The sequence below is a fragment of the Sceloporus occidentalis genome, unplaced genomic scaffold (genome assembly GCF_023333645.1).
Source record: "Sceloporus occidentalis isolate IW3139 unplaced genomic scaffold, rSceOcc1.0.p SCAF_34, whole genome shotgun sequence".
Lineage (NCBI taxonomy): Eukaryota > Metazoa > Chordata > Lepidosauria > Squamata > Phrynosomatidae > Sceloporus > Sceloporus occidentalis.
This window is the reverse complement of record NW_028317014.1, coordinates 9,316,926-9,389,014: the sequence shown is the minus strand read 5'-3', so window position 1 is coordinate 9,389,014 and position 72,089 is coordinate 9,316,926. Positions and strand designations below refer to the sequence as shown.

At 40.4% G+C, this 72,089-nt stretch overlaps 2 protein-coding genes and 1 pseudogene across 2 annotated transcripts; 2 read left to right on the top strand and 1 right to left on the bottom strand.

The window, feature by feature from the left end:
* The first annotated feature begins 20,108 nt into the window (after positions 1-20,108).
* On the top strand, positions 20,109-41,167 carry LOC149298236 (fibronectin type-III domain-containing protein 3A-like). The gene is made up of 25 exons (XM_089487715.1): positions 20,109-20,219; positions 24,862-24,937; positions 25,454-25,530; positions 26,511-26,739; positions 27,596-27,874; positions 29,139-29,197; positions 29,586-29,743; positions 30,021-30,080; positions 30,261-30,399; positions 30,582-30,635; positions 31,227-31,348; positions 31,451-31,625; positions 32,088-32,174; positions 32,871-33,009; positions 33,105-33,173; positions 33,612-33,730; positions 34,694-34,799; positions 35,100-35,275; positions 35,410-35,523; positions 36,454-36,603; positions 36,734-37,017; positions 37,193-37,405; positions 39,464-39,630; positions 40,213-40,334; positions 40,850-41,167. The coding sequence occupies exons 1-25, from the start codon at positions 20,109-20,111 to the stop codon at positions 41,165-41,167; spliced, it is 3,603 nt and encodes a 1,200-aa protein (XP_089343841.1).
* Positions 41,168-44,443: 3,276 nt separating this feature from the next.
* LOC149298235 (growth hormone secretagogue receptor type 1 pseudogene) lies at positions 44,444-46,209 on the bottom strand (annotated as a pseudogene).
* A 6,923-nt stretch (positions 46,210-53,132) lies between these two features.
* Positions 53,133-57,919, top strand: LOC149298234 (transcription initiation factor TFIID subunit 9-like). Its single transcript, XM_089487780.1, has 7 exons — positions 53,133-53,183; positions 53,906-53,987; positions 54,502-54,638; positions 55,720-55,854; positions 56,422-56,503; positions 57,218-57,325; positions 57,753-57,919. Exons 1-7 carry the CDS (start codon positions 53,133-53,135, stop codon positions 57,917-57,919), a joined length of 762 nt encoding a protein of 253 aa, XP_089343906.1.
* Positions 57,920-72,089: the final 14,170 nt, after the last annotated feature.

Here is a 72,089-nt window from a genome sequence, read left to right as displayed (position 1 = left end):
TGTCTATCCTAATACCCTGTACTCTGTGTATAGGAGAGAGAGCTCTAGGGTTGTCTGTCTACCACAAGCAGTATTTTTGTGTCTGTACCAGGCATTGTGTGTCTGTTCAGACAGTCTCTGTGTGCAGTAGGGTTGTGTGTCTATCTCAAGCAGTCTCTGTGTGTGTGTCTGTCCCAGGCATTAAATATGCACTCTGTGGGGGTCTGTGTGCCAGTCCCAGGCAGTCTCTGTGTACATTGAGGAGGGCTGTGTGTCTATCCCAGGCTGTCTCTCTCAGTGTGCCAGTCCCAGGCTGTCTCTGTGTACAGTAAGGCGGGCTGTGAGTATCCCGAGCTGTCTGTCTGTGTGCACAGCGAGGGGGGGGGGGGTTGCTCCTGTCTGGCCGCCTGTGCCCAGCCCACCGCACATGCGCAGTGGCCGCATTCCAGCATGGCGCTGCAGCCCGGCAGTGTAGGAGCTGCGCACTGAGATTGCAGCGGCCCCGGGGACACAAACGAGCAGGAAAGCCTCTCACCGGGCGTCCCGATCCCACCTCAGCATCTCTCGGCAGCACCCAGGTAAGTCGTGATTTCAAACCGCAGCTAGCACCCCGTGCACCCGCTTACCCCCCAACAAGAATATTTTAATTACCCTGACACCACTATCTACATCTTGAAGGCAGCAGACACCGATACTTAGTGCTCTAATCGCCTGCACCCCCCACGCGTTGGCCCCTAATTAAAACTTTGCTAGCTTTATTATCTATGGGCCACACAAAAAAACTCATTTTGGCTTGCGAAAGACTTTTAACTTGCCCCCTAGTGGGGTGAGACGAGTACGCGTTAAGTAATTGCCTAGAACCCTTGGGATGTCACATACATTAAGCATACCCCCTCCCGAAGGGGTCAAGCCCTGGGCTGTGTTGCGCAATGCCTTGGTAAGCATCTGCAGGGAGTCGGGGGCTGAAGGGTTAACAGCTTTCAAGCTCTTGCCCCTTGCCTTTGGGTGCTGTTGGTGGTGCCCCTTACCCCCTCTACGGTGTCTGCAGCCCCCACTGCCCCCCTGTCCTTGCCTCCTGGAAATGCCACGTAGGCTTCAGTCACTGCAGATGGAGAGGATCCTGCGCCCTCCCTGCTCACTTTTCTCTCCTCCTCCTCTTTTTCTCCCTTCTCTCGTTTCTTTTCCTTTTACTTCCCCCTCTTCAAATTCTTTCGCAAAATCGCGTTTCTTTTAATGTTTGCTTTTTTAACCTTTTCCCTTCCGTTTTGCTCATTAACCCCCCCCATCCCCTCCCCAGGCGGTAGTCTTCACCCCCTTCTCCCCTACAAAGTCATAACAAAGGGCTATTGACTTTTCGGGTGACGTCACCCACATGGACAGTTACTTGTTGCAGGCGGGCTCTGATGTCAGTAAGAGGGGGCTGGGGGGTAGCCTAGACTGGTATTATTCCTATTCAGGGTCCCAGGGAGCTTTTGGATTGTGTATAGTTTGTGTCCCCCTCCTCCAACATACCCCAGCCCCATCTCCCTGAGCAATTCCATGGTGTGTTGTGAAACATCCAGACAAACTTGATACAAGTTTGCAAACCAGGGAATTTAGACGTAACATCAGGGGGTTTAACTTCACTGAGAGGGTAGTAGATAAGTGGAGCATTCTCCCAGCAGAAGTGATAAAGGTTAATATCGTGAAGGAATTTAAACATGCATGTGATTATCCTGGTTTGAGTTTCTCATTGTTAAGGAAACACTTTAGCAGTTTTAACCCTCTGGGTACCAGTGGAATGCAGCTGGACAATGAGAGGTTAAATACCTGCTGCAACAGAGTCTGACATATATGCAGTTAATTTTTTTTTGTAATGTCAAGGACATGAATGGGTTAAAGCAATCTATCTAATTAAGGGTATCGTGCAGTCATCTAACCATTAATTATTTTTATTTATTGTTTTAAATAGCGCCATCATACCCCGGGGTGCTGTACAATAAACTTAATGTCCCGTTATCAGTTTAACAAACAGCCCCAATTTTGAATGAATTTTGGAAAATCTCTTTTTAATGGGATAATTGGTTAAATGGCCATACAATAATACCTGAATGGGGCTTTGTTGGCGATTCTTGTAATCTGTCACTTTAACACCTGAATAGACCCGTATGTCTTTAAGGCTGCTGGTCAAGTATAAGAGAACACATTTTAGAAAGATTAAAGGGTTAATACGAAATACTTGGAAGAACATACATCGGATTTATATATTTTAACGCTTTGGAAGGTCTTCCTCAACTTTTGTTTCTTTTGTATGACGCTCCACCTGTAAAGTCATGTTTACCATTGTACAGCGCTACAGAATGTGATGGTGATACATGTAAGCCTGAAAGTACAATGCAAGCATTGTGGTGCAAAATTCCCTTAAATTCCCCACTCCCATTATTTTTTTTGTGTGTGTGTGTGTGGGGGGGGTTAGTTCCTGATCCGTGGATATGTGCCCATGCCAGTTTTTGTGGCATATATGTTGGATCAGAGGTGACTTCATACATGTCTCCTGCGGAATTACTGCTGCAGACTCTGGAGGTCGTTAAAAGGGCACCCTACTAATTGCACTAAGGTTACTTCATTGGCCCCCGGATCACTCATGATCCCCAATACTTTTTCCTATCATCTGTCAACAAATGGTCCAACATATTTATTAAATGATAGATCTACATTTTAATTAATTTCTGAAATTATTTCTTTATCCTATTAAAAAGTGCTTCCAGCATTCAGTAGCACAGCATCACGTCGTCTCTTCGTGAACAATAATAACCAATCACCCACGCAATCTTATTGGTCAAATCCTCCTAATTTATTACATCGGCTTTCTGATCTGACACTAAAATTCCGTATCTAGTAACGTTTTTTACTTGGCATTGTGTGTATATATAATTATATGTTATGGTATTTTCTTGGTATATTCTTATATTCTTTGTAATTAAATTGATCCGGGCTGGCTTTTGTAATGTAGAGTTATTATTCCCCCCCCCCTTTTTTTTTTGCTGTACCCCCATCTCGCCATTCCTCGCGGAGTCGGTAAGAGTCTGGCATCATACGGCAGTATTTCCGCGTACGATATTTGTGTCGTAGCACTTCCAAGATTACCTCTGGCTGGTGCGGACCTTGTTCCAGTTGAACAGCTGTGCCATTGGCTGGTTTTCTCCTCCATATGATTCATTCTCCGGTCGTCCTTCTTTCTCCAGGCCTTTGGAGAGCTTCAGAGTCACATTCCTTTGCAGTGAATCAAAGCCCAACTTGTATAATTTAGGCAGCGGAGGAACACCGTAGGACGTAGCTGTCTTATGATTCTCCTTTATCAGTACTTTTTTTTGCACACTATTCCCCCGGAACAAGCTACCACAAGCTGAACACGTTTGTACATAATATATTGTTGTAACAAGTTTACGGCCCCCTCCCAATACATTTGGCCTAGGTTGTATTCAGGCAATACCTTGGCAATGACATTGAATAATGAATGTCTAGAAGTGTTTTCTGGCAGACCTTCTGCCTGACTATAAATAGCCCTTTCAAAAATGAGTAAGCTAATACTCTGTTGGCCTGCTTTTCTGCTCGCTCCATATAGATGTTCTCTCTTTCCCATAGACAAACAGTGACTTCCTTGTTCCATCTAAGTACCTCTGTGATATCCGATCTCCTTTACCTTTCATTGTGATCTTCAAGGATGAGCTTTGTCTTTTCATAAGACTATTTCAGCCTGGAATGAGCAAAGGGCCGGCTGGCACGGAGATGCTCATGATGTGGAACAGTGAAACATGAGTTTGGAGCCTCTTGCCTCTAAGGTTGTTCACGTTAGGAATGTAATGGCTGATAAAGAAAATAATTACTTTGAATAGTGGTTTGTTTTTTTTGTAATGACCATTGTTTCGTCCACCTTTTTAGATGTTATACGCAGGGCATTACCTGGTCCTTAGTTGGGATTGTTGTTGAGTCCGTTAAAGATCACTTGCCATATTTTAAACATGCCTGCTCACTAATCTAAAATACGTGAAGATTTCCTGATTCCGCTTCTAGATCACCTGTCGTGATGCAATGAAAGAGGCATACATGGGGAAAAAAGTTGTAAATATATGATGTATAGAATAAGGCTTCTTATTGTGTTCCGAAGACAATGATCCATTCTCAAGCTTATTGGTTTATTATTGACCGCTTTCTTCTTCTTCAGTAGTTGCTGGTCCCCATCTTTTTATTTGGTTTTAGCCTGATTTGGGATAATGTTCTGGAAGCGTTGGCTGCGATCTACGTTAGAGGTCCATGCCATCATCAGAACCTTCCATTGTATGGAAGCTGTGAGATTTCATTCAAAATTCACTTTCAAAATATGTTTCATGTGGATAATGTACCGCAGTTTGCTTAAAGGTTAGGATTGTGTCAAAAGAAAGCTTACTGTTTTATTTTACTTAATGCTCGCTGCTTCTCTTTAACGCCTCCAATAAAAGTATGGTGACCTGGGGCCAACATCAACAGCTCAGTTGTCATACAAACAGTTCTGCTTTATTAGAAATATGAAAGCTTGGAATAAAGTATGGTGTCCTTCGGATTGATCTAACAGATAATTGGCAGAAATTCACAAGAATGTTGGCATCTCCAGGTTTAGATACTTGGACTGAGGTAATAAAGATACGGCAGCCGTAATTGGGGGTCAGGGTGGCTAATTAGAGTTACGATGATGTTTCCAACATTTCTGGCTTTGTAGAAGTGTGCTTTATGTTCATTGTTGAAGATATATAAGTAACAAGGTCTTGGGGAGTTTTTAGTTGTGTTGCCCCATTTTATAATGGAATTTTTAGTCAAAGCTGGTACCTTTTTAGAGAAATGCAGAACATCTAAAAGAGAGTCCTCTGAGGTCCCAAAAGTGTATGGGACTGCATCTCTATGTTGACCCAATAACAAGGTGTCTCTTGCAGGAAGGAGTCATTTTTTTCACTTTGGGTGTTCCGGGACATTTACAAGGGAGTTCTGAGATGTTGACACAGCTTGGTTGGCCGAGTATTAGTTTTGTACGCTTGTACACATCGCCTTTCAGACACGTGCAGGCAGCGAAATTTCTAGGAGGGACCCCTTGTGACGGTGGCCCGCTTGAACTCACACAGCTTGGCACTCCCCACTAACGCTCTCAAACACGCTTCGTAAAAACATCTCTTCAGAAGTAGTCTTCTTCCTGAGGGAAAGACATCTGCTCTTGTGACACCAAGATTGTTTCCTGCCTGTTTCTGTGCGGTACTGGGTTGTGAAACACAGTGGCGTATCATGTGCAATGGAAACAACATTTTAAAGAGAAAACCCCACTGTAAAATGTCACAAATAGTACTCACATTTTGCCCCTTTTTAGCACACTTTACACTGCTTGCAAAGATACAGTTCCTGTACAATGGGTATTTTTAGTGTTGACGTGTCTACTTCCAATTTGGGAATGTTGGCAGCTGTGTATTTCCCACCAACACTGCACTACTTACAGATCAGTGTATTCAGGGATAGGCCCTTTTTAAAGGTCGAGCCTCTCATTTTGTAATAGTGCCATGGCTCAAATGGACCTCAACTTATGTAGACTCTGGGAAGGCCTTTATGCCTTATGTTGGACAAGAGATCACCGTCACTCTGTCCGACGCAATAGCCGTGCGTGGGTGCGTCCACTAGTTGTGCTCTCATTTTCTATAGTCTTACCCTGTGCACCCTTTTGCATTCCCCATCGTGTTTCTTGTCTACGACCCTCACCTTTTCTCACAGTTCAGGATGGGTACATCTATTTACTGGTAAGGACCATTTCTGACCCCTTCATTTTCTGGCAAAATATAGTCTGGATTCTCCAGATGGTGATTGACATTCAGCAACATTCCAAAACATTACTGGACTACATCGCTGGGGGTTTCCCAGTGTCCCGGCAGAGGGGGTCCCCCTGAGAATGCATGGGTTAGTGATTAAGTATTCTGGTATTTCAATTTATCTTTGTTTTCTTGCCTTGCCTGTGTGTTGTAGGCGGCAACCGACTGAAAAATCAAAGTTTTTGTCTAAATCAGCCAAGGTCACATCGGTTGTTATATAACTGTTACTTTTGTTAAGAAAAAAAAGTATTACTGTTTTGCATTCCTGATGGGAAGAAAAGGGCACAGTGAACTTTCGAATTCTAGTAAAACCTTTAGGGCAGAGGAGAGACAGTAAGGCATTTCTAGTACGTATAACAGATTGTGTCAAAAATAACTATTTAAAGGGAAAGTCCCATAAGAGAATTTTTTTCCCTTGCTCATGAAAGGCTGGAGGCTGCCGTCGGTTGTGATATTTTCAGTGACTTTCCCCGCTCAAACACCACACTGAGCTAATTCGTTATAGCAATACGAAAGAAGTCTGTTCCACCATAGACTTGCTGTAGCGAGAGGGCCCGGTTTAGAATTAAGACTGAGCTATTCTATTGTTTACCGCAAGGCAGCGTGATGAGGAGTCGGGTGGTTGTTTTAGTAGATTGTGTTAAGATAACAGAGCCAGAATACATGCAAATGGCTGATAGGCAACTGCCTGAAAGCCTATTTCAAATCTAATATTAGATTCTAAAGATTGTTTTATTACTATATGTCTCGCCGCTTAATAAATAAAATGTTTGCCGCTTTTCACACTGCTTTAACCACTTTATTCATGTTAACAACACTACCCAGCAGGCATGTTCCTCAATATTCCTGTTGATGTCCTCACGTTCGTGGAGCGTGAAATTGCATGTGACATCACAGGCTCCTTCGTGTTTGCTGGTACGGCCCTACTGCCAGCAATGAGTTTGGTTTGCATAAGGTTGGAAAAGGCAAATTGCCTTTGGGTAGGAAAAAAAAAAAGATCTCCACTCCTTTTGATGTTGCGTAGGAGCAGGAGCCAGAACTCTGTGAACTTTCAGGATCTAGAAAGGTTATGGATTGAGTTCCTGCTTGGATCACCAGCACTGTAGGATGTCAGCATATCATTCATTGTTCCTTATGTTTTTGTTTATTTAACCTTAATTAGCTTTAGATTGTCAACTTCTTCTTCCACTCGAAATCCTTCTGTGTGGCTAAATGCACCCAACAGGATATATAAACATTTCCACAGAGAATTATCTGATAGTCTGTGGAATCCTGAGCGAAAATTAAATAACTTATAAGGTTTGTGAAGAGATAGAGACACTTCACTTTATTGTTGGTTAAATGTTATGAATACAAAGGACAATGAAGCAATTACTTGCATCTGCTAATTAAAGCCTACTTTCTAACACGCAGAGGAGCTTTTGAACGTTATTTACGTTTGTGTCCTACAGCTCCATGTGTGTTTGTTTATGCAGAGTCTGGGTTGGGGCATCATATTAACAACAGGATGTGACACCCACCGGTTGGACTTCCATAAACCCTTGAAGACCTTATACACACGATGAGTATGGTCTCCTGTAGGGAGGCTTCTGACCGAGGTGGATAGGCCTGTATCTGCTTATACTTGGGGATTTCCATATTGCCTTATAAATCATTAATAATGTGTATTGTTTGTGTAATTTCCTGCATGCAGTGGTGTTGGAGATCTTGGAGAAACGCTTCCGGCTACAGGCAGCTCAAATTGCTCATAACAGCAGCGATCTGTGCTTGTAGCTTAGAACCCTTTTTAGTAACACACTGGCTTTTTACATTCTAACGGTGATGTTTTACGTACTCCGCTGCATTTAAAGGGACACTCCAGCCATCATATGGTTTTCAATGCATACAATAGCTATGTAGTCCCTTTAATTTTTTGTGGTGCCCCTCTTGCAAAGGCATGGGAGGAGATCTACAGAATGCTTACCTCCTGTCAGTACCAGCGCATACCTAATGTGCATTCTCCTATAGCCTTTCCAGAAACAAGTCTTCTTTTTAACTTTTTATTGAAAGCTTTTCCAATGTAAAATAGAGGAGTGATACAAAGGCCAGCATGTTCACCAAAATGAGATACAAAACACAATGTTTCCGATCCTTTTAAGTGTTAACGGTACATGAGTCCCAGCGGCATATGTCTATGGCTCATGTGAATGCCTTTGGAGAGGTGACACTACCAATGGTAGCTGTGTTTGCAATTTTTCCACCAATGAGATTCCTTGGATTTCATTGTTCCGGAGGTAAACCTCACCTCTCCGTGGTTTGGGGAAGTTGTGAGAGTCCACTTTATCAAGGGTTGTCTTAGTGAAGAGTGAACCATACACAGTAAGAACCCTAGGAAAACCCATGGACATAATTCAGAAGCAACATTTTGGCTTATCCGTATGTTTTGTCACTTAAAGGGACACTTCGTATGCACCCTAATGCCTGTGACAGTTGCATAGTCCTTTTACATTGTTGCATTATCAGCAGAATCCCCTCCATATGCATTTGCCCTTTTCCCCACTCCCCATCTAAATGCCATGCAGAAGGTTTGTTGGGCCGAACACATCTCCCTACACATGATATACTTACCTCCAGGAGGCTCTAGTGCTGGCTCGGAAAAAGCTGGGGGAGAGTGTTGGTTCAGACCTCTGTGTGCATGCGCAGAAAGCTCTATCACTGATTTTAGTATGCTTGTTTTCCTGCATCTGCCAGTCAGTGGCAAGAATAGTCGGACTGTGGTGGAAGAGTATCTTCTGTATCAGGTAAGAACATAGTACTTTAATATGCACTATTCTGTAGTATCCCTTTAATTGTGAACTAAAGCTTATTTGCTTATAGTGATGTTGGAAGAAGAGCACCACCATTCTCCTTTTCACGAATGCAGCAGTTGATGTTCTAGATATATGAATCTCATGGTCTGCTTTACTGGTCCAAGAAATGGTGTTCCTATCCCTTTAAGGCTGTGCCTAACCCATAGAGGGCCGAATAATCCGTTTCACATTTAAGCAGTTATATCAGATTTTGGTGATGGATTCCCTATTAATTGCATGGTGTCCAGGTGCAGCTCATTCTGCTCTCAGGCCCCATAAATGTCAGCGTTTCTCCTGGCCGCTTTGTGTATTGTTCATATTCTAATAGTCCAACACAACGAAAGTAGTGATGTAAATGTTACGCACAGCGGTGTGTTTGTACAAGATGTTAAATAGCTCTATCGTCAGCTGCAGAAAGCCAATACCTCCTTGTTCGCAAATGTTTTCTACGCATATCAAACAAACAAATAGAAAAATAGATTTCATCTCCTTGGGTTTCTCATTAGTTTCGGTTATGTCTGGTGGCCCTTTTTACCTCCTGACACGTGCAGAGGAGGAAAAACATTTTTAATTCACTCTGCAGTGTAAATTTACCATATGTATCACAAACCGGGGGGTGGCAAGAGAAGAGCCAGAAGCAGGTGGGGCCACCTTACCTGAAGAGCCACCTTTTGGCGCTCAGCCGCATATCTTCATAAAGGGGGCCACGTGGGAGCTGCCCAACCCCATAGTCCAACCCCCACAAATTAATTGCAGGGAGCCGCTAAGCAAGCTTCCTAATTGTTGATTTTATGCTATTTACTTCAAGGAATTACCGTGGAATGTATTGATTTTGTGCAGTTTAGTTTATGCTGTTTTTTTGCCTGTGGTTGGCACACACTTTGTTTATATGAATGAGTTTACTGTGTGTTGAATCTTATTTCACGTTTCATAGTAGCTTCCCATCCTCATGTAACGTTAAGGCTAATTGTCGTGATACTGCGCAGCTGATTCACATGGCGTTTTCTTGGCAAGGAAATGCAAAGATGTTTGTGGTGGACATGACCCTGAAAGCAATGTTAAGAGTGATGCATGTGATAACCTTTACATTTCTTCTACTTGCTTGCCAGTATCTTTTGAATTTGAATAGTTGTTTCTGCGTACCCGCTTCTCCCAGAGCCCTCTTAATAATGCTGTTTCCCTAACTTCTCCTAAATACATAATTTCCAAACCTATCCCAGAGATACATTTTAACCATGTGACATGTTTTCCTCTTTCTGCTCAGCTCCTCCACTTTACTGTCCAAGAGTCCCCTTATGAGCGGGGCCTGCTCTTGGGTTTCTAGCAGGCCCACGCTGTGCCCCAATGCGGCACAGTGTAAGAATGTAGCCTGGGCCACATTTTTCCCCGGTCTGACTATATTCTGTGCCTGGTCCACATCTTCTGTGATACTTCTCTAGCACCATTCAGCTTTCATTCTGACCCTTCACCCGCCTGTCCCCCAGCACCACCTTCAACCAATGCCTTGTGCTTTCGTTGGGTCTGTTGCTTTTTCAGGCCGGGTAACCCCACATCTACTCCTGCTCCTTACATCAGCCCAGAGCCTACCAGGCAATGTCATCTTAACAGTAAAAGCGCATGTGGGAATAGCGCTGCCACTGACCCCATCTCTTGTTCTTTCCCTTTAACTGTCCCATTACGTACGTCTCCACACTCTATTGTTCTTCTTTGTTGTAATTCCTTATGTTTTAAATGTACAAAATGTTTAGCGCAGCTGTTGTAACACCTGCTAAGAAGACGCTGTGTCCCGGCGAACACAGTGAGAAATGGGCCGCTGCTGGTCACTGAGTTCCTATTGAGCGCAGCACTGGTGTCCATAATATAAATCTGCATTTCTTGTTAGATCCCCGAGGTTAAGATGACTCCTGGTTCTGTTTCTTTGCTTCCTGTCCTCCTGCTCTTCCTCTCTGCCTTCATTACCGCCCACACACAAAGTGGAATGTTTAAAAAAAAAAAAAACCCAGCACATGCTTTGACCGCTTGGGATCAGACCTCTAAAAAGAAGCGCAAACAAAAAGAACAGACTGGGATGTGAAATAGTTTTTAACTCCTTCTGCTTGAGGTCTGTAAGGAGAGCAACCTCTGCTAAAGCGTGGAATGTTTCCGGACACAGGCATGAACCAAGGGTCGTGGGTGGGTTTGCAGAAGCTCTTTGACCTCATCAGAGAAACCGGCCAAGGCCGGCAATACTTCTTCTGCTGAAACCACATTCTGATTTCCCCAGCTTGTGTTTTTTCCCTTTTGTTACTCAACTTTATAATTAGATGAAGCCTCTTAAGTGCTATTGTGGCTTTCAGTGCATCACTCCGGTGCTCAAGAGGTTAAACGACTAAGGTAAATTGAATTAGCTCCATTTTACATTGAAATCAGAATTTAGCTGTTTTCCCCCTCCCTGCTTTGATATCCCTTCCAGTGTCCGCTTCCCTTTAGCCTTCCCCCTCCATCTCTGGTCCTGAAAGTAAATAAGGTTCTCAAGATGTTCCCTGGTAACTTAAATGAACAAAATGCCTTCAATGTAGTAAAAGGGTTAATATAAGAGATAACATTGTTTTTTTTAGGAAGGCTGTTAAATATCTGAGTAATGAAAAATGCCAAGCCCTTTACCGGCTGTGTCATCCGTCATCCGTATACTGGTAGGCAGTTGGCACCCACTGAGCAAATGGATAATTGTATTCAGAATATTTCACTTAATCTCCTGCTCGCTGCTCATTTCCTCTTTCTTTCTGGTTTTGTGCATCACCAGCCTCTATTTCCGTTTAAGTTACTGAGTCATCATAACTTCGGTTATGCCTGTGGGACAGACTATTCCAGAGGATACTGTTCCAAAGGTTACAGAGTGTACTCCCTGCCCGTTTCATATGTATCCGTAAGATGATCGTAAAAATACTGTCCTTGTAGGGATTGGACTGAATGTTCATCAAGACCCAGGACTGTGGGATCCATATTCGAGATGAGGAGTCGTCTGTACTTTAGATCGGAAGGATTGTTTTGTTCCACTGGTGTACTTAATTAGACTGGAGGAAAACATTAGCTTAAACATAAGTACTTATTGAATTATTTAAACTTGTAGTGAGTTTGCCATGTCGGTTCACAGTGCGTGATGTTCAAGCTAAAGGGGACCAAATGGATATTGTATTTTGGCTATTAACTATTCTCCATCAATATCCACCAGACAGTCTTACAAATCTCTTGTATACCTGGGGATATTTATAATAATCATATATCTGAGTTTCCATACCATGTAAAAGTGCAACACCCCAATTGCCAAGTGTCTTATCAAAGGAATTTTGGAAGGAGTAATTCTTCTCACTGAGACCTATTCCATGTAGCACAAAGGGTGGAAAGCAGAAGAATCCACTATTGTAAATACATCTCTTTTTTCATGTCTATTTTATGATCATGAACACAAACAAGGTTGCTAGGCCTTTAGAACCAGCTCAGATAATCTAAGCCTTCCTGGATGCAGACACTGAATCTTTAGGCTTTTTGAATGAAATGTATCGCTTCATAGTTGGTTAATTGCCCCAGAGCCATATATCTGTGATTGTTTAGAGGTCTAAGTATTTTATAGTTATCTTGTAGGCAAAACTTCCAACCACTTTACAATGAAATGATGGAGGCTTTCTAGCAGGTTGTATGCCTTATCAGAGAAGATTAGATAAAGTTCTAAAGAGCCATAAACACTGAATGGCCTCCAGAAAGAGAGAAAAAACCCTCAGGAAACGTTTTGACCCCTTTATAAAACGTGCAAGGAACAATACAAAATGTTTCTACCACCAAATTATTTTTTTAAACATATCTGCTTTATATAACTAACCATTGAAGTCTTGCCTGCATCCCCAGTGGAATGTTTTACCTTCTCCTCGTTTGACCCATTTAAGCCTGTCTAGCAGGTTAGCTTGCCATTGGCGCTGATGGGTTGTGGCAATTTTAGCTGTGCGTATGGAGAACTGATAGGCCCTCCTTGCCAAGATGTGGCTGGTAAAGGAGTTAAATGAGTAGACCATTACACTGGTTTCTGTAGACCACTTCTCAAACCTCAATGCGAGTCACGCCAACTTTCTACATAACTCCTTAGGTTCGTTTGGTCCCAAGAGTTTGTCTCTAATGCAGAATACCTACCGTGCCGTGTGGGTCTTTGACTTCTCGCACATGGTGTGCCCTGGCCCTCGTACCAGGGAATCTTTACTAGGACAAGTTTCTCAAATGTTTACTTTATAACAAAGGGTTTGCATTCTGTCAAGGTTCACATCGGCATCAAAAACAATCAGCCAGTGTAGATTCCCAGGGACACTGGATCTCTCAGACTTAACTAAAAGGGTCAAAGTGACCTTTGCTTTTTCTGTGCAAATACAGGCCCGGAAACTAAGTCCTGGAGCTATTGTAACAGCAGTGTTCTTTGTTAATTCTTTGTTGTAGATTGGGGCGAGCGCTGGCTGGTTTTACCATTGCTTTGTTTTGCATTTCATTTTGCGACTTGTTAATGTTTTTATAACTGTTTCCAGATCCTAGTCTAATTTTGCGGTTTCCTGTATATTGATCACTTTCACTTCTGGCATTCATCCCAATTTCTTTTTTATTTTTTACGTTCTTTCCATATTTTTTTTTTGTTTTGTTGCCTTAAGGCTACATTTTTTTGTACATGGATTTTAGATATTGGATTTTAGGATTGAAGATATTTGAGGAAAACAATTTGATACACATTTTTTCCATGACTCTCTTTAAAATGTAACAAAGAGCTTCCAAAATATTGAAACATCATAGCCCCTTTTGGTTTTCAGATCAGTTGGCACAAAAGAGATAACGAATCCTTTATTTGAAGTGAATGAATTGACGATGTCAACTATGCAACTTGGAATGAATTTGGAAGTAGCCCTCATTGACCTCAATGGGACAAGGGTTTGCTCAGTTGCTACTCAACAGCAAGTCCATAACCACAGTAATACTTTTTAAAGTGAAAGTTTAGTTCCCTACCAATGATAAATGCTTATTAACGTACCTTGTAAGAATTTCTCCATTCTATCTGCATTATTTGACCAAAAAAATACAACTAAAGCTGTGCAGCGTAACTCCATCCTATGTCCACGTTTCTCAGCCGTTTTGGCTGCATGAAGTAGACAGGCGCCAGCAACAAAGCACTCTCGTTTGACATTGATGGGAGTGCTTTGTGTCTATCTGCGTGGGGGGTCTCTTTAGGATCCCTGGAACGCTCATACGAGCTACCGCTGGCTATCTGCACGTTTGCTAAGAAAGACATGCATTTGACTGAATGCATCTCCTGTATGGCAAATAGTTGACAAAAGTAAGCAAATGTTTAAAGGTTCTAATTAAACATAAAATAACATGTAAAGGTGACCCTTGGCTGTCTTAAGCGTTAAAGTGCATATAATGGGCTAGTGGTCCCCCTGATGTATGTTTTATCAATGGTGCAATGGAACAGAGCTGTGTTTGCTAAATGTCTTGCGGCCACTCAAGTTAGAAAAATGCAAGGAATTTGTGAAATTTGCTGCTGTCACCTGAACTAAATTTTTTACCTCTATCTGAAATTCACCATCCTGCTCCGCAGAGGTCACTCGGCTTTGCTAATGACCTGGGTGGGATTATGACCCTTGGGCTGTAGGTCCCAGGTGGGGCAATGCTGTGCAAAATAGTAGTGTTGTAGTATTCTCAGCTTGGATTTCCATTGGTACATTCTCCTTCTCTTAAGGAAAAAGAAAAATTGCTTTGTTTTGTCTCATCTAGCTTTGTGTTTTCTGTAATTAAACATAAGAATCTGTTGTCTGATTGAAAATGCTTGTTTATGTATACTGTGGTTATATATATATATATATTTACTACTAATACATAAAAGGTTAAAATCAACAGCTCGGCGAAACCCATAATGCAGTCACGAATTAGAAAAGGGAAAAATAGAAAACCACTCTTGAATATAAGTGTTTCACAATTCACAGAGTTTCTATCTTCTCTAAAGAATGTAATATCTTCTTCTGCTCATTAGCTGAGTGTGATTGAGATAAACAAATGAACACAAAATTAAAAAGGGACAGTAGAGTTCGGAATAAAAACATCTGGAAGGAAAACTGTTTGTGGTATGGTCCATAATAACACGCCAATATCTTGCCAATTCCCTCTGTCGGTGCTGGCCCAGTGCTCTGTGAATAGAGACTTCCTGGCACCAGTGATACAGAAGGGAAAAAGAAGGCACCTTTTATGAACTATTCTCTGGGAAAATGAAATTGAGTAATAACATGCTGAAATCAGCATAGATATTTAAAGCATTTCGGATAGTTCGGAGTGTTCTGCGTTAAACACAGAGCATAACTAGGAGATCGACAGAAGTTAAGTCAAAAATCTGTTAAAACTATGGGTTATATCCATAGAAAACCATCTTAGATAATCAGAGAGGCTACAGGAACATCTCAGGAGTTTTTTTTTGTTTTGTTTTTTTTTTTACAAATATAGAGCAGTTCCTCATTGTATGTTTTTGAATAGCTAATGAAATATTTGTTGTTTGTGTATACTGGATCTGAGCGCATGGATGATCAGTATAATCATAAGTAAAGTGTCCTGGTGTGTATGGAGTAAGGTTTGAGGGATTAACTTGCGATTTACTTACGTCGCTTCGACATATGAAGGTTTGGAGTGACACAAAAAAATTCACTCGGTCTCTCACGCTCTCTCATACACGCTCACACTCAATGTCTCCCTACCCTCTCTGGCGACTGCTTCCGTGTCCCTGTCTACTTTTCCACAGCTCCACAGCCTCTTCTTGTTCTTCAACACAGTAGGGACACAATATGTATATAGGTTGAACTTGATGGACTTTGGTCTTTTTTCAACCTTATGAACTATGTTACTATGTTCTTCGTCTGCGGACACTCTCCGACCTTTTGCGGAAGCGCTCCGGTGAAGTTTGGACGGAGCAGACATCTGTATCGTGTGCATCTGGCCCGGTATTACCTTGTTAATCCCTTGCTGTATGCGCTACATAGAACTGTGTTCACCACCTCCAACTATATCACTATGTAAAGTATGATTTTGTTTTATTGATTTTTCATCAATTTTCATTCCTGGCACATTTTGGGTATTCATGGGTCAATACGCGCTTCTTCTCTCTATCTTTACTTTTACCTAATTTCTACTCCAACCCCCTTGGAAAAATAAAGAATCCTTCGGATCATGTAACCTTTTGTTACATCTATCCTTGGGGTGTTTGAGTTCAAAACTCCTCTTAAACCTATCCTTATCCTTTTTTTTTTTATACGTAGCCTTTTCTGGACTATTTTTCAGGAGGAAAATGCTGTCTGGTAAAACTGACCAAGATACCGGTTCTACGTTTTTTCCTCCCTGTACACACGCATCAGTCTAGACTTCGCAAGGGGCACAAAGGCAGTATGTGGGCTGCGTGTTATTCCTCCTAACGTGTTACGCAATATCTGAAAGTTCTGGCTGATGATCCACATCAGATGATGTTACTTGTGTGTTTCAGACTCCACTTTGTTGATTAGATTTCCAAACTATGTTTCATATTGAACTCATTAAGTCTGGTAGGCATTTCTTTTGTCTTTGGGAGATGTATCATTAAGCTGTCCACTTAAGAAGATGTTTGGCTTCCAAAAATGTTCTCATGGCTTGTAAAGTATCTTATAAAGCTACCTCTTAGTGTGCTTAATAATCCAGTTGGTTCCTTAAATATTTCTGCCTGGTCCTAAAGCATTGAAAAACTTCTTCACCCCATGTTGCTTATTCAATTGAGGAACTCCTGAATACTAATACTTATTTGAGTCTGTCAGGTCCTGCTCTACTAAATAATTGGCCATACACTACTGTATACTTGTCTTAAATTGAAATTGGGAGGAAGGGATGGTGGCCGCCTTTCTCCTGGAGCACCCATCCTATGCGTGGAAGCTGAACTCCATATGATTCTTAAGCGGCTTGGACACTGCCTTGTTCGTTGTGATGTTGGATATGAGCTGCTTGAGTAACTTGAACTGAATAGGAACTCCTCCCAGCACTTATTGCTAAGGTTGGCATGAGTTCTGCAAATGTATTCCAAGCCATAGCTACCTGAAGAGTTTACGTGTGTAGAATTTTGTAGCCTGATGTATTTTGGGTCCAGGGAAGCGGGACAACCACAAAATTCTGTTTGGAATGATAGCTGCACCAATAGTTACAATGTCACAAGTTACCTACCAGCGAGAGTGATGGACCATGAGCTGTCTAGAAGGAGTTGGCTGGCAAAATGTTACATACAATATAGTCAAATCGGCACTTGGGCACCAATGACTGTACATGTTATGTCTCTATATACTTGGCAATGCAGTTAATGTCTGTGTTCTGTGCTGTGTCACAGTATGGATTTTGTATGATATGCATGTTCTGTTTTGGACTAAACCCACCATCAGCATCACAGCTCTGTTACCGTCTCTGTTAAATCGGCTGTTATATTTAGGGTTTTTGTTTCCTAAAGCTTTTTTAACAATTGAATCTGAACATGATGGTACTGTTCAGTCTGACGAGTATTTTTAGTAAATAGGGTTGGTTATTGGATGCATTCTTGACCTTAAATAGTGTTGTAGGATTTCCTGTATGAGTTCATGTCGTGTATGTGTGTGGGCTGACCATCCCCCACCCAGGAGAAGGCTCATTATCTTCCTCTTAAGGACACTTTCTGTACATCCTTGTCATGTGCTGGCTAATCTCTGTATTTAAAGCCTATCCAGTTCCTTAAATCTTTGAATTCAGAGTTATTCACTAATGACATTGCTACTGGGAGATTCCCAGCCCCAAGCGGTGTGTGTAGAAGAGGCCGTTAGGGAGGGGGCAAAATGCGTATGCAGTTTTTAACAATGGAAACCTATAGGTAGTTTGATATTTATACAGATAGTGGGTTCAGCAAAGAATGCAAGTTACATTGTTGAAATTCATACAACAGGAGACGTTCTTTCGGTTTTTAGATTCTCCCCCCCCAAGGGGACAGTTTGCCGTACTTGAGTTCCAATCTGCAGCTGCCCTCTGGTCTGATGGCTGCTGCCGCTGATTGACTGCTTGAAGCAGCCAATCGGTGGCAGCAAAGCTGTGATGGTTTTCCGTGCCTGCTCACAGGGGGGTCTCGGCAGTGTTGGCGTTAACCGTCAGTAAGCGTATAACTGCGTGGAGATGTGGTTGGCTGTACTTATCTCCTACACCGAAAATAGCTTGGACTGGGGCGAAAGGCCACGCCACAAAAATTTAAAGGGACCACACAGCTATCATACGCTTTAAAGAGCACATAATGGCTGGAGTGTTCTCTTAAGCTTACTAAATCTACACAGCAGCCATCTGCACGTCTGTATAAGACATAAGTGTGTCAGAGACACTTGTGCATTTAAACCTTGCGAGCTGGCCCCATGCTTAGGTGACATGGGCCCTTTAAGACTGTTATTTAAAGACCATCCTTTGCTCAGAACACCTTATGTTCTTCCCTGAAACTCCTCGACCGCAGAATTTATAGACGAGTATTTCATAGAAACTGAGATGAATAAACACAGAGGTATCAGAAGTGCAGCTGCACCGTTTCTCAGTTGCTATTTCAGAATAAACCATTTCCCTGCATTAACTAAGCGGGGGTTTCTTCAGTACTTTTTGTTTTTTCTAACAGATGTGGCGACCACGTCATATTTGTGCTGTCGAGGTAATCTTTAAAAGCTGTCACTTATTTGAAGCAGATCATTGGCTCTCTGATCTTTTGGGTCTGCTTAACCTCCGATACATCTATACAAAGAAACAGGATTTTACATCAGCCCATCTCGTCTGCCCAGTTTTCCTGATGTAAAGTCTCAGACCTTTATCAGCCATTGGCCTTGTCTTTCATTCAGTATAGCTGTATGCCTGTCTCATGCATGCTTACATTCCCTCACTGTATTAGACTCTACCACTTCTGGTAGGAGGCTGTTCCATGTATCTACTTCCCTCTCTGTGTGTCTGTTAGAACAGACGGCGTTGAAATGGCTTGACTGTTCCTTAAAGAAAGGAGATGTAACAAAATCTTGGTCTCGTCCATCCTATGCTGGCAATGAGTTTGAGGCCAGCACCTAGCTTGGTCCAGCTTGGTGGAACATGAGCTTCAGTCTTCCATATTTTAGTCTGAATGCTTAGTCCATACCACCGGCCTTACTGCCAATTTTACTCATCCAGTGTGGATGATATTATTTCTGATATTACTTTATGTTCTGCCTCATTGTGCGTATTTATAGGGGCATGTAGGGTCTAATAGCTTCCGTTGATGGCACGGAATCTTTAATACACGATTCCGTGGCATGCTGCATATTGATTAAATGCTCAAACAAAGCCCTTCTTCCTTGATGGAGCTACACCATCATCTGTGGCGGTGAAATGTGTCATGTTGTAGTAAGCGGACGTGACGTCTCTGCTTTGGCCAGAATTGGCACAGAGGATGTGATGTGGCGTTACACCAGGAAGTTAACTCGGTTCAATCATTCACTGTTCAATCATTAAACTCCACGAACAGTCGCTAGTTCAGTATCTACATAGCCTTTGATTCATTTTTTCCACTTTCCTGCTATTAACCAGCGTAATCCAGAGCAAACATCGCATCCCCTGGAAGTAACACGTTTAAATAGCTGCCACTGGGAACGTGAATTTATGAACCGATTGCCGCGAAGTCTCAAACACAGAACTCTTTTGTTTTATTTCTGCGCGAGAGAAATTGCCAGATAAACATAATATGGTATGACAAATTTCCTGTATCCTGTTCTCTCACTCTTTTTCATAAGAATTTAGAGAAAATTGAAATCCCTCAGACACATTTCATTTTTTTTATTTTAATTTTAATCTCATGGGATGCTGCCATAGACAGGGATTCACCAAATGATTCCTTCTCATCAGATAAGTTGGAAGCTAGATGCAGATCATGGGTGGAGAAGCGTTGCCCGCCCAGAAGGTTTTAATCTAGGGAACCAATCTTTCTTGATCCTCTGCCAAAAGTTTTTCTTTTTTTTTCCTTTTTCTTTTTCTAGATACAGTGTAGTGGTAAATTCTAGCTCCTGGATTTCATTGTTCTAATCCACCGTTGGTCTGGAGGTGTGTGCTTTTTCTGATTAACATTTAATGACCAAGTAGGACAGCCTACAATGCTGGTGGGACCTGATGGATTTGAGAGTTTGCCTATAAACATATACGAGACGGAATAGAACGTTAGGAATCATTCATATTGGCGGAAGGATGGGGTGTTCGTATGTATAATATATATTGAAATGAGTGCAGGGCCAATACATGATTTCTGGAAAATGCACATAAGCGATCATTTTTTGTTATCTGTAACCAACAAAGATTCTTTTAAGAAATAGCTAATTTTGCTTTTTCATGTTGGCAGGTCGTGGACGTGAACATTTGTCGATGAATGATCATTTCAGCTATGATGGCCGACCAGCCTCCTCCTTTGGAAGCCACACCTTTACTAAATGAAGTTTCACTTCTACCTCACATGGTTAATGGGGACAGCACACAACAGGTAAATGGATTTCTGCCTGCAACTCCTGTGTGAAAGTAGCGTACTATGTTTCACATCATGTTTGGGGAAAGTTGGGATGGCCAAAACCAGTAGAAGACACCTTTATTTAATAGAAGCATAGACGTCATTCAGGAACCTACAAATTCAGACGTTGCTATTGGCTGATGAGTGTTGTTCGCCCCGGTGGCATAATGTTACCGCTCTGTAGATTGTGGCCGCATGGAAGGTATTCTATGCTGTAACAGCTGGAATTTAGCTGTAGGGTATTACCGTGGAATGCACTGACTGGGAGAGGTTGATTGTTGGGTGTGACTGTATTGTGTGTTCTATAAAGGGAAGGATAGTGTATCAGCATGGATGTAATTGCAAGGTGAACTAAGTTATATAGTATATATTAGTTAGGAGTAGCTTCCCAGCGAGCTGACAGTAGTAAAGTGTCTAGCACCAAAGATGTGGCTGTTCTTGAAGCCTATAATCACGCCGCGCTGTAACATGAAGAGCATGGGTATATGGCACACCGTAAAGGTATTATTGTAGTTATATATGCTGTAAAGTGGTAAAGTAGTCTAGTGACCCATATAGCCCCACCAAAGAATGTATTCATTAACCTGTAAGGTTAATCAGAGTACTAACTTTTAGAAGAAGCTGCAACTCGCTGCCCCCTCTGTCGTCCCATTTCCTTGCCTCTTTTGCACGTTTGAAGTGACAAAAAAGCAGAAATCGCAGACCCTCTGGAACTCTTGCACGAGGGCATGTCTTGTAAGTCTCAGGGCTAGTGGTGGGGATAGGGGCAAATGCAGTAGAGATGGAGTGGAAAAATGAAATAAAAAAATATTTATTGAGAAACCAGTGATGTCACTGTGACATCATTGGTATCATAAGTTTGAGAGGGAAAAAGGGGGAAAATAATAAAATGAAGTGCACCTTAGCCCTATCACTATAAGTAAAAAAAAAAATGAAAAAAAACACACTACCCCCAAACCCCTTAAGCCAATAGTATTAAAGAATATGTGATATGGGGTAATATGTAAATCATGGATGCGGTCCTCTTGATCATGTTGCTGAACATAAATTGGGTTATTGTTCAGGTGTGGCACGGCATAGAAGAAATTTTAAGCAAAAATGCTATTTTAGTATATGGTTTTATCTGTTATTAATTATTAACATGTTTTATGTATTTCTATGATTTTTAAAAAGGCCCCACTTCTGATGGACAAAATGGTGTATAATTTGTGTGTGTTCATCAAATATGGAAAGGGGGAATCATGGTTTAACAAACACAGTAAAAACTACAAAAAAAAATCTGTTTCTGAGAACTCCTGAGACTGAACGGTTAATACCACGTCACAGGAAAAATATTAGCCATGGAAAGACGTTGTGCAGTCGCTTTGTAGGTTTTGTTCCTGGAGCTGGTACGGCCATTCAGTGGAGTGATGTATTTAGGATTTAGGCTGCATGGGCCTTCTCTGTACATACATGAAACACGTCAAGTCAGGTCAAAACATTGACTATTAGAAGCAACTTGCAGACTTTCCCGCTGCCCATTAGTCATTTTGCTGGAGGTCTGTAGGCTACTAATCGTGTGTTATGAGCCAAGTGAGGGGCACTTGTTATGAGCCAGGTATTTGGGTATATAGAACCACAGACGTCTAGTTATAGTATTAACTAAACAGAAGATGCTGTAGAAATCTGTTGTCTACATAAGATATTTTGTTGGATGACGTCATGCGTACTTTTTCTCACGCCCCATCTAACCTCAAATCTGCAAACGTTACTGTATTGTATCCACTACGGGCAACTTTGTAACCAAGCTCTTAGAAATATGATGTTTCTTTGGAATTGAGGTCAAATGCATAACAAACGAGACATTTTTATAAAACTCCCAGCCACGATGAGCAGTAAACATTTTAGGACTATCAGAGGGGTTTCTTGTCTGAAAACCATGATTTGTGGTTTTCATTTCTTTTTTTTCTGTTTTTCTCATGATTTTTGAAAGTTATAATGGATTGTGACGATACAAAGAACATTTCTGACCTTTAGATTGCGCAAACATTAGTGTCTGTTCCAACTAATACAATGCCACAGTCGTCAGAACCCAACTGAACAGTTTGGGCTACCCCAAACGACAGTATATTCGAAATATGAATAATAGTAGTTTCCACCAGTTTTTATGACGCTGCCGAAGCTTCAATAGGGGAATAGGTCCTCTAAATCCAACAGACGCTGAGCAGCACCTTCTGATTTATTGATGCTACATTTCCTATTGTTCCTAGAGAACTACTGGAAAGGGTTAACTGAAAGTGCCTTTTAAAATGTGAAAATTGTTGAGCAACAAGCACGTTTCCTTGCTCTATTAATCACTGAAGCAATGACGTACCACGCTCGAGAACCCGGTTTATCCTCTCTAATATAATATGAGAAACCACTTCTTATGGTTTTCTTCCCTGGCACTCCAGACATGAAGCTTTTCATTTTGGCCATTGCACAAAGTCTGATCTGGATCAGTTGTTACATTTCATTTGAAGACTTGAAAAGCATATTCTCGCTGCTGGTGTTGGCTTCTGTCCCCTCATTTTCCATGACTTCATGCCACTAATTGCCGGTTCTGTTGGCAGCCAGGAACAATGCAATTAATCTCCCAGTAACTCCGCTGGAATTTATTGCTTATTACTTTTTTTTTTTTTTTTTTAATGTGTGCGTCGTATCATAGTTTGCTGGGGGTTTATCTCTAGGCCGAAATGAATTTCTTGTTAAGTAAGTCTTGCGCTGGTAGCTTGAAGGCCCTTCTGTTTATTAGATGCTCCAGTTGCCCAATCATTTCTTTCTCTATAACTGCTTCTTGACCAATTCTTAATCGCAGGTTGTTTGGCAGGGGTAGTTCGATGAGGTTCCTGATAATTTATGGGTTTGTTCAGAACCTTATTCGGCAGGGTCATATCATGGCCTTTTGTTTAGGTACCAGGAGGATTCTTTATCCGGGGAAAGCTGAGAGGTTTCCTGAACTTACTGGAAACTGACTGTAAAAGTCATTCGGACAGACGCTTAGACAACTTTCTCTATAATGCAGAACAGGAATGCAGGCATTTTCGTCTGGAGCGTAATGTTTTTTCTTTATCGACCCCCCGTTTATTATACTCGCTGTCCATTTTTATCCTTGGGTTACAAATGTTTCTGCTCATGGACCTCCAAAGTCTTTTCAAGTGCTTAAGAGCTTGGGAGACCTTCCCAGTCAGGAAAGTTTAGAATATAACTTCATTCACCGGTGCATGTATGAGGAGATCATGAATGCCACTCGGGGAAGGATCCAGGGGGCCGGGTAATTGCAGCTCTTAGTATGTCAAAACTATATCGCAACTCAGTGTCATTAGCACATATACAGTGGTGGCTCCAACTGTTCAGTGGTTGATAAATGCCTTCACCAACTGATTATCTGTGATTTTATCTCATATTTACATAAATATAAATGAAACCACTTATCAACTACAAACATATGACATCCACTCAGTGCTGGCTTCATTAAACCGACCACCACAAAGAATATACTCCTTTCTAATAGATATATTTTAATGTAATATATTGAAGACTTTTTTGTGTATCCTATATACTGAAATCACCTCACCCTCTCTTATATAGTCCACGTCTCTATATCTAGAGTTCCAGCCTCAACCTCGCAGGGCTGAACCACATTTGGTTTCCTTGATGAAACCTAATACATTGCGCGTTGATGGTTGCCTTAGATGTAAATCAGATATCCTATAGTTGGTAGGATTGTGACCAACGATGGCCAGGTTGGCCATAGCTGCTGGCTTCCCTTTAGACCTTGTTGAAGTAATGAAGTGTATCTATGACTGGCTTTTTTAATTTACAATGTTAATGAACGTGATAATGCTATCTAGTAAGTTCTCCATAAGAGTAAGATCTGCGTTCTTACATCAAGAAAAATGGTCAGAATGGATGGGCTGAAAGATTCTTACCTGCCATCTTGTTCTATGTCCGGCCGGTGCTCCTTATCCCTTATAATAATTTTTTTATGTTATTTTATTACTGTTATGTGGACTGCCCGCTGTTCTGCGTGGATAAAATATTTTAGCCCTTTATTTTGGACCGTGTGGTGTTCCCACTGGGGTATATCATGTGATTCGATACTATTGCTCAGACAGCCTCTATAGTCTCAAAGCATTCTCCGCAGTCTGGGGGGTGAGAGGTCGTACGGTGTCGGCACGGAGCTCACAGTCCACTCCTGGGATAGAACTACCAGACCATGATACCGGCAGTGGATCTCAGAAGCGACTGGGTGCTCTGTCGGCCCTTTGATCTTTTGTTTCAAGTTAAATGATTCCAAGCGCTTTTTTGGCATACTGCAGAACTGCTCTTCTTAAAAGGGGAATACCAAAAGAACACTTCTTCTTTTTTTTGGTTCTTAATGAGCAGCTCTGTTAACGTCAGCCCTCATAGTTAGATGTTAAAATAGGCTATGTATTAACCCATTGAATGCTAGGTGGATGCTAATTTAACACAATTGTTTTAAGGTTGACTTCTTATTCTGCATTGTTTATTGGTGATTCCATGTTTTAGTTTAAGGAACCACTTCCAACTACACATGTAAAACCCGAACTCTTCCAAACAGCCTCTCTACTTACAGGTCATACTAGTGCAGGTGAATCCAGGAGAAACCTTCACGATCCGCACAGAAGATGGGCAGATTCAATGTATCCAAGGTAAGGAGAACACAGACTAATGCAAAGCTTTGACCTCCTGGGTTATCACGATGGCTGTGAAATATCTAGACAAACCACATTGTAACATCATAAGATCTCTAAGCAAAGGGCTTCCTGTAATGTAACCAACGTTATCGTTTTATCTGACATACTGAACTTACTGATATCGGCGAAGCTCCAGGCGCCTCCTTACACTCTAAAAAACAATTATTTAAGAATGCACGGCATAAAACAAAATGCCTAAAGAATATCACGTAGAGCACAAGATATGCAATTGTATGGAGGCTCAAGAGCTATGGTGGATCAACTCCCACATGGCTAGTCTGCTTTATGGAGAACGCAGCCCAGACCTCTTTCTAGTTATCGGCACAAAGCAGGATTGTTGCAAACATAGATTTTATTTTTTTCTCTGTAGAAAGGTGGGAAAGCCACGTGACTCCAAAGAAGAGTAATATTTAGAACACAGTAACCATAAGGATTAATATATCTAACGGGTTCTTCTTCTTCTTCTTGCAGGCCCTGCTCACGTTCCCATGGTCTCACCAAATGGTTCAGTGCCTCCCATATTTGTGCCACCTGGCTATATGTCTCAGGTATGTATCACCTATATATCATGTGAATCCTATTCTTTATTAAGCATAGGGTGAGCTGTTCCATCACAACACATCTATTACTGAAAAGGAATCGCATAGCAGGTCTGGAAAGGAAGCACAAAGAGGATCCAGTCTGATGAGGTCATAATGTAAAACTAGAGGGTTAAAGGATTCAATCTAATTCAGCAAAGTTTTACTTTAGTTGGAGGGTGGTAGATGAATGGAACCATCTCCCTGCAGAAGTGGTAGAGGTGAATACAGTGGGGATGCATGGGATAGGCATATGGCTCCTGAATCTAAGAGGAGACCAACGACCGATCAAGGCTCCTCTCTTATGTTGGGGGAAAAAGGGGCAGACAAGATGGGCCGAATGGCTGCCAGATTCAATGCGTTAATGTAACGGTTAAGTCCTCGGTACATTACCTCTGCAGCCATAGGTAGACTTTACAAGTTCCTGTGTGTACCTCGTTCCGTATTTCATCTGGCATCACAGTGATATAAAAAAAATAATTCCCTCCTGTCCTGTAGCGCTCTGTTTGCTCTGGTTTTCGTCCCGGACTGTTGTGGGTGGCATTGCGGTGCGAATATTAATATGCGCCTTTCACTCGTATTATCAGGTTACTAAAGTTGTTTTCGCCTCGTGATACATATTCCTGACAGTGACTGGGTCATTTGCTTTTATCTTTCGCTGACGGGAAGTCCAACTTGTTTTTGGCATAAATAGCGTCTCCACATCCGTCATTCTGCGTTCGTCTGTAGGGGAAATGCTACAATAGTTTAATCCGCCAAAGAAAATACGGTAGCAATAAACTTGGTCACAACTCGCTCTTCTATTCATTCTTTGTCTTTCCCAACGCAGACCCAACAGCAAAAATAAACTAGACTTTAGGGGATCTTTGGGTGAAATGTGCAAGATTCTTTCTTTTTTATTCTTAAAATCTGCTGATGGTAATTTCAGATCTCTCTCTTTTACGTCGTAGGTTGTGGAAGAAAATGGCGTGCGCAAAGTGCTGGTCCTGCCGCATTCAGCAGATTATCACCAAGCGATGCACCCTCAGCTTTCACACATTGCGCATTATATTCACCATCACCCCGCGCTGCTCCCCCATCCAGCTCATCCCGTTTATTCCCCCGTGCCCGGGACTGGAGAGATGCCCCAGTTTATGCACCAGCCTCCTCCTCACCCACCCCATATCTACCAAGAACAAGGTACGGCCATTGCAAATGCCGATGTCTCAACAGTTCTTTGATGGGGGGGCCGAGCCCAGAATACGGACCTTCACTATACGATCTTGCTGATTTGTGCTTTTATATAACATGCATCTCATGGGGAAAGTCCAAAAAATGTCAATAGTTCTAAAGCCCTTCATTGGGAGTTCCAAAACTCCGACTGTAACCCAAATGGGATGATAAAATAAATGAAGCGCTATGGTGTTTAAAGAACGGATTTATGTGTAAAATAATTCGTTTTCATTATTACATGTATTTATTCTGCTTCCCAAAGGGCAATTAGACTAATAACACAAGTTAGTGTTCTAACGCCATTTATTTTTAATACACATTTTTGTTAGCTGTAGGAAATATGTTAGTCATATCCCGTTCTATTTTTACTCCCAATTGTTTATCTAATTTTACGACTTGTATTTTATTTTCTTGCGTTAAGAACACGGGTTAAAGTGCTTTTTAAAAGGTTTTAAAAAAGTAACATTAATAAATAATAATAAGTAATAAAAAAAACGAAAAAAAAAAACATACTCTATATTTATTTTCATACCTGAGAAGCTTGTCTATTTTGAGCCAGAGCACAATATCATATGGGGATCATTCAGCTATGGAATTAAAATGTTTTTAGAAGCAGAAAATGTCTTGATTTTATTAAAATAAATAATTTATATTCAAGGCTGTTGTTGAATAATTTGAAGGTGGCGAATGTTCTACATACCAGTATTGTTCTCAGCCTGACATTATTCCACCTGTTGAATTGCATTGAAGCGCTAGCTTATAGCGTCAGTTGTTATTATTTAGCCAGTTTTGATATTCGATGTTTTACCGTTTCTCCTCCCAGAGCCGCGTTCCCACGGGAGGACCAGCTTCATACAGAGAGAGGAGCGAGCCATGAAAGTGCCAGATCCGGTTAGGAAGAGGTTAAAAGACAGACAGATAACTGGGCACAGTAATAATAAGCTGAACAGCCCGCCTTCCTCTCCGCACAAAGCCCAGCTAGCGGCCAGCGCGCTCATCCAGAATGGCTACTCCAAGGGGCAGCATTTACCAGGAGGGCCCATTAAACTCCAGCAAGCGGCCAAGAGCCGAGGCAGTCCGCCTGCGGATAACGAAGCTGGCGGTATGTACTGCTTCCCTACATTACCGTAAACCGCGAATGCCGTAAAGATGTAACTGACTGCACCCATATTCACACGTAACACACACGCTCGCTTCCGCCGGCTCTGCTGCCTTGAGGTCTGTAAATGACTTTTTTCTGTGTTTACAGAATAGAAAATTGTTAAATGTGTATAACGGGTTTGAACATTCGCCTGAATTAAGCTATAAAATATTTATGCAGTTGGCAACCTGGCAACCGGCAGCCAGTCTCCTGGCTCTCTTTAATCGCTTGAATTCATTTCTGTTCTCTAAACTAGGAACACAAATCCGCCCCGTAAAATTAAGAATTTAGCATGGTTTATAGCTCTACACCGGCATTAAAAGGCAGAAAGCTGCCACGCGGAGATGTCTCTGTCTATTCTTGGTTTTGTGGGGTGGAAAAACATTTTATGCTGCTCTAGATCCGTACGCTCTTGGAAACGTACACTTTGCTTGTCACACCTCTCTTCTTGCGGTTATTTATTGCTGCGTTTTGTCTCTCTGTCCCATCACACCTGTCCCATCACACCTGCCCTCTCTTTGTTTATTGATTGATAATGCTTTTATGTAGCTTGGAAAGAGGAAGGACAACTCCTTGGAAATGTACCCGTATATCGTAGAATATGTTTATTCACTAAACATGTGCCTTCAAAAGAGAACATGGCGTTGTATGGTATTGGGTGCATGGACCTGCCTTGCAGCTGGGGTGGTATGCTGCATGAGTGGGGGAAGATACAAAGAAGAAAATTTGGCTTTTTAGATACACATGGGAAAGATTATATTGGCCGGTTGGTTCTTAACTGGAGTGTTAAATCAAGCCCCGCTACCCCGCAAAGGAGGTAGATTACAGTGAGTGGAAAATAGGTTTGTTCCGGCCGGTGGCGTGCGCTCTAATCCAGGATGTGCAACAGGACGCTGCCAATAAATAATATAGCGGCGGTAGATAAGGACATGCGGCGTGAACGTTTATTGATGTTTACCTATATAGCGGCAGCAGATTCCGCGGCGCTGTATTTTGGGGGGTGGGGGAGGGGTAGCATTGAAAAATTGATCAATTTAATGCAAATGTTAATTTCCAGCAGGAAGTAAAATCTGTGCGTTTCTAACCCGGCCGTAATTGATGCCGGCTGATGTGTGGTGGAAGGTCTCACAAAATAAATAAAGGGCCACAGCCGTTATGGGGTCGGGTCATCCCGCGGGTGCAAAGTTTACCCCAATGTTTATGTTTCCATCTCTCTCTCTACCAGATGGAGAAACGGAGCCCAAAAAGCTGCAGGATTTTAACGTCAGCGTGACAAAGCCGGCTGTGAGTATATTCGGGGAAAAGTCTTACTCGGAAGTTGGCGCTTTTTTTTTTCATAGCCAGTGTTGAAAAAGATGTAACGTTAAATGATCTTTCAGGAGCTCGGTTGTCTCTTCTTCAGGTGGAATGCAGAATGTTGCAATTGTCATGGCAACCGTTGCAATGTTTTTGTTTTTTTTTTGCTGTTTACTCTTTTACTCCCGTGAACCAAAATCGCTCACAAATACAACTAATAGCATTTGCTTCAAAGAGACGAAAGAAAACCGCTTATTACGAACGTAGTTCCAACATACTCTGCAGCGCAGCAATTGGGGGGGGTAACATTTAGGTGGTCTCTGCGCCACCTGCGTAAAATCCTTGCAGCTGACGCTCGCTGTTTGCTTTTCCTTAGGTCTCCGCGTTGGAGGCCAGGTCCGCTTGCCTGTCGTGGGGTGTTGGAATGGGTACAGCGAACCAAGAGAGTCCCGCGAGCCTCTTACCCGGGGCGTTGGTCTACGAGGTGGCCGTCTCCAACGGCGGGAAGAACGGAAACTTCAAGCAAGTGTACACGTAAGCAGCTCCTCCAGCCTGCCCCTGTACCGTCCGTGCATGCGCGTCCGCGCTCGTTTAGGGCAGTAATGTTTTCACGCTCCGTGGTCTTTCTTTTGGGGCAATAATAATTTGAGATAATAAGTTGGGCGCAGGTACCTTTCACTCGCCAGCTGTTGCTTATCATACCTGCCTGATGGGAGTTGTATAAGCAGAGTGTCGTCTAAACAATAAAGGCACATGTATGAGTTATAATTAAAGCGTACGTGCCACTTGGTAACATGCTGCTTGTTCACAGAGGCGAAGCTGCATCGTGTTCCCTGACCGACCTGCGGCCAGCGACCGACTACCACGTCAGGTAAGGGAACCGGCTACCAGGTACAGGAAAAAGAAGCCTGAAGCACGGCCGTTGGGTCCATTCTATAGTAAACACAGGAGTGCGAGGGGAGGACGGGGTTTCCACCAAAATTGTAAGCTTAGGTACACAGGGAACTTAACGTCACCTTTTGGTAATAAAGTTCGCTTGTGGATTTTTCAGAGTTTCCGCCACTTGTCCGCCTCTCGAGGGATCCATTTGTGAATTAGTGAGTTTCACTACGCAGAGCTGTGAGCCGGACACTCCGGCGGCACCGAGACTCACCAACCGAAGCCGGACCTGTCTGAACTTACAGTGGAAGGTGAGTTTCCTGGGCTGATTGTACAGATATATCGTTAATATACCACGTGTCCGAATTACGTGTTGAGCCAGGGATAACCAGCAACATACTCACGCGTTCAACTGTTATTTGGACCACCCGACGTTTAGATCAGTGAAGCTTTACATGCGGCAAATTCACTTTTCTTCCTCAAATATTTTCAGGCCGCCAGTGACAATGGTTCGAAAATCAACGGCTTCCTCCTGGAATGGGACGAGGTAATAACCCCCCGCGCATGCCTGCATTCTCTAGATCCGTTTCAGGGTCACCGCGGGGCAGCAATCTTATCTCACAGTTTCAAGGATGTTGTGATATCAACGGATTGTCCTCATATCTTTGCTCTTTTGGTTTATCTATAAAGGCAGCCTGTAGTAATTGTTACAATATTTGGTGAATTACCTAATACCAAATAAAAATCCCTTTTGGTTTTTTTTTCTCTCAATCACAAAAGTGTGTTTTTGAGTTGATTCCATAGACTTTGTTGTCTAAGCGCGCATGTGCGCACCCCCCAGGTACAGTATTGATCCCAACAGCTTGGCTCGGAGGCCTGGGTTGGCAGTGTCGGTAAAGGAGTGCGGTTTGTCCGAAATGCATAATTTTCTGTTAGCACCACCGTGCTGGGGGACAGGGAACAGTGAGGGGGCTTTAATATTTCTCTTTAAAAAGGAAAAGAAATTGATAGAATTTTGTTTAACTCTTCATCACCTCCTCTCTCGCTACGCTTAATCAGAGTGAAAACCTAACCCTATATAATGGTATATATCGTCTTACGTGTAAAATTATATCGATATTTTTTTGTTCTATTTAAGGGTAAACAAGGGCCGTTTAAGGAGTGTTACTCTGGATATTTCAAACAATACAAGCTTACAAAGCTGACCCCATCCACAAAATATGCTTTCAGACTGGCAGCCAAAAATGACATGGGAATGAGGTACGTGAATACAAGCTTTATGTATTTATTTCTGTTTTTAGGTAGGGGAAGGGGTGCCTATGTTTACTCTTATTATATTTTGCGTTCGTTCATTCTTTCCAGTGGATTTAGTGAAACAGTGGTCTTCTATACATCGGGAAGCGTCCCACCCACACCACTGCCTCCCAGGCTTGTGCAGTCTGGCATCACATGGCTGTGTCTCGAATGGAGCCCACCCAACGACAATTCATCAGATGAGACACTAACGTATTGCTTAGAAATGGAAGAGGAAGGTTCTGTAAGTAATAATCCCAAACACGTTATCTATTCCTCCGTGTGGATGAAAATGTTGGTTTAGTTACCGTTGCAACAGAGCAGTGTCTGTTTTTTTGTATCGCATGATAATTTAGGATTCCCTGAAAAATCTAAATACGGCATAATGTTACATGATTAAATAATTATTTATGGCGTGGGTTTGGGGGTTTAACAGTACTAGGTGGGACGGCACACATTCTTGGCTCACCACCTTCAGATTGTGCTTATAAAAATGAAGCTGAAATGAAGGAGCCTGCTTTCATATGAATGTGAGTGTCAGTAATAACGTTTTGTGCCCCCACTGCCCTTGCTTTTATGGAAGGGAAGCACCACCACCTGTTTCATGCTCTACATATGTTATATTTGATGTATACTGTTCTGCTGTTTTCGGGTCTGACTTGAAACAATTAACTGAATGAAGAATTTGTGTGTTTGATTTCTGCAGGGTTACGGTTTTAAGCCAAAACACAACGGTGAAGAACTCACATGCACTTTAAAAAACTTGAGAAGGAACACTTCTTACAAGTTTAGGGTATGCTCGAGTTTGGCGTTTGTATGTTTTATTTGGTATTTCGATCTTTGTTATTACTATAAAGGGTCAGTGTATCGGAGGATAAATATCTGCCTCATTTTATCACCTATATATCGTGGTAGTCAAATTGGGAGGAAATGTAAGGACTGTAAGACTTCCCATGTGAAAGGTATACAGTTGTTGTTCTGAAAGGAGGTCTGCTGTTAGAACCTTGCCCGGAGGGTTAAAGAGTCAGAATGGCAGCACACTGTATTTAGGAAGACATCGGCTTCATAGTAGACAGAAAGGATGTACAGCCATAGGCTTCTATAAAGATGTGAAACCTGCCCGTGGTGCACCACAAGCTGTGCCAGATGTTCTTCGCTTGTCCACCACATCTGGAAGGTCCTTGCGCACATCAATAAGGACATGCACGTGGATCAAGCTACCAAAGGAGAGAAGACACTTGGTTGATTCAGCTCTGACTCGTGCAACTGGACTAGGTCTCTTAAGTCAGGCTTTGGGACTGAGGACATGACTCGCCCAACCATACGCTTTTAAGTAATTTTTACTAATTGGTCAACATTAAGGTGTTTTTGAGTCCTCTGTCCTGTCTTTGCCTTTAAGATATTTAGAGGTTATCAATATTTCTAAAATGCCCTTATTGGACTTTTTAGTGAATAATCTTATTGTTTTTATTTTTATTTTATTGCACAGGTATTCGCTTTTAACAGTGAAGGCAGAAGTAACCCCAGTAACGTCGTACAATACGCAACCTCTCCTGATAGACCTGGCCCTCCGTGTAAACTCAGTGTAAAGGGGAAAATCCATGCACATAATGTAAAAGTAACCTGGGGTAAGTCTGGTTTTGTGGGGGGTTTTGTTTTTTTTATGACATGTTTTTCATTTTGATTTTATTTTTGTTACTAACCTGTTTTATTTAACTTTTAGATGCACCAAAAGACAACGGAGGGGCAGAGGTCTCCAAATATTTCCTTGAAATCTCAGAAACCTCAAATGGTAACTGTCTAGAGTTCCTCTGTTTTCTATTAAGAACACTAGGTTTGCTGTAACTATCTTTTTGTTGCTGCCATGCCTTGTGGTCGTACATGTTCCTATATATTTGTGTATCGATAACAGATGCGTTTAGCGCTTTACAGTATAATAAAGGGGAGGTGCATGCATTTGTTTAAGAAGAGAAGGGGTCCTACAGACATTATGGCATTTGTTTAGGAAGAGAAGGGCTCCTACAGACATTATGGATGAGATACAACCGATATGAATACATTAAGAGACAAGGCCTCTGCCCAGTAGAACTTGAGAGATAAGACTGCAAAGAGCCACCTTGAAGTTATGCTCAGTAATGGCGCACTTGTTACTTGAACATTGACACGTAAGAAAAATAAATGTTTTCCACCTCGTTGACTGGATTTTTTAATACATATTCCTTCTAAATAGGGAATAGATGGGACGTAATATACAGCGGATCTTCAAAAGAGCACGTATGTGACCACCTTAAGCCTGGCACTGTCTACAGATTAAGATTGTACTGTGCCAATGCCGTTGGCTCGAGTCAGGTGAGCTTTCCATTGCATAGGTTGCACTTGCATTTGCTTTTTGGACAGACACCGTTTCTGTAAACATCAAATGAGGAACATACGATTGCTAGTCCTTCTGTACTCGGTTATTAATATCTGGCTGTGACATAACAAACCGACGCAATTTCCTGCATGAGAAACGCACGTTTGTGTCTCACACTTGGAGATTTCGCCCGGGTCCTGATATTATTCTCTGTTGTCTTACGACACAAACTTGTCTAGGACTAGAAATAAAATAAACCGCCTTTCTATAATAAAAAAATAATAGTAACATTTGCACTGCATTAGGCTGTGTATAGGAACATCTTTACAGCACATTTTCTTTTTTTAGACTTTTAAGCACTTTTAGACATTTAAGGCTTTTGTACTCTTTGTACCGAACGCCTTTTTGATGTCCCCAATAAGATATTGTGACACCTGATGTCACACGTGACTCCTACCACGTTATGATGTCACAGGGTATTTCTCCCATGGAGCACCCTGTTCGGACATTGTGAATAAAAAGCTCCTGGGTTTCTCACTAAACTGAACACGTGTGAGACAAGGGCCAGGTTGCCAGGGTGTCCTGACATATTCGTGTCTAAGCACCCACTGGAGACCTTTTGGTGGGAAATAGGAAGCTGCCATTACATACGCAAACTTCTGTAGGATTATTCAGGCGCGGAATGTTGTTGTTCAGTGAATGAATATACTGTATGTCTTTACACTTTATAAACCGTCTGGTTCTCAGGTTCTCCACCATTGTTGACATAAGGAAGTGTTATTTAATGCTTTCCACAAAAATTAATGAGGTGTCTCACTAGGCCATGACCTATGTTTGCTATGCTCTACCGCTCTTCTAACAAGTCGTCTCAAGTTTAGCCTTAGTGCAACAATCTTTTTTTCCTGCTAGGTGGATTTTCCAGTACAAATGTCTTATGTTCTCTTCCTTGTGGTTTCTAGGTTTCGGACATCCTAACAGTTCAGACAGCAGTTGTACCGCCAGGTCCTTGCCATCCTCCACGTTTGGCTGGGAAGGCCAGGCCCAGGGATTTAAGCTTACAGTGGGGTACGTTTCCACTTACTGTGCACCCAGTTCTGTCCTGCACCTTGTCAACCCATAAATGTGTTGATCTCTGCATTTTAAGGCAATATTCTAAGTTAACGTCAATGTGGTAACAATGTACAAATGTACAATTCGACATGACACATTGCACATTGAAAAAGGACGGCACAAATGTGTAGGGCAGCTCTTTTTTCACTTGTAGGTGGCAGTCCCACCTTAAACATTTTCCATATGAAATGATGAACGTAAAAACAAAAAAAAAAAATGACTTCATGTAACTGAGATGGGTGTTCTTTTTTGTAGCTTACCCTCCTTCTGACGGTGGCACATCGGTGACGAGTTACACTGTAGAGATGGCAAAGTCTGACCAAGAGGATCGGGGACCGGTGTACCAAGGTCCAGAGCTAGAGTGCACAGTGAGCAACCTGCTCCCAGGGCAGACCTATTCCTTCTGGATCAAAGCCGCCAATAAAGCAGGGGTATGGTATCTCTAAACATATGTGATCATTCTTGTTGTTTCTTGTTGCGTATTGCTTTTTTTTTCTTCAGTATTTGTACGCTTAGTGGGTACTACTTTGAGTACTACTTACTTTGTGCTTTTGTGTTCTCCTAGTGCGGACCCTTCTCAGAGAAGTCTGAATTCTGCACAGCTCCAGGGCCTCCTGAAAGATGCAAGATGCCGCTGTTGAGCTGTAAGAGTGCAAACTGCATACTAGCCAACTGGGAGGTGAGTGTGGCCTCAACTTTATGTTCAGAGTGTTCCTTTAACATCATTTACAAGCCTGACAAATCTTATTCATACTACAGAGTATGGTAAGTACTCTGTAGTATGAATAAGATTTGTCAGGCTTGTAAATGATGATCTGATTAAATAATAGTTCATTCTGTATCAGGAGCAGGGAGGTATGGTCATTTTTTATATAAAACACTCAGTTGTTGATCTTGCTGCCATCTATTGGATATTACAGGTATTGTGTATGGAGAAGACACTTTTGCAGTTTGTACGAGAATGACTATTTGTGTATAATTTTGTTTCATACATAATTTTTGTCAGGGCCACTTCATTGTTAATATAGTATTTCTAGGAAGGATTTGGGGCATTTAATAATGCCACGAATTATGTTTCTAATGGGGCATTTAGTGGATGGACCAGTGCCATTAAGGCTATTTTCAATACTAACTAAATCAGGAGCATCCTACATGAGCTCTGCAGTGGTAACTTCTCTCTGAACCAGGCCTCCCCGAGCCCTTCTGCAAAAGGGCAGAGCAACCAGGACAGCCTCTCCCCATTTCTCTAATCAGTGTTAAACGGCAACAAAATGCAAACGAAAATGTTAATGGGAGTTATGCTGTATCCCCATCAATGTCTGGCTCAGTATACAAGTGAAAGGAGTCATGCTTAATGAAAAAAGAGTGCGGCCAATGTGCACATTTCTGATGAAGTGGCAAATGCAGAAAAAAACTTGTAGTAAATGCTGTCAGATCTAGGAGACCAAGTCTGTCAGTTGATCTGGCAGTATGTGTAAAGGCACCTGTACTAAGTGATAGGTGCTTAGGAAAACCTCTTTCTGTATGCATGTACGATATATGTGAAGGCTGCTGGGAGGTATTTTGTTTTCAGTGCTGTCTAAGGCTGAGATTCTTGTTTCTGTTTTAGGCTCCCATGTGTAATGGCTCGGAAATCACTGAATACAGGTTAGAATGGGGCAGGATGGAAGGATGCATGCAGATCGTTTATACTGGCTCCTGTCCAAGCTATGAAATCAAAGGTCTTACAGCCGCAACAACATATTACTGCAGAGTCCAGGTATAATAGCACCAAAATATTTGAACCAGAACTGCATATTTTTCAAAGGATATTGACTATATCGTAAAGCGTATTATTTAGTTCACTAACTTGCCTTCTAAGACCAATAACATTTTTTTACATCTTCTAGGCAGTAAATACAGCAGGTGCAGGACTGTTTGGAGACACCGCTGTAGTGACCACACCAGCATCAGTCCCGGCTGCCGTGACATCCTTACATGTGCTTGATGGAGATCTCTTGGAAACCCCTCTTCCTTCACCGTCAGAGTGCCTTGCTATTGCATGGAAAGAGCCATGCTGTAACGGATCTGATATCACCGGGTACAACATAGAATACGGCGAGAAGCAGCAGCTAACTGTTGACTGCGTTACGAGCTGCATTCTAGAAAACCTGATCCCAGACCGCACCTACAGGTAACGTGCTCAACATTTTTGTCTCTTGATTAGGATTCTAGCATTCACTTTTATTAATATGGCTTATTATACATGTAGATATAGGGTTAAAGAGTTTAAAACTATTGTTGAATAAATTGTTCATGTTTATAAAATGCTGGCCACACAGGGCTCATTGTTACTTTTCCCCCCGCAGGATACGAATCCAGGCCATAAACAGCTTGGGTGCAGGTCCATTCAGTCAATCTATTAAAGCCAAAACAAAACCACCGCCGCCTAACCCTCCTCATCTGGAATGTGTGGTTTTCAGCCCCCAGAGCCTTAAGTTGAAATGGGGTGATGGATCCAGCAAAGCTTTAGCAACAGAGACTTCACAGTTCAATTTACAAATGGAGGATAAGCTCAGCAGGTAAGTCACTCTAGTGAGTCCCATTGATGGATTAATGAGTGATTCATTAGTCTTCTGCGTGTTAATAGATCATTAGCTGCTTAAAAGTAATTGGTTAATATTTAACGCGACAAGGTTTGGTTTTCCAGACATTAGAGATGTTCCCTTTTAATGGGCATAAAACCAACTAATTAATCTTTTAGGGAATCCATGGTTATGTTTGCTCATTACTTTCAGAAGCTTGGAACTGGGAATTTTCGTGATGTGAAACAGAGGAATTACAGAGAAAATGCACCTAGCCAAATAATGTTTAGTTTTTTTAACTGGTAGACAATCCTTACAGAAAGGTTTGGGGTCGTTTAATGCTACTTCTTGCTCTTATAGCCAATGAGGTAACTAAGTCAGTAGCAGACTTAATGTATGTGATAATATTGAGTAGACTTTACATTCACTTTGTTTTCAGCAGTGTAAGTAGATCTAACACAAGTAATATAAAGTGCAATCAAACTGTTACATTACAAAAGCTGACATTTGTATTTATCTAAAAGTATTGTATTTTGAGCCTTAAAAGTTAAATGACAATCGCAGAAATGGATGCTATCATTTTTTCATTATCAATGCCATATTCTGGTCTAAGCTAACTAGGCGTAGAGCAGCAGTCCTTTATCCACAACACTGGGGCAAATCATCGTCCCTGGTGTGCTACTGCTTCATAGGCTGGTTGGGGAGATCAGATGATCTCCTTTGTTATTGGCCCAGTTATACTATGGAGTAGATTTGTGTATTTGGATTCATATGAATTTTAACAAGATTTGCCAATTTCCTTAACTTGTACGAATGTCTGAGAACGAGGCGGGACCCTCAATGAAACCAACGAAGCAGAGGGCTCAAAATTGTTGTTTGAATTTTGTTACTTTTTCACTATTTCAAGCTCTATCACACTCACACTTTGTCAAGCTGTCTTACACACTGCATGCTTTCTTTCAAGGTGTCCATATCTTCCTTTTCTCTAGCCTTTTCTTGTTCTTCTTTCCTCGTCCTTTTCTCCCCGGTATCGGCTGCATTAACCTGGCCATTTTTGGTACATTTGCACAAGTCTACTATTGGAGGTCGTTGCTTTAGCTCTGGTGCTGTGTGTCCATAAGATGTCACATCCTGGCACCCAGCAAAGGCGACAGCAGCCATAGAGATTAGTGGTAAGGGGTAGCTGAGGCACGGCCAGAGCAGCCAAAATATACATTGTGCTGTTGTCAGTTAAATAATGGTTCTCCTATAAACCCAACAGAAACACAAATTATGAACATGAACGCATAATAAACAAAGACAAACAACTGAAATTGGATAAACAGGCTGTGGTCTTTTATTTAGCTTACAATACATTTACCAAACAAAACCATACCTTATTAACATATACCAATAATTCGGAACATATTGCCACTCTTGGCCCAAACCCAGAGTGCGACAAACTTTTTAACACTACTCCAGGCCATCCGCCCTAAAGCCAGAAGGCCCACCGAACCACCAGTCCACCCTTTTTTTTTAAATTATTATTATTATTAAGGGCAACCTTAACCCCAATAAAAGCCACGACAATTTAAAAGAATAGTTCTTTTTGGGTGGGAGGGTGGTCGCCTAAAAAAAAAAAGTTCTCCCATCTTCCACCTTTGGCTCTCCTGCTATGCTGCTGCTCAGCAGACGCTCCTACGAGGTCAGTGCAGACAGTTTGCAGTTCGCCTCAGGTAATGCGCCTCACCTCAAACGTGGTGCTATTTATAGCGCAAATTCCCGCCCTTTGCGCAGTGCGAGACATCCGCGAGAGTGCGAGACATCCGCGAGAGCAGGGCAGGCGCTGGTAGCGCAAGCGTAAATAAAACATTCTACCCCTTTTTTATTTTATTTTATTATAAACACTGAACTTTTGACCCTAACCTGCTTTACCTGCCTGACCTATATTTGACCGCTTATCCCCACAATCACATGCAGCCCCGGCTGTTAAGTTGAGCCAGGGCTATCCAGAACCTGCAGAACTGAAAATGGCTAAATGAGATTTGTTTCACAGTGGGATGTTTTCTCGTGTAGGTTTTTTACAATCTACAATGGACCCTGCCACACGTACAAGGTTCAGAGGCTTAACGAATCCACCACGTATAACTTCAGAATCCAAGCGTACAATGATGCAGGAGAGGGACCGTTTTCTGATGTTTACAGTTTTGCGACAACCAAGTCTCCACCATCGGCATTAAAAGGTAGGAATTCCACACGGTGTCCTAAAAATCAGTACATATTGGAATCGGATATACACGGACGCAAATCACTTAAAGCTTTTATTGCAGTAAAAGGTGGATCTACCAACTATTAATAGAGTTTAATGCATTACAGAGGGTGCAGCAGCAGGTCGACCATCAAGTCAAAAGAGAGGCTGGCATTGTAACCTCATGTTAAATAGTCGAGACATTGCTGGCTCTTATTACAGATTTTTCTTATTGGCCATAACTGAAGGCGCTGTAATATGATGTCATATTCCATGCGCTTGGTAATTAAGACAGCAGCCCTTGTAAAGAGGAAGTGTTAGAGAAACCTACCCCTGCTCAATACAACACAGAACCCGGAACCTCCCTACACCCTTAATCTTTTAGGATCTTAGAGTAACCTAATTACCTCGTGCTGTATATAATTGTCATTTCCTAAATCAGGACTGTATCTAGTCTGCAGGAGCCCTGAATTGAAGATTAATATATATATTTATTTATTTTCCTTGTCTGTTGGATTGGTAAAATTAGGAGTTGGATTATACATTTACATGTATATGCCTTTTATTTTTTTTGCAGCACCCAAAGTGCAACAGATCGAGGATAACTTGTGTGAAGTAACCTGGGAAACCTTGCCACCGATGAGGGGGGATTCCATTGTTTACATCCTCCAGCTTACCAATGGGAGAGAGACTGATCAGGTATGTGTACGGATTAGTAGGTAGCCATCTTTACTACTGGACAGAAAGGGTAGTGGATACCTAGTATAGTCTTCCAGTGGATGTAGGACAGTAAATGAATTCAAGAAAGCTTGGGCTGTGCATAAAGCTGTCCTAAAGAAGTAATAAGTCAAATAGTGATTAAAAACGGCAGACCAGTTGAGCCTATTCGTTCTTTTCTTCCGCTGCTACCTATATGTGTAATTAGACGTAATGTAAATGTGAAGTATGCTATCTTCCAGTATTAAATTGAATAAAATCTGCGTTTTCAGGCTTGAAAAAGATACAGGTACCTGGCACTTTGATACAGTTCACTTTGAAATGTGTCAGCTTCATGTTTTTCATAGTTTTTCCAGGTCACCTTTATTTATCCCGACATGTTGTTTAAGACTTCTCACTCCTCTTCGTTCTCTGTCTTCTTTGGTCGGCCAGTTCAGCTATACATGCCGGCATGTTCGGGATATTAACTCACGGCGCTTTTCTTCCGGCTTAAACAGGTATACAAAGGACCGGAGACCTCATTCAGTTTTGCAAACTTTCAAACAAACTGTGAATACCGGTTTCGAGTTTGCGCTGGACGTCAGTTCCAAGATGCCACGGGATTGCAGGAAGTGTATGGACCTTACAGTCCAAGCACCACGTTCTCATCTCAAAGACAAGAATTGATCCTACAGTGTGCTAACGCTACGACGGAAGCCACAAAGACCAAGAGGAAACCTCTCACCGACGAGCAGTTCGCCATTTTGCTCCTTGTGATATTTGCTGTCGTGGCTTTCCTGTTTGCCGTCGTCATTCAGTACTTTGTGATCAAGTAGACATTAGTCGCTTATTCTCAAGATAACCAGTACAACTATTTTTGTTTCTCCTTTCAATATTTATGTTTAATTGTTCTAATTAAACTTATAGATGGAAATGATTGTATTATATATAAGTGCATTTCCATTCTTGCTGCTCACTCATTGAGAGGCTGGATTAGCACAATCCTCCCTACCTGCAAAACCATAAAACATCATGAAATTCTTAGAAAGGGAATTTAAGTTCTTTGTTTCTGGACTGTGGTGTGATATGCCTTAATATAGACTCTTCAATGTCAAGACGGTGCTGTTTATATAGAACATCTGCTTTTAAAGTGTGTCCTTAAATGTTCAAGCTTTTGCAAGTGGTAGCTAAAAAAGGACTTGTTAACGAAGAAAAGAAATAGTCTTGGTGTACGTTTTTACACTGACCGAAAGAGAGTGTAAAGGCGGAAGACGATAGGGAAGCTCTAGGAAATCATAGGGAAGCACACTGTTATTTACTGCATATATATTATATTGATGTAATTGGAAAGTGAAGAACAGAGATGTGGAAACAGGTTCCACACCAAGTTTGCATTGCCAAATGGCGTAAGTCCTCTGTCATTTGGTCCAGTTGAAGCCCACGGTTTGACATATTTTCCCCATTTGTCATAATTGACGGTGCACAATATCACTTTTTTTCTAGTGATGAAATGTTCTCTAGATGAAGAACGCCATTTTGGAAATTTTGTTAAATAGCTGATATTAGGTGCTTGCATAATCCACCTAGTGTGTACGCGCGCACGCTAAAAAAAAAATGTGTATTTACTGATTGCGGTGAATACCTTATCCCAGTAATCAGATAATTTTACACACAAGGTTTTTGTTAAAAAATAATAATAAAAGTCGGGCTGTTCATGCACAAGAAGGAAGGACATTAGTAGAGTGAATCAGATATGCAGCCGTGTGAAGTCATCATAACAGTGACACATCTCCAGCAAAAGAAATAGATTGATGGAGTTTGGTGCTAGTATTATAATTATCCTAATTATAATAGCCCCAGTGATGCATAGCATGACCCTGAAGCTTCCTACTGATAACCTAAGTTATATAGCGTACCTGAAAGCATTAGCTATTATTCCAATGTTTCATTGCAATATCCATTCTGCCTTTTGCCGGTTAAATAGGCCTTACGACCCTGTACTGTGTATGCAATTCCATATTCATATATCGTCCTGCTTTGCATTTCATTTATATATTAGAAGACAAACATCTAATTTTCTGTGCTACTCAAAAACATTGCAGCACTTTCTGAACAAGCACAGATTTGTCTTTACGGAGGAAAAAGAAAAAGTGCATTTATTATAAATGTTACACTATTTGGCTCAAACTGAGCAAATGTTTTTATACTGTCTGTAATCTAAGAGTTAAATTGCACGTGAGATATGCCCATATGATGTATTATCTACTAACCTAAGTATTTTTACATATAAGATGTTTTTTGTAAGAAAGTTATCATGCTGATAATATATATATATATATAAATATATAAATAGACATTCCATCACTTTATATTGGAGATGTTTTTTTTTGTTGTTTTCACGATACGTCATTGTTCTTTCAAATCATTTTTTTGTGCATCCATTTGAAAAAGTCTGTTTCTCATAGAACTAAAAGACTCCATTGTATGGATGCGATCTCTCTTTTGTAATAGATTTTTTTTACAAATGAAACAATAGTAGCAAAGTGGTAGTGTTTTAAAGTCATGTGAAATGTGTCCATTTCTTAGATTATTTTTCATTATCAAATACTCAGCCATTATGCAAAATGAGCATTTTTTGTATGAACCTCTACATACATCATAAGAAATACATATTGCTCATCAATGTCAATCATAATCTCCCTGCGTATCATTTCATATTTTATATATTACCATTCCTTTTTACAGTAGATTTACCGTGCAATCTAAAATGTAAATTTTTTTCCAGAAATACTTTTTTTTTTATCGTGTTATATTTATTTTGATTAAATACATTAAGAAAAAAAAAGGTTTGAATGTATTGTTCAAATTGTAGCAGAAAATAATTGTCTCCTGACGAAAAAAAAATAGAAAATCTAGTGTTGTTAACCCTTTCTCTGCGACACTGCTATGCTTTGCATACCCCCCCACAGAGAAAAAGTTAAAATAATGTTTTTATGTGTCTGCGTATATGTCTCTAAATGTTTTTGTACACGCATTAGTATCCCTAGGCTACAGACATGTTTACAATTTATTTTATATCAGGCTACTTTATATTTTTCCCATTTTTTTAAAGAAATAGACTATCTTCATTGCCAAAGGATTTTTATTCTCAATAACCACATTTCACACAAAGACATATAAAATATATTTTTTTTAAAGTACATATTTTTCATTTTAGAAAATAATCGCATTACAGGCTTCAAGATTAGTACTAATCAGGATTATAACAGCTCACAAAAAATAAGCATAATACAACTATTATACTTTACTGAATGATTAGTGTACTGCCATTCATTTATACTAGTTTTTCTTCATAGACTTTGTGATTATTTTATTTTTTTTGTACGTACTATTATACATTCCAGATTTATGTAATTTAGTTGGTGTCCTTGTTAAAACAAAATAAGTTGCTTTGTATTTTCATTGTAATATGAGGTTATCTACAGTACGATAAGATTACCCTGCATATGTATTACTAAATTGTTACTATGAAATAGATAATATATTTAATGTCCAATAAAAAAATATAAACGTGTTTAAAGGGGAGTTTGTTTATTGGATTCTAGTTTTTGTTTTTTTTCTTTTTAATTGTAGCAAAAATACAAAACGTACACACAGTAATCAACTATAAAGATTTTTATATTTTTTTATGCCTCACTTTTTAAAAAAAATATAAATTATACAAAAGGGGTCTTTTCAACATGGGTTAATGGTCCTGTCAGCCTCAGGAACCTTTGTTCCTTTATTTGTAGAAACAAACTTTAAAGAAACTTAAAAAAAATGGTTTCATGGCTTGACGGCTTGTTATCCTGCTTCGCATGGCAATCTTGAACCTTGTATTCCTAGAAAATCTAGAATATGACTGCAAAGAAGAACTATTTGGCCCAACTAGTATATCTATATTTTGCAGACTTAATTTGACTATATCCAAAGCTCATTTGCTCAGAACTAACGCGTTACAAATGTATCACCATTTAACATTTAATTTCCCCAAGATAAATTCTGAAATTTTGAATTAATTGCATCTAAAGAAAAATAAAAAATACAGATCCATGGTCATTTAAATGAAGCCGTCAATTAAATGAACTGAGCTCCGTCCTTTCCAATGAAGACTGCTCGCTTCGTGTAATGGTCCTGGATTGTAGGGCTTTACGTGGGTTCAGAATCTTGTTCATGGCTGTCCTGTATTTTTGGGACATGATATTGTAGAGCATGGGATTGATAGAGGCGCTTAGATAAAAAAGAACCATCGAAAGCAGATTCAAATACTGTGTGAGTTCGTACAGCATGAGTTCTCCGATGCCAGCCCAGGCAAACAAGATGCGGCTAACGTGGAAAGGCAGCCAACACAATACGAAGGACAGAACTACAAGCACTGTAAGAGACAGAAGGCAAAATCACATATAAATGTCTTATTTGTTACAAAGAAAATACTGACATTTAAAAAGCCTAGTTATTCTTGTATGCTTTTTTTTCCCACGGGGGGAAAAAATATTTGTTTTTTTTCTTCAGTGAATCTACCCTTTTATCATAACGTAACATTAACGTGAAATCATCCAACTTGTTTTGTAGCAGCTCAAAAACTTATTTGTCTCCATTTAGACTTATTTGGGGATCTGACCCCAAATAAGGGGTTGCATCCCTTCATTAAAAATATATGAGATTATTAATAACGCAACCATTACCTAAAAACATTAATGAGGCAAAATGACATGATTAAAAGAATTACTTCTGTAAAGGCTTTGGACATTCGACAGCACTAGGAATTATGTTTCTGCATTTAATTATAAAACGTAAATTCAACAGAGAATTTGGAACAGACCTTTTAATTATACCGACTAACCTTGGCATTTTGTAGTATCAGCATGCTCTGTTACCTTTCAAATTAATTCTCCCATCTTGAGCTGCATCAATTAATACTGTAAGCCCTACAATCAAAATCTGTAAGCCCTACAAGCTTGTCTTAAATGTACGTTCTCGTGATCTAATTCTTTCCTTCACGTGAATGATGCATTCCTACGGCACTTTACTAAAGCCTCCAACGTATCCCAATACAAATATTCATTATCTTACCCAACATTTTCACTGTTTGCTTGTGCTGTTTCCCTCTGTTGACAGTAGATGGTCCTCTGCTCTCATGCTTGGTATTCCAAAGCTTTCTGCAGATGAGCCCGTACAACAACATCAAAAAGAACATTGGTATGATAAAGTATATGGTGGAAACCCATGTCATTATGCGCAGAAGTCCACTTTGGGCTGACTGTTCTACGTATTTACACTCCATGGTTTCTTCCTCTTGAGATCCAGAAGGATTTTCCACCCCAAAAAGGAACAATATTGGCCCAGCCGTGATTAAGGAAACAATCCACAGAAGGATAATAACGGCCTTCACTCTTTTTTTGGTTATCATAATCTTGGCTTTCAAAGGAAAACATATGGCAAGGTATCTTTCCACGCTTACAGTGGTAATGTGAAGAATTGTACAATATGTGCACATCTCACTCAGGTAAACGAGAAATTTGCAGACAAAGTCCCCAAATATATATGGTTTATATTTCCAAATTCTGTACAAATCTGAAGGCATACCAAGGAAAATAAGGATGTCGGAAACTGCCATACTGGAAAGATACATATTAACTGTGGACCTCATGTCCTTGTACCTCTTGAAAATCAATATTGTTATGAAGTTTCCCGTGACGCCTAGCAGAAACAGCAAGATACAAATTATAGTTACTGGAATCAATATCTGAATATCAAATAGGCTGTCCTTATTGTCCATAGGGTAGTCGGACATGATTCCAGACCTATTGTCGGTCTTATTGATACTCATTTCTCCCATGTTACGAAAAACCCCTCATCTTATCTGGCTGCTAGAAGATACTCCATCAAAAAATTCCGATCATGTTAGCAATTTTGTCTGCAGGAGCGGGTATCCTATTCCATAAGAGACTTGTGAGAAACTACCGATTTCCATGAGGTGCCCAGTGCAAGTTTTGTTTTAGAAAAAGGTGGCGCTAATTGATTTGCAATACCCTAATTATATGCATCATTATTCAAAACTGTCTAACGGTTTCTAAGCGATGGTGATGGGTTACACAAAGTCACCATGTTCGATGGTAATGTGTTTTAATGTTCAATTAGTAGATTAAAAATGTGTCCTTTGTACCTTAACAGTCCATTAACCTCCAAAAAAAAATCACATTTGCTACAATTTTTGAGAACAGAGAATTGTGTGATCTTCAATGCGTTTTTACTGAAGCATGAAAAACAAACGTGGATATAGTGATCAATCTTACTGCTATGTGGCAGCTAGTGGCATTACGTCCCCTACTCGTCTCTTTTTATCCATATGTTCAACATCAATTTAAGAAGCAAGTACACCTTAAAAAAAACTTTTTGGTGGTCTTTCATGTGCTCATTGATACACACATTTGCTATCATTCTACATAGTATATTATTAATACACGTACCCCCCACCCCAACATTTCAGGTGCTTAAGATGTGCCAGTGCGTATGTTGTAGGGCTTTAACTGATAAAAAAGGCTACTTTAGTCCCTGTTCCTTTTTAATGAAGACAAAAGAGTTGTCTGAGAGCATCAGAATATATTATTATTATTACTATATACCAAACATAAGAATTCTAAAGGGCCCAAGGCCATCTTTATAGATGTTTCAACAGTTCACAATGTTATTTGGAGGTCTGCTGCTCACAGAACTCTCAAGAGCCTCTTGGGACATGATGGCAAGAGGAAAATTGATCAAAGACGTCTACAAAGGTAGGTGCGAACTGTGATAAAAACACCAGATGATGTCCGCACAGCTTAAAGCTGATCTGGAGTAATCTGGAGTGATGGTTTCAACCCATACCACATATCACACACTAAACCAAGTAGGCTATACAGTATGTGTGAATGCCAATAAGGCACAACTGATATTTGCCCAAACCTTCCTAGTTAAACCACATTTGAGGAAGGTCTTCTACGGACAGATGAAACCAATGCAGAGCTCTTTGGCAATGCAGGGAAATTGCTGTGAAAACAATCCAGCAACAGCGCTAACAAATTGCAGTCGATGACTTGGAGGAACTGCCAACAGACAGGCGCAAGACACTTCTAGATGGCTACGAGAAAAGTTTGAAGGCTATGATTGTTGCCAAATGTTATGTAACCAAGTATTTGGGAAGGGTGCCTTTAATGCTGTCCATGCCATATTTATTTTCTTGCGAAATCGCTACATCTCAGCTGAAAAGAAATCTCTTTTGTTGGCAACCTTTGACTAATCAGTTTTTGAAGTATTCTGATATTTCTTGCAGTGGCGGGGACATCACTCTGCTGCATGGGAGATCAGGTTAACAACAGCCTGAACGCTCACCTTTCAGCAAAGCCAGCATTGCTGGATTCATGTTCATAGATCCAATGTAATGGAACTCATTGTGAACCCGCTATTGTGTGATCACGTATTCACCCCTGGTAAGGACCTGCCTTTAAGGACTTGGGAGGAGAAAGGAAACCCAGTCAATCCAGACCTTGCTGGGATCTCTGTTCCTCTGCTGGCTGATCACACATATATTGTGATCAGCAATACAGGGATATGAGCCATGCTCGCTGATCACCGACTGATTAGTACAGAGGAGATCAGTGGGAGAAAAATGTTTACAAAAAATGTTTTAGGTAGTCCAGAGATGTCATTATAGGAACACTGGCATTAACGTGATTTCGAGACAGATCCCTAAGCATATCTCTATCAATTTTGCAAAAACAAATTAAACCCCACCAAAATAATAGAAAAACTGTAAAAACATGCCCGAATACTGTCACTATCATTGGAACCATAAACGTTTAAGAAAAAAACTCCAAACCCCTTAAGCCAGAAGTATTGAAGAAACCCCATCAATAAAGGATACTATATAAGGGATGGATGTGGCCCTCTACAACATAGTTATGTGGGTATTACTCTGATCAGGGAATGTTTCCGAACATAAATTGCATTATTGTTTGGCTGCAGTACCTGCTATAAAGAAATTGTAAGCAAAATACAAAAATGGGTTGTTTTGTACCAATTTTTTCATACTAGCGCTAATAATTATTATATTTTATGTGTTTTCATCCTTCCAAAAGAATGTCTAACTTGTGTGGATACATCAAACACCGAAAAGGGGAATCATTGTAAAAAAAGGGCACAAAACCCCAAAATCTTTGGTATTTAACCCCTTCGTGACAAAGGCTGATTTTACTTTTTGTACCCTTCGTGACAATGGCCTTTTTAACATTTCTGCGCTGCTTGTGTTTAGCTGTAATTTTCTTCTTTCCCGTTTACTGAACCCACGCACATTAGATATTGTTTTTTTCAGGACAAGAAGGGCTTTCTTTAGATGACATTGTTTTGATTGTATCATATTATTTACTACTAAAAAAAGTATAAAATATGGTGAAAAATTTAGAAAAAAATGACTGTTTCTAACTTTTAGTTGAAAAATCTTTTACTCATCTATAAAAGGTAATGAAAAAACCTGCTAAATAGATTCTACTATTTGTCCTGAGTTTAGAAATACCCAATGTTTTTATGTTTTTTTGCTTTTTTCTACACATTATGGGGCAATAAGTACAGGTAGCGTTTTGCTATTTCAAAGCCATTTTTTCCAAATCTGGTAATTCTTCCCCCCATGTGCCATTTCGGGTATCTTTGAACCCGGCCAATGCAATTTACCCCATCAAATCATATATTTTTGAAAACTAGACAGCCCAGGGTATTCCAAATGCTAGTATTTTAACTATTTCCATGCACCATATCTACCACCAGTTTTTGTCAGACTTTGTGGTAGTCATTTTTTTGCATTTGTTTTGTCACACACATTTTACTTCAGGTATGAATTAAAAGGTTCTCGTTTATGTCACTATCACAAAACACCCCAATATGTGTTCAGCAACATCTCCTGAGTACAGCGATACCTCACATGAATGATTTTGCCTGGCTGTTTGGGGGCAAAAGGGCCACATTTGGGGCATGCGCATTTTTCAATGTTGAACTTTGGCATTTGGGGATCCACTGCCCATGCCCTATTTGGTACATCTTTGAGTCGGGCCATTTCAGTGTGCCCAATAAACCCATATATTTTTCAAAACTAGACACCACAGGGTATTTTAAATGCTGGTATTTTAACTCTTTGCATGCACACATTTTACCACCAGCATGTTTTCAAAGTTTGCAGTAGTATTTTTGTGTGTGTATTTTTCCCACACACACCTACTTTATGTATGAATTTACAGCTCCTGGTATATGCCGCTGTCACACGACACCCCATAATGTGTTCAGCAACATCTCCTGAGTGCAGTGATATCCCACATGCATGGGTTTGTCATTTTTGTGGGAACTAAAAGGCCACATTTGGTACGTGTGCATTTTTCTAATTGGAAATTAGGTGTGTGGCCATCCTTCCCCCGGTGTTAACCTGGCCAATTCAATTTACCCCATCAAATCATACCTTTTTTAAAAGTAGACACCCCACGGGCATTTAATATGCCAGTATTTTAACTCTTTCCATGCGAGAATTGTTTTAAGCTAATATGCTAATTTTAGGACTTGCTCACAAAAATATATTTTTTATATATTTTTTTTTTGTCTTTAAAAAAAAAAAAAAGTAACATTTTTTTTCAACTTGGAGGTTCCCCTGATAGTGACATCAGTGGGAAATGATTTTTACATTTTACTAGTTTTTTACTATTTTTTTTCTAATTATTATTAATTTTATTTTATTTTTTAATTTATTTTTACTAATCACACTGTGATTAGAAAGCTGGGTTCCATTGACTTGCATGGTGAATGCAGTACCTGTATTCAACCTGCAAGTGGAGCCAAAGTTCTCTAGATGGTCTGGACCATCTAGCGAACTTTTAAAATTTGTTGGTTCCTGTTACAGGGCAGCGGCCATCTTGCTTGATGGCGAAGATCATCGGCAGCTGCGGCTGTGACCGCTCTCCGGAGCGGTCACAGCCCATCGAAAGGTAAGTGTTTGGTGTCGCTGGATGCCTCCTGATCGAGGCATTCCAGCGACACCATTTAAGTTTAGGAGGCGATCATCGATCGCCTCCTAAACGCTTTTAAAACGGGCGTCCGCCGCCATACAAAGTATGGCGGATGTTGACGCCCCGTGGAGGGGCCAGAGATGGCCCCTTCGTTCCGATCGCGGCGTTGCTGAATGCCTCGAGGTCGAGGCATTCAGCAACGTTTTTTGGGTGCAGAAAGCGAAAACAGATCGCTTTCTGCACCTGTTTAAAGACGTGCCGGTCCTGGCACGTCAATTGTCGTAAAGCACATGCTTTTTGTGTCGTGCCAGGACCGGCAATTGTCGTTAAGGGGTTAAGGTATGAAAAAACCTCTGTACTGAATGGGGTTAAATAAAGCATTGATATGAACGTAGCAAGTTAGAAATAAAGATTCACTAGGGATCTATAGCCTTGATGATATACGTGTTAACCCCTTAACGACAATTGCCGGTCCTGGCACGACACGGAAAAGCATGTGCTTTACGACAATTGACGTGCCAGGACCGGCACGTCTTTAAACAGGTGCAGAAAGCGATGTTGCTGAACACATTATGGGGTGTCGTGTGACAGCGGCATATACCAGGAGCTGTAAATTCATACATAAAGTAGGTGTGTGTGGGAAAAATACACACACAAAAATACTACTGCAAACTTTGAAAACATGCTGGTGGTAAAATGTGTGCATGCAAAGAGTTAAAATACCAGCATTTAAAATACCCTGTGGTGTCTAGTTTTGAAAAATATATGGTTTTGTTGGGCACACTGAAATGGCCCGGCTCAAAGATGTACCAAATAGGGCATGGGCAGTGGATCCACAAATGCCAAAGTTCAACATTGAAAAATGCGCATGCCCCAAATGTGGCCCTTTTGCCCCCAAACGGCCAGGCAAAATCATTCATGTGAGGTATCGCTGTACTCAGGAGATGTTGCTGAACACATATTGGGGTGTTTTGTGATAGTGACATATACGAAAACTTTTTAATTCATACCTGAAGTAAAATGTGTGTGGAAAACCAAATGCAAAAAAATGACTACCACAAAGTTTGACAAAGACTGGTGGTAGATATGGTGCATGGAAAGAGTTAAAATACTAGCATTTGAAATACCCTGGGGTGTCTAGTTTTCAAAAATATATGGGTTTATTGGGCACACTGAAATGGCCCGACTCAAAGATGTACCAAATAGGGCATAGGCAGTGGATCCCCAAATGCCAAAGTTCAACATTGAAAAATGCGCATGCCCCAAATGTGGCCCTTTTGCCCCCAAACGGCCAGGCAAAATCATTCATGTGAGGTATCGCTGTACTCAGGAGATGTTGCTGAACACATATTGGGGTGTTTTGTGATAGTGACATAAACGAGAACCTTTTAATTCATACCTGAAGTAAAATGTGTGTGACAAAACAAATGCAAAAAAATGACTACCACAAAGTTTGACAAAAACTGGTGGTAGATATGGTGCATGGAAATAGTTAAAATACTAGCATTTGGAATACCCTGGGCTGTCTAGTTTTCAAAAATATATGATTTGATGGGGTAAATTGCATTGGCCGGGTTCAAAGATACCCGAAATGGCACATGGGGGGAAGAATTACCAGATTTGGAAAAAATGGCTTTGAAATAGCAAAACGCTACCTGTACTTATTGCCCCATAATGTGTAGAAAAAAGCAAAAAAACATAAAAACATTGGGTATTTCTAAACTCAGGACAAATAGTAGAATCTATTTAGCAGGTTTTTTCATTACCTTTTATAGATGAGTAAAAGATTTTTCAACTAAAAGTTAGAAACAGTCATTTTTTTCTAAATTTTTCACCATATTTTATACTTTTTTTAGTAGTAAATAATATGATACAATCAAAACAATGTCATCTAAAGAAATCCCTTCTTGTCCTGAAAAAAACAATATCTAATGTGCGTGGGTTCAGTAAACGGGAAAGAAGAAAATTACAGCTAAACACAAGCAGCGCAGAAATGTTAAAAAGGCCATTGTCACGAAGGGTACAAAAAGTAAAATCAGCCTTTGTCACGAAGGGGTTAAACTCCTTTAGAAGATATCAGTATTATGAAGTATGGGCTTCTGTGTATTTGTTGCGTTGCACATTTCGGTGAATGACGGATCGGATTTGTACGAATGGATATAGTGAAGTAAGAGAGAATTTGTAAAGCTTCTATCCCAACAGACTAAGAGCTGTGAGAGGAGGACATACTGACTACTGGCAGGTAAACTTGGGCTAAGTGGAGGTTTGTACTCCATGCATCCATTGGATTTTGGGGGATGGGTTACTCATTCCCCAGACCCACAGTTTGCATTATCACAGTCTTAGAACGCCCTTATGCTGTTGGTGTAGCTAAATTATTTTCATTGGCCCACGGGGGGCAGGCGCACAGAATTCGCAGCCAATCAAGCAGCCGGATGTTGAAAGATGACGCATTTTGGTAGCGCGAGCAGCTCCGTCAATAAGATTGATTGAATTCGCGGTGTGAACTCGCTCACGCGCAATATAAACCGTTCTGGAAAAGAAGGAAAGTCAATAAATATCAGAAGCAATCGCCCTCTTAGCAGCACTAAAGCGAATAACGATACGCTCAGAGAGGGCTGGCAAACTTTCCTCGACCAAGATGGCAGATCCGTCATGCCGACAGTCACCGAGTAGCGCCGCCCCTTTGTTTTGGTTCCTTCCTGGCGGAGCCGGAAGTCGCTCGAACGGTGTGGATACCATGGAGCAAGCGAAGATGGCGTCTCCTAAAAGCGGGCCGAAGGATGCCCAGGTATTGTGATATTTTGGGGGGTTATATGTGCGAATTCTGTGCGTAACCAAGCTGGCGTTAGGTTTACATCGGATACCCGCTCGGGTAATAGTCTGCTGCACACGGTGTGTGTTATGTGGCAGTCACTCTGTGCTGTCATTCATTGAGGCAGTGGCTAGTTGTTTTGTTAAGCCGCTTTTTAGCTTGATGGATGACTCGCTGTGCAAATAAACTTGGCTGTCTGGTTTAAGAGTTGGTTCTCAGTCATTTACTAACTTTACAGATGGCGCAAGAGTAACTGAGGCAAAGTGCCTTACAGTGTGTTGTGTGTGTGTGTGTGTGTGTGTGTGTGTGTGTGAGAGTGATACTGCAGCCGTGAGTGTGTGTGTGTATGAGTGATACCGCAGCTGTGAGTATTAGTATGAGTGATACTGCAGCCGTGAGTGTCCCAACTTAAAGATGAATGACAGACAATTTGGTCTATTCACTAAAGGCTGAGTTGTGTTTTGGCTCCTATACAATAGGCTGGCCCTGTATACTGCATTATCAAATTAGCACTATTTCTCTAATCGATTATATTGTATAGCTGGAGTAACCTGTCAGTGTTGGCCCTTTAGAACAAACAATGAACTCAGAGAGTTAAAATCACAAGCCTCCGGCCAGCTCTCCCTTTAGTGAATCGATACCATTGTGACCCTACAACAGAACAAGCTGACGTCAAAGTCATTTTCTTTCCTTTTCAGGTTATGGCTCAGATCCTGAAGGACATGGGAATTACTGAATACGAACCTAGAGTGATTAACCAAATGCTGGAATTCACATACCGTAAGTGCAAAGCGGGTCTTATAATACCACCGGCAAACAATAGTTTGAGAACAGAACCTATGTTCAGGAACTATAGACCTATTTCTGTGCCATTACTTGAAATTGGTTTATAGCTGCTCTGTTGCCATAGGAACACCAAACATTTACTACACATTTTTATATAGATTAGATAAATGTTACGATCACACAAAGCAATGGATGCACGTTACTCGCTCTTAGGCTGTTATTTTGTATCCTATATGATAGAAGTGCATAACTTCATGTTAAGGTTCACAGTCTATCTCTGTGACTCCTCTTTAATGTTTTCTGTTAAGGACAGCATGAGCTCCAAAACCCGGGATGCATTAGCTCCATATATAATTTACTGAGAAAGCAGTTTAAACCTCAGTGATATATTTCCAAAGAAAACAAGGTTCAGAAAGAAGATCCATGGATGAGACAAAATCCTTTCCTCCTACACTGCTTTTTGTTAAATAAAATTTAAATATGGTTTCTGTAATGTTTTGTATGTTAGGATATGTGACGACAATACTTGAAGATGCAAAAATATACTCAAGTCACGCAAAGAAAAACAACATAGATGCAGATGACGTCAGACTCGCGATTCAGTGCCGGACAGACCAGTCTTTCACGTCTCCTCCCCCCAGAGATGTGAGTTTATCTTTATACATTTCCTTCTAACGCTTGGTAAGTTCGCTAATATGAAATACTGGAGGTACTTGTGGTTTTTTACATTCTGCATTTGAATTTATAAACTCTGTTTGGGAGAAAGTATCAGCGATGCACACAAATGTGTAAATGTAAGGATTTCAGAACAAAGCATTCCAATTTTTAGTTTGTTCTGCGCTGTTCTGAAAAGGTTCTGTCAGATCCTATACGAAAATGGAAGCAGCGCCTGTTTGAATAATTTTTTAGCTCCTTTGTAAAATAAAAACTGTTTTCTTTTAAGATTCCTTGGTCCCATCATCCATAGCTGCAGGTTTCTTTATTACCAACACCCCTATATATTGATTTAATATACATTAAATCAGGTGTGATGGGCACTTTCACTCTTATTTTTCTCCCAGCTTTGATTTGGCCCGGCAGCAGTTTGACTCGCGCTCCATTATGTGGTAGTTAATAAATCATAGAGGTAGATGTTAATATGAGATGATGTGAATCATATCCAGTGGAACAATCACCAATACATTTAATGAGCATGTATTTATCACTAAATTGGGCAGAATATGTCCTACGCACACACATACCTAAAAGCCAGTAATTCTTCATGCTATTGTGAGTTTTGCAGCTCTGCTCGGCTTTCTTAAGCAATGAGCAAGTAGACCTAACCTTAGCAGCTAGTAAAGGGGCAGATTGATTTTCAGTGTCTTACTAAATCTGATCCAGATAGCAACTGAGCATGATGTCATATAAGCCTTTGATTATATTTCACCAAATTCATACTTCCTAAGTAGCGGAGAAAGGTGAAGGCTTGTAAGGTCCTTTTGTTCCAATTTCCAAATGTCCGCAACAATCCGCTGAATATTAAAACTTACAGGCCTGCAGGAATGGTTGCCTCCAAGTGTTCTTTTACAGTCAACCAAGCAAACATAACTATGTCCTTGTGCAACTCTGGGGAAATACATTTTTCATAGCTCCTTTGCTCAATGGACATACTGGGGGTGGTGATTAGGGTGGCATTAACTTTTGAGATTTCTTTTACTTTGTGAAACTAATATGAAGGGTCTCATAGTTTCTCCTAGATATTGCGAGACAAAAGAACCAGACACCTTTACCTTTAATCAAACCGTACGCTGGGCCCAGGTTGCCGCCAGACAGATACTGCTTGACAGCTCCAAACTATCGGCTTAAAGCTTTACAGAAGAAGGTAAGTGAAGCTAACTTGTTAGTAACATCTGTTGAAGGGATCTACATCATCTAATAAAGCCATGCCTATTATATGTAATTTGAAGTACTTAGTCAAGAAGTCAGTACTGGTATTACTTACTGCGCGCCTTCCATTGTGTATTGTTGCAGCACCTCGCTCCTAATAATTTTCGTTTTAGCTTAGTGGATTAGTCATGTTTTATTTAGTAGTATGACTGCACCTGCCAGAGCTCAATGTAAATTCTTAGTAACTGGATCTGTGTTTCCATGCAAAACACAAGGATTCTGTGCTGTTACTTCCCTGAGCTCTGAAATAGATTTTGCATTTTATACGTTTGGCTGCCTCTTTAGGCAATATGACATTATAGTTGGTCCCTGACATATCTGGTTTAGTAGCCCCATCTCCTAACAATTGGCAATATCCTGAGCAGGTCTCTTCTTCTGTACCAGTATGTCTTAATGTGTGTTTATTATAGTAGCTTTATGGAATTATCTGATGATCTATATATTGGCTTATATTTTGTACTGTATTTGTTTTTAATATTTAAAACTATTCTTTTTCTTCAAGATTTCGTCTTCAGCTGGACGAATTACTGTGCCGAGGCTAAGTGTAGGTGCAGTGACTAGCAGGCCCAGCACTCCCACACTAGGTAAGCGAGGGTTCATATTCAGAGATGCTTGACATTTCTTTGTATCTGTTTTGAATAATGTCATCTATTAACAGTGATCTCTGATCATACCTGTAGGCTCTAGCATTACAGGCAATTACACAACATATACAGCACAGTCACTTTTCCCTACTTGTATTATCTGTATATAAAGTGATGGGCACATTCCTGTAAGCAGGCTGTCCTGCATAGTATTTGTACAGTCTTATGTTTCTGTGTGTTCATTGATTAAAAAATCCCTACTGTATGTGAGTGCATTATTCTGAAAAGCCCAGCACAGTGGAGGCTTTTTAGAGACTAAATCCTGGAGGATTACACACTGGTATGATAAAAAGTTACATTTCCCGGCTTTTGAAGACCACCAACTGTCTGAGGTTTGAAACCATTTATGAAACTACACTGATTCGTCAAAAAAGCTCAGAATATACCTGTGACCATTTTGTGTCTGTGTGGATTACACAATGCAAAATTATTATTATTATTATTAAAAAAAATACGAAGCCCAGGCCAATTAGACTGGCTACAAATGTGTCGGGCTGCAAAAAGGAAAAATCTGATTTTCATTTATAGTCTAACGTAATATAAGCGTTTGTTTATTTGAAATCATCGGGTCTTTGGGTAGTCATGTGGACACCATATTTAATAGGCTTCTCATTTTTCATTGAAGTTATATGTTCCTCCCTGTATTGCTTTTAGGGACCCCATCTGCGCAGACAGTATCTGTTTCCAAAGTAGGGACACCGGTATCTCTGACGGGACAACGTTTCACGGTTCAGATCCCAACCTCACAGACAGTCAAAACAGGTTAGTAATATTTTATTTTAGGTACAAAACACATTTTTAATATATGCAAAAGTCTCCTTTTGGGAGACGAGAGAAAAGGGGCATGAGTGTACTTAACGTTTTGTTAGATGTTAAACATTCTAAAGTCGGCCTTTACTATACTATATAATAATGTAATTGTTCTTTATGTAGGGAAAACAGTAAGCTATGCAGTAACAGATTGAATGTTTTTTGTTTAAATTAATTTAAAGGTTTCGCCTCACATATGTGGTTAACAAACATGTTGGGTTCTCCCTGATCTATTTATTTAACTTCTAAGAAATGCTGATCGACTATAATTCAATATACAGTTTATATATTGTGTAGTAGAAACATATCTAAACATGATTTTATGTACTGATCACTTTAGTTAAGTTTAACCAGCATGAACAATCTCTTTGTCTTCCAGCCCCTACATCTACTCCCACAGTTCAGAATGTCCTCATCAATCCTTCGTTAATCGGTTCAAAAAACATTCTCATTACAACCAACATGGTGTCCTCACAGAATACAACAACCGAGTCTAACTCCATGAAGCGAAAACATGAAGATGACGAAGACTATGACGCCATGTGAAGAAGGCTTCTTTTGCAGATTTGGACAGTTTCTTTATGGACCATGTTTAAAGTTGCCTCTTGTATGTTTGTCCCTGACTGCCCCACTAATCAATAATGCATATTAAAGTACTTTAATATGCATTCTTCAAAAATAGAAAAAAGGTAGAAGCTTCAGGTGCCGCCCTCTGTGGTCTGATGATTCTTGCCACCAATTACCAGCGCTTAGTTCTGGAGCTGACTGGCAGCAGTTATTACATGTCCGGAGATGTGATCAGGTTAACACATCTCATACACAAAATATAGCTTAAGGGGTTCTGCAGGGACCAAATGGTGATCACATGATGGCCGAATTGTCCCTTTAACTGAATTACTGAATTTACTTTTGTTTGTGTAAAATTTGTATTGTTTTTTTTTTCTTCTCTTTTCAAATCCTCCATTGTGGGGAATTCTAAAATAATTAAGGATCTGTGCAACTCAGTACTGCTGCTTGGTTTATGGAAATGAAATAGAATTTATACAGAAATTACGTTCTTTTTTTGAACTGTTTGTATGGTTGTATTTTGAAATCCCAGTGGAAGGTATCCTTAGTGTTTCACTATATTACAGTACAACTTTGTTAAATGCTTTTGATCTCCACTGAACAAAACTTTAAGTAGCTGACAAATGTGACGGTAGAGAGTTGAGGTTTCAGCTCCCTGACTTTACTATACATTATGAAGGGCCAACCCCATTGCATTAAATATACAGTTTAATCACAGAGATGTCATCTCTTATTACACTATACATTATGGAGGCTCAGCTTAGCTTCTTGCTGGGAAAATCCACTCTTCGTAATGAAAAGCAAAAGGATTGAAACCACCGCTATTCTGCACACTCTCTGTTTAGAGAATAGACCCCCTTAATGCAGGGGAAAGCTGCCATTACTGGTAACAGAAACAAAGGTTGTTAGGATGAAGAGGTTTAAAATCCGTGTTAACATCAGCACAAGTTTATAAAAAATATGGACATCCTGATATCTACAGTGACAAAACCAAAAGATATTTGCACCAGAATTGATCTTCATAAAAAAACCAGCATAGTTCAGAGGGCTACTAAAATAAAAAATATCAGGTAAGACTAAAGGGAGCTTAATATGTATAGAGGGGAGATAGAAACGTTTAAATACGTAAAGGGGATTTAACAAAGTACAGAAGGGAACCTTATTTCAGAAAAGGAATGTTAGAACGAGGGGGGCTGTTTAAAGAAAAAATGGGCAAACTAGATGGGCTGAATGATTCTGACCCGCCATAAAATTGAATGATTCTTGTGTGTTAACTTCCAAATTCCTTAATTGTTCAAAGATGAAAATATACATGTATATATACACCAGGGGAAATATACCTTAATGTCCTTTTGTCAGGATCTGAATGATAAAACATGGTTCTACAAGACAACGCGAATGCGTGCAATGGCAATAGCAGATAAATGAAAATACGCTAGCTAAAACCAACCCTAGATATTGTAGTGTATGTCTAATATATGTTTTACATTAAATGAAGCATTTGAATTATATGTTTATCAGAGACCAATGAATCATTTTAATAATGGCTTTTAAAGTTTGCCTACAACTGTATACATGGCAGCAATTCTCACTAGTATCTCATTAGCAACACATGCACTAGCGTTCATTTTGTACTTTTTATGTAAATAGACTAATTTAGTGGTATCATAAAGTAGTTACAACATAGCAATTCAATAGATCTATTCACGAAAGGGAGAGTTGCGGTTTTACCGCTTGACCTCACTATCCAAAAATCTCATTTGAGCAGGGCCCTCCTTACCTTTTGTCACACACATTGCTGTTGTATAGAACGGTGCAATATAAAACAACTATGATGGCAACCCAACCCCGGTGCAGGAATGTACCCATCACTATACAGATAAGAAAAGAGACCGTGCCGTAGACGTTGTGTATTTGCCTGGTTTTATTTCTTCTCACATTTCTGAGGCTTAAAAAAGTGGTGTCCTTTAGAGAATTGCTATATTTAGTATTGTTATATGGAAAAACCCAGCTGAGCCCTTTGCCCACTTTGATGTTTAAGGAAACGCAAGGTCTGCAATCCCTAAACCTGCCACTAGGAGAAAGGCGTTGGTAGAGCACAAAATCTGCAGCACGCTCCCAACACCACAAATTGTGTTGAGAACGTATGGCGACTGACCTACTGCTGCTTACTTTTGTCAATCCACTCTCTCTTTAGGGAATAGACCTCTATCTCACCAAGCATCCACAGAAAATGTACTGAAATGAAAAAATAAAACAGCCCCAGTTGAAACAAGGTTCCTTAGTGTCTTTTTATCCTTAAAAACCTGTATAGTTTGTTGCATTAAAAATATACATTATGCCAACAAACTTTTTTTTTTTAAATGTTTCCCTAAATATAAGCTTTTTGTTTCTCTTCGTTCGTCGTTCACAGATGTATTGAGAAGATTTGTTTGGTGGTTTAAGTGAAATATTTCGCCACTCTTTACATGCAAAGAATACATTTGGATTTCCTCCAGTTACCATCCGAGCTGCAGACGATTCATCGGGCCATGAATTCTCTCTAAGATGCCTCAGACAGACATCAGACTGTTGGACAGAGTCTGATCCAGTTCATTAGTGACCCGACAGGCCGTCTTAGTTCTGGACAAATAGGCAGAACAAACTCATTATACTTCTTCACAAGTGAGAACATCTTCTTGGACCAGAAATGAAATCAATTACTTCAAAGGTCATTTTTGCCCCAAGGCAGAAGAACAAAGTCTCTTATCAAACTAAAATGCTTCTTGCAAAACAAGAGATCCCCTTCTGACCATTTTTTTCAGTAAACAAACATTGTTGGTTTTTTTTTATTGATTAGAACTAAATCTTCCATTTGAGTCAAAATCAGAGATTGATTAACCTTTGAATACCAGGGAACAATTCTGTAATGCCAATGCATTAAAGGTATATTACTTTTCATTTTTTGAGTGAGTTTAATCAACAATAAAAAAAAAACTATTTTTTTTGGTCAACACTACTCCACATGTTCAGGGTATTACAAAAGTAAAACAAAATAAAAACATTATCTAGTAGTTTCCAAGCCTATCAGCAAGGGTCGCAAACTTTCTGGGTTTTATTATTTCTGGGCTTTCTTGGGCTGAATGTGTCTTGGAAACCTGGTTTTGTATACCGTCGGAGAACGGGGAACCAGACTCTTCTTATCCCAATCGATAGAACAATACAATGTTCTGATACAATGTATTCTCTCCAGATGTTCCAGATTATCCGAGTGTTTTCACATGGTGTCTATTGTTGGTGTAAACGTTGTTCTATCTCTCTGATAGAGTCATAAACGCACTCGTCTGTATTATGTGTTTGTGCTGCAGCAGAATTGCTGTGCTATTTATAGCCCAATCTATATGCATACATTATAACCACTCTGTAGGAATGATTTCAATTATAGCACACGCTCATCTGTGGTGCAGCAGAACTGTTACAAATGTAAGGCAAGCAGATGGACCCTTTAAATAGGGACTCAAATAAAGTGCATCATACAGGGCTGCATTGGTTTTAAACTGTATGCATTTGATTTGATTTTACAGATCCCTGGAGAGATCAGACGATCTTCTCAACTAACTCATGATCCCCACTGCCTGCCCAAATGGGATAGTTTCTCGGGACAGCATTGCAGTGCCCAAAAATTAGGACTGTCCGCAAAAAGTGGATCACTTGGGAAGTATCTTATTTCCTGAAGATCAGTATAAGGCAGCATGCAGGTTGGAAAAGTCTATGCTGGCAGATTCACAGACCTCCATTTACTACTATCTGGGGGAGCGTGGCCTTACACAGGACACGTTTTTGGGTAAAAATGTTATTAAAGAGACCACAAGCACTGCATATTTTCAATGGTATCCCACCGACCCCCCAAAATATTTCATATGTCCAAATCATTCAGGACCGTAATACTTACATTGCTGAGTGTGAGAGACAGCTCTTGGATGATAGAAGAAGAAGAAGAAAAAAAAAAAAAGAAATAGTTAAAAAAAACAAAACTAAAATGTAAAAATAATTTCCCACTGATGTCACCATCAGGGGAACCTTCAAGTTCCAAAAAGAAAAAAAAAAAGGCAAAAATAAAATTATATATATATATATATTTATAAATATTCAAGTCCTAAAATTAGCGCTTTAGTTTAAAGCAATTCTCACATTGAAAGAGTTAAAATACTGGCATGTTAAATGCCCATGGGATGTCTACTTTTAAAAAATGTATTATTTGACGGGGTAAATTGAATTGGCCCGGGTTCAACAATGTTCCAATTAACACCGGGGGAAGGATGACCACATGTCTAATTTCTAATTTGAAAAATGCACAAGCCCCAAATGTGGCCTTTTAGCCCCCAAAAACCTGACAAACCCATGCATGTGGGGTATCACTGTACTCAGGAGATGTTGGGGTGTTGTGTGACATATACCAGGATCTGTAAATTCATACCTAAAGTACCTGTGTGGGGAAAAATACACACAAAAAATACTACTGCAAACTTTGAAAAAATGCTGGTAGTAAAATGTGTGCATGCAAAGAGTTAAAACACCAGCATTTGAAATACCCTGGGGTGTCTTGTTTTCAAAAATATATGGGTTTTTTTAGGGCATACTGAAATAGGTGAACTCAAAGATGTATCAAATAGGGCATGGGCAGTGGATCACCAAATGTCAAAATTGAAAAATGTGCATGCCCCAAATGTGGCCCCTTTTCCCCCAAACAGCCAGGCAAACCAATTAATGTGGGGTATCACTGTACTCAGGAGATGTTGAACACATATTGGGCTGTTTTATGACAGTACCTGAAACTTCATACCTGAAGTAAAATGTGTGTAAAAAAAATTCTAAAAAATTACTACCACAAAGTTTGACAAAGACTGGTGGCAGAATTAGTGCATGGAAAGAGTTTAAATACTAGTATTTGAATTACGCTGAGGTGTAAAGGGTTGTAAAGGGAAAGGAGACAGTGAAAGGATGAAAGAGCCAGAAAAGGCAGGGAGATGCTAGAGTGTGAAAAGGAAGCCTTCGTTGAGGTGACGATATTTATACCCCTGTGAAACAGGAAGTCACAGTTGAACAATTTCCTGTCCCCAGGACATTTAAAAATTTAAACCATAAGTTTTTGCCAAAAAATGAAAAATTTTAAAAACACTCAAAACCTTTAGGAAATAATTCCTTTAGCATCCCACATAACATCCTAGTTAAAAAAAAATGGTATTGGAGGCCTGCTTTGGAAACTACATGGGACACCAGATATGGCTGAAAATGTGAAAAAACTTTATTATTTTTATTATTTAGGATATAAACGTTGATAATGCTACCTTTTTATGTACGATGGACATTGCGTCCTTGTACACTAATATGTTTTTCGTACAGGTGTTTTTCGTTCATATCTCAGTTGTGGTTAAATTCTCCGCTCCCCAATGCATCTGATGGAGGTTTGTCGTCTCCAGAAAAAAAGAAAAGAACTGCTTTGACTATTATCCTGGCTGATGTTTCTACTTTTTTCTCATTTATGATTGAGGGTGATAGTATCCAGCGAGTACCTACTCCTCTGTTTTGTCTGTGTCTCTCTCACTGAGAGCTTTTTTGTATATGTGCAAATCATGATATTTTTACATGAGCGTTTGGCTGGTGTCAAAGCTTTTCTTATAGTTTAAATGACTTTAATGGTTTGGCCTTTTAACTGTTTGTGTAACTGAGCATGCCATCTAGATAAAACAAGACCAACATTCAGGGGCGGGCTGGGCCGGGGGGCAGGGGGGCAATTGCCCCCCAGGCCGCCCTGAATCTGGGCCGGCAGACGAACATTCAAAGCAGCCGCAAAGTTCAAAACTAAGCGGCTGCGAGCGGGATTGAAAGCAGCCGTCTTGCCAGTAGCGTACCTAGCGGGAGACGGTCCACCCCGGGTGCCGCTCATTTGTGGGCGCCGGCACGCCTCCAGAGATGATGCGCGTGGCAACTGTGGCTGTGCGTCGGGATTTGATGTCACTGCACCAGAAGGACAGGACACAGAAGAAGAAGAGGAAGAACAAAGAGGAGGAGGAAAAGGTAGGAAAATATTTAGTGGATTAGTAAATGTGTAAGAGTAATGGGGGTTATGCTGTAGTTTATGCTGAATGTTTGTGAATGAGGGTTTGAGATAGCATGGATGTGTGAGTGTGTGGGGGGTAGCATGGCATAGGGTGGCTGCAATCACATTCCTATCATGCGCAGGTTCCAGCATGCACTGGCTGCCTGGGCATGATAGGAGTGTGATTGCTGCTATCAATTATATTTTTTTGTCCAATTTTGGTGTGTTAATAACACTTTTATTAAAAGTAAATAACACACCAAAATTGGACCGAAAAATTAAATAACATATATATATATGATTACTAACAGCTATCATGATAAGTCAGCCAGTACATGCTAGAACCTGGACATGATAGGATTGTGATTGCTGTTAACAATTAATATTAATTTTGTTATTGATTTTTTTGTCTAATTTTGGTGTTATTTTTAAAGTAGTTTTCTTTTTTTTGTTTTTGTTTTTTTCGGTTTTGGCCAAGTGAATGCTGAATTGTCAGTCTCGGTCCAGAATTTACATTTCAGTGCATCCTCCCTACTATATACTAAGCCAGTCACTGAAGTGGTAGGCCTACACCACATCAATGTTTGTGATAGTGATAGGGGTTGTACTGCAGTATTGTCAGTGTCTGGCTCAATGTATAGTGATTGGGATTACGCTGTACCACCATCAATGGGTGCCTAAGTATATAATGATAAAAGTTATGCTGTACCAACATCAATGTGTGCCTCATTATATAGTGATAGATGTTATGCTGTACCACTGTCAGTGTGTGCCTCAGTATATAATGATAACAGTAATCCTGTACCAACGTCAATGTCTGCCTCAGTATATCATGATAACCGTTATCCTATACCACTGTCAATGTTTGCCTCAGTATATAATGATAGCAGTTATGCTGTACCACCATCTATGTCTGTCTCAGTATATGGTGAGAGGTGTTATGCTGTACCGCCACAGGTGCCAAATACTCTAGGTATGCCCCTGCGTCGTGCGGCAGTCAGGCCCAATGGCCGTGCCTCAGCTCTTCGTCCCACGTCTTAAAAGGGGTGGGACAAGGAGCTGAGGCACGGCCATCGGGCGGTGCAGTGCGGTGCGTGCATGCTGGACACTTTAATTTAATTAGGACATGCACGGCGGCCGTTTTCATTGTCGTTCACAGCCGGTTTGGTAGCGCTTTGGTGGCACAACGTGTCACTTGACTAGACTTGCCCCCCAGGCCTTAGGCTACAAGTCCTCCCCTTCTAACATTCTATGAACCCACATCTATAAATATATTTCAGTCACTTTTATCTCCATCTCATTGTTAGTTTCATTGCTCTGGAACAGTGAAGAAAACATGGACCCCGGGGTAGAAGAAGGTGACAACAATGTCTGTCCCCCCCAAAGACACATGTGAAATGAATTTTATAGAAAAAATACTGGTGGGACACGGAACTAATGTTACCCAATAAATAGTGCAAAAGTACCCCATGTAGTGCAACCCACCTTCTAAGTGGTTATATTTAGGAAAGTTCTTTTTGAGACCCATATTTCTCTGCTTCTGGTCTCTTGGAGAAACTCAAACAGCAGGAGATGTGTGTAATGTATTTCGAAATACTTTACTAAAAGGTCAGTAGGTCTCAAAGTCGTATACACAAAGTCTTCTTAAAGTCCACCACTAGCCATGCCTTTAACTGCACCAGCTGAAACAAAATTGACCCTCTCTGGACAACTGTATAAGAGACTCTTGTAACTGTATAAGAGCCTCTTGTTAAAATAGGGAACCAGGTTATTCTACTGACGATCCACATGATTGTAAACCACTAGCTGCTGGTTGCATGGCAAGCCCACGCCAATGACAGAAGCCGAAGTCACTAACAGATATGTCCCACTGTTTGAAAACCCAGACCTCTCTGTCTTGCAGGTCACAGATACAGAAATAATTTCACCCATTTTCAAACCTCAATATTTATAAGCTGTGAAAACAGCGATCAGCTTATACGTGCAAAGGTGATGTGGTGTAGTGAGTACATGATGACCACTAGGTGGCAGTATAGGACTGACACTATTCCACTGCAAAAGGTTTGGGGCAGGTAAAGCAAATGCAGTGGTTGTGGTTATGTTAAAATGCATTAAATACTAGAAAACATATGAATGTAAATGTTCCAAGCGGAAGAATGACCTTATCACACACATACCATTATATTTATTTTGGGGCTGATATTTCTGCACTGTTATAGTCATGCTTTGTAACCATTAATTTATATATTTCAGTTTGGAGGTTTCAGCAGATGGAGCATAAGAAAGTCTTATCACCTGTACACAGATGTATTCATTTTGGAGTCCTGAATTATAGGTAGATGAAATTGTGAAAATGCGACCGAGTGAGAGAAAAAGAGACTCCTATAAACTTATAAAAAGTGATTCTGGTTCATAGTAGTCTCATCACCGTAGTGTAGATAGAGAGAGACAGACTCCTATATACTTGTGCATAAAAAGTGATTTGGGTTCATAGTTCGAAAAGTGGTCTTATCACCGTAGCAACTAATACATTGCTGATCGGCTTATTCCATCCGTTGCTATGGTAATAGGACCACTTTTGCTACTTTACAGCTGAGTTACTTTTTATACATAACCCTCATACTTTTAATTCCATAATATAATTGGCAGTTAAAATTAATAGCATTCACATTTTTTAATTCAGTCATCAAGTCAGCTGTATGCCTTGTTGACACGTTTGACATTTTAATCTGTGTGTTTCCATTCAAATTACTACATGACAAGAGTCACCGCTGTTTTTATGCACACAAAAAAACTAAACAAGAATTACCATTCAAAATTATCTTTAGCTTGTTAAACTGAGTTGAAAAATTACCCTATAAATCATGAATGTACACTTTCTGACTTCCCTAATAAATCCTTTGAATCTAGTTGTTTATTCCAAATATTGTATAGATTATTAAAATAGGTTACCTTTTTTTTCTCTCCAAATGTGTAAATTTGTCAGCAACTTATTTTATTGAGTAAAAATAAACTTTTCATTATTTTACCCCATTGTACCAGCCCATCTTAAAGGGACAAGAGAATAAACAGGGGGCGAGGACACAGACCAAGGTGATTCTGATGAATCTCTCTATACATCTGGCTGGAAAAGGTAAAGTATAAAAGGACAGACATCATATGCATTAACGTGCATATGGTGGGCAGAGTGTACCTCTAAGGAGAATTTTTCTAATCGCCCCTGTATTTTAGCAAAATGAGCAGGGTTTCATTTAGAAACATGTAGCCAGATAAAGATCCCACTGTGATAAGACAGCACCTGTCTGGATTGTACAAAAAAGCTGTGTTTGATTGAGGATTGCGTTTGTGCTGGACTTTTGTTTTGGGAAAAAATACTATAATACTGTTGTTTTAATTACAATTTTTATGACATAATGGCTGGTGCTGGAAGCAGCTATGTGACTATGTGACATCATCTTGTCAGAATTCTTCCATGTACCAAACTGCTTCCTTCTGTCTAGCAGAATGTTCAATTACATCTTACCAGAGTAAAACTTGTGTTGACTATTGTTCTAGGTAACTCAGCCTGTGTTGAAGGTGAAACTCACAGGGTTTGACCCTGCAGAATATTACCAAATGTTTTCCACTTTTTAGTGTAATGTTTTGATGGATAGGAACAGAGACATGTGGCACAGGATGTTACCATATCGGCTCGGATATAGGCCGCCCCCGTATATAGGCCGCACCCTAAAAGTTTGGTGCTTTTTTAAAGAAAAAGTTTTTTTCTTTAAAAAAAGCACCAAAAAAACATGCTGCCACTCTGCCCCCCCCGAGATATGCTACCACTGTCCTCCCCCCCGAGATATGCTGCCACTGTCCTCCCTCCCCGAGATATGCTGCCACTGTCCTCCGTCCCCTTCCCCCTCCCCCTGAGATATGCTGCCACTGTCCTCCTCTGCCCCCCCCCGACTTACCGGAGCAGACTCCCGGGTGTCTTGCGGGGCCGGCGGGAGACATCTACGCAATACGCGTATACAACTTCCGGTGCCGGCACCAGAAGTTGTATACGCGTATTGCGTAGATGTCCCCCGCCGGCCCCGCAAGACACCCGGGAGTCTGCTCCGGTAAGTCCCCCCGGCAGAGGTAAAACGCATCGTGCGGACGGTCCGCACGATGCGCTTAGACAACCTCCCGTGCCGGCACCCCCCCCGTGGGAAGTGCTGGCAGGGGAGGCTGTCTGAGCGTATCGGGGAGTAGGATGCAGGTCCCCTGCACCGCTGCGGGGGATCTGTATCCTAACCCCGCTGCCTGCCCAGCGCCCGGGACCCCGAATATAGGCCGCACCCCCACTTTAAAGACTTAAAGTAGGGGAAAAAAGTGCGGCCTATATTCGAGCCAATACGGTACATTCAGGTTGTGGTATAGGGTAGAAATGGCTGTGGGTTCAAGAGGTATTTGTAGTCAAAGATAGCCAGGGTCAAACATGGAGGTGGCAGCCAAAACATCAAAAATTAGAGGAAAAAGTAAGTCTGTAAACATAGCAAACCCAACATCATACACCAGGAATCAAAACAGCAAAAGTGCAGCACACCCAGAGCTACAGTAAAGCTGGCTCCCCAGTTGGACTCCAAGTAGTTCAAAAAGTTTAAATATGAAGGGCTTCTGTGTCATCATATGACACAGTGACCCAATAAGGTAAATGGGGCAAAGCAGACAATCCGGTGCAAGAAAATACACTGTGATTGACTGGAGGGAATATTTTATTATTTGCATATGATGACTGCAAACATAGAGCCTGCTTGGTGATCAGACAAATGTGAGAAACTACCGATTGAGATAACAGTTCCTTGCAAAGTGGAGAAACTCCAGTATATTAAGCTTCTAAAATAAAATGCAAGAGTAATGGGTATAAAGTGAAAGTTGGTGATTTTATATACATTTAGATGTTGAAACTTTTAAAAATGTCCAATTTACCTATGCAATTTTAACATATTTTTTTTTACCATTATGCCAAAGAAAAGAAGTTTGAGATGCCCACCAAGAATGAACCGCTGCTTCATAGCCTGCTCTATGGTACGTCCCAGCTTGGGAGCATCCCAAATTTTAGCCCTCTTGTGGTATTACAGAGGGAAAATCTCCATCAACGTATCAGTCTGATCCTACCCCAGGGGCAGTATAGAACTGAAATGTGAAGCAATTTTTCCCAGCACAAGGGAACAAGGACCCAGATCTACATTTCCGCCTTCATGGGCTTCATCAATGAAGTCCAGCTGGTATCACCTCTAGGCACAAGAGAGCAAGAGGTCCACATTTGGACCCACCTTTGTTCTTTAGGTGTTCCTCAAGAAATCCCAGAAGGGTGAAATGCCGGATGGAACAAGTTTGACTATTATGGTAAAGAAATGATTTTGCAAGATTGTCCATCTTGGGTCTTGTAGGCTAGATATGTACAGTTGTCTTGTATGCATGCTGTCCCAACCAGTGTACCAACTGTCAAAATGATGCAGAGCCTGTCATAATACAAAGCTGCTTCCATAACCTGGGCCAAGTGATATATGACATCATGGCCAGATGGCTGTCCCAAGGTAAATTAAAGGTTACCTAGCAAATAGAGAGCCCTATAAATGTGTTTGCTCCATATGTGTCTGAAAAAACATGAAGGTTTGCTTTTGTCATATCATTGTTTAATATTATATTCAGCTGTCTCCATTGGAATAGTTGGACATTGCTCTGATGGATTGTGATGGATATCTTTAGAATGATTCTAATCATAGTAATGTGGAACCGATCAGATACTAAATATTTTTCTGCTGGCTCATTTATCATTCATCGTGGTGTTCTGTTTGGTAATTACAAGTGTCTGTTCTGTAATGGTCTCACAAATTGGAAAAGAAAAGGATCTAAGTTGATCATCTGCATTCTTCTTGAGTCTGCTGGTTCTACTAGAGCATGATAGGAGTATAAAGCAAAATATATGATGTGTCCATGGAGAAACAAAGAAAAAATAATAATTATATGTAACTGTGGCACTATAGGCAATAACCGAATTGTCCGTGGCAGGCTAAACAGAGACACTACTGTGAAACCAAACACATGTGCAGCAGCAGCAGCAATGTACTAATGTTTTTGGTTGAAAGGCTTTTTAAGGTAACTTTAAATATTGTGGTAATATTGAAGCAGGGCTGGACTGGTGATGATGGACGACCATGGCACTTTAAGGCCACCGTCTGCCCGTCGGTCAGCGGCCCATCGGGCATATGCCAGATGACAAGTCCGGACCCACTCATGTAAAATATGAGTTTATGAACAAGGTAAAGTATCTACATATAAACTTAAACCAATGATAAATACAACTCAACATATGTATTACAAAATATCACTGTATACTTGCACTCAGACAAAACTTTTTTATTCACAGGGTAGTTTCCTTTTAAATCATTACCAGCCGTGGCCTCTACCCTTGCACTAAAAGTGTTAATAGCAGTGTAATGCAAACAGAAAATGCCCCGATCGCTGAGCGTAACTTCATTATTAGTCCATCTTCTCGTTATTTTCATGGCTTAGTACTCTTTCTAATGCACTTAAACACTCTAGCAAGAGCTCCTGATATTAATCCGATGTACAAAATAAAGAGCATTACGGAAACACCCCAAAGATCGATAAAGTGCAGTCATTTCTCTTCATTGCAGTTTGTGGACGGTGAAGGATATGTGTCTGTAAAGCGGTAAAACATATGACAATAGCAAGGAGAACAGTCATTAGTCATATACAGTACACACCAGCTCAACAGAGAAAGGGTAAAACATACTTAAGTTACTTTTCCTATGTTTTATAGAAAACCTATAGCTGCACCAGATTGGAAGGTCAACAGAGAGTTAATAACTTTGCAATCCGTGTCACACATTAGATAATACGTCTGAAAAATAGTCAGATGCATCCACTCTGTACAAACGCTTAACCAAGGTTTCTATGTTTATATCTCCCTAATCTTCACTAAGTAATGGGAGTTGTTGGTCACCCATTGAAACAAATATCACTTTAATACTAAATACATAGTTGGATCTGTAGTTTCATCTAACTGAATTTGCTATATACACAAAATATACAGAAACTTAATGTTTCACCTGTTTCAGAGCAAGTTTGAATAATAAAAGAAGCGATCGGGGAATCTTAATAAAATTAGGTATTTTTGAGAAGTTAAAAGTAAGCTATCAATTATACTCAAGTATTATTAGTGTTCGCCAAGAAGCATTACAAAAAAGGAAAAAAAAGAAAAGCAAAATATGACAGAAACCTTCTTGTGGGAGGCACATTCACTTCTCCAAACTGCATATTTATTCATTTTTATTCATTCACTTTGCTCTTTGCTAATGTAAACTGTATTAGTTCAAGGGTAATTTGCTTATTCAATTTGTGTTCTGTCTATGTTAGGTATTTATTGATTACTTTTTGGTCTATTTACTAAAATGTTGAGAGGTCAGTTGAGTTAAGGGTTAATTGAACTGCCCAGACTCGACTGAGATTGTATGCCCTTGCATGCTAACACTCAATAATTACTGTCCACCATATGAAAACTTGAAAATGTGTGGAGAAAAAACCCTGCATATATATACATACACTTGTGCAACAGCGCTCTCCAGTGGTTGGAGACTGTATTGCATCCTTCATTGGCTTTAATGGGCCCCAGTCAAGTCTATGATTAAGTTTAAACTTATAATATCCACAATTCCCTGGGAACTTTTCAACCAATCACTCAATATAACAGAACTGTAGTTCTTTATAGCAGAATGTGTCATTCTGGAAACACATCTTTTAGTTTATCATTCGCATTTTTTCTAAAGATCTTACAGTTTGTGTGCGTACATTAAGGCCTATGTACTATTAGAGGTAGAAGATACTTTATGGCAAAAGGTAGTAGTCCATGCCAAGACAAGTTGGCCCTTGTGGAAAACTGAATAGCATTGCTAGTCACTAAATGTAGAGTCCACCGTTTTTTCTCAACTAAAAGGTTCATGCCCTATGAGAGTTTTCTGAATATTACCTCTTCCTGTGAGTGCTACGTCGTTTTCTCTGTCTCAAATTCCTTTATGC

Coding starts and splice junctions, on each gene's coding strand:
- LOC149298236 (XM_089487715.1), top strand. CDS start 20,109: ATGATCATTTCAGCTATGATGGCCGACCAGCCTCCTCCTTTGGAAGCC. Junction 33,731..34,693: donor ATGCCGTTGGCTCGAGTCAG/GTGAGCTTTCCA, acceptor TGTGGTTTCTAG/GTTTCGGACATCCTAACAGT. Junction 37,406..39,463: donor ATGGAGGATAAGCTCAGCAG/GTAAGTCACTCT, acceptor TTTCTCGTGTAG/GTTTTTTACAATCTACAATG.
- LOC149298234 (XM_089487780.1), top strand. CDS start 53,133: ATGGAGCAAGCGAAGATGGCGTCTCCTAAAAGCGGGCCGAAGGATGCC. Junction 53,184..53,905: donor GCGGGCCGAAGGATGCCCAG/GTATTGTGATAT, acceptor TTTCCTTTTCAG/GTTATGGCTCAGATCCTGAA. Junction 53,988..54,501: donor AATGCTGGAATTCACATACC/GTAAGTGCAAAG, acceptor TTTGTATGTTAG/GATATGTGACGACAATACTT.